The 57,379-nt window shown below is 57.7% G+C and overlaps 2 protein-coding genes across 11 annotated transcripts in view; both read left to right on the top strand.

Moving 5' to 3' along the window:
* Positions 1 to 8,008: 8,008 nt before the first annotated feature.
* Positions 8,009 to 48,462, top strand: PER2 (period circadian regulator 2). 7 transcript variants are annotated; one of them, XM_047846469.1, is made up of 24 exons: positions 8,014 to 8,143; positions 15,114 to 15,262; positions 17,186 to 17,412; positions 17,900 to 17,962; positions 19,042 to 19,196; positions 22,012 to 22,133; positions 22,951 to 23,152; positions 25,075 to 25,126; positions 26,262 to 26,404; positions 28,022 to 28,100; positions 30,656 to 30,762; positions 31,314 to 31,467; positions 31,760 to 31,868; positions 32,631 to 32,756; positions 33,178 to 33,265; positions 34,795 to 34,954; positions 35,044 to 35,168; positions 35,993 to 36,157; positions 37,310 to 37,549; positions 39,436 to 40,247; positions 41,455 to 41,632; positions 42,533 to 42,725; positions 44,081 to 44,231; positions 46,277 to 48,462. In XM_047846469.1, the coding sequence occupies exons 3-24, from the start codon at positions 17,204 to 17,206 to the stop codon at positions 46,424 to 46,426; spliced, it is 3,783 nt and encodes a 1,260-aa protein (XP_047702425.1). In that variant the 5' UTR covers positions 8,014 to 8,143; positions 15,114 to 15,262; positions 17,186 to 17,203; the 3' UTR covers positions 46,427 to 48,462. The 7 variants fall into 7 exon arrangements, with proteins under 7 accessions (XP_047702426.1, XP_047702425.1, XP_047702430.1 ...); XM_047846474.1 differs by lacking the exon at positions 8,014 to 8,143 and adding an exon at positions 8,195 to 8,394 and having other exon boundaries at positions 19,045 to 19,196; XM_047846468.1 differs by lacking the exon at positions 8,014 to 8,143 and adding an exon at positions 8,195 to 8,394.
* A 4,625-nt stretch (positions 48,463 to 53,087) lies between these two features.
* The window catches only part of HES6 (hes family bHLH transcription factor 6), a 5,941-nt gene continuing 1,649 nt past the window's right edge, over positions 53,088 to 57,379 (top strand). Inside the window, exons 1-5 of one of the 4 annotated variants that reach the window (XM_047846477.1) lie at positions 53,088 to 53,279; positions 53,354 to 53,440; positions 53,559 to 53,640; positions 53,860 to 54,300; positions 54,573 to 54,924. In XM_047846477.1, the coding sequence (XP_047702433.1) occupies positions 53,199 to 53,279; positions 53,354 to 53,440; positions 53,559 to 53,640; positions 53,860 to 54,284 (675 nt within the window). In that variant the 5' untranslated portion in view covers positions 53,088 to 53,198 and the 3' untranslated portion in view covers positions 54,285 to 54,300; positions 54,573 to 54,924. Of the gene's footprint in view, positions 53,280 to 53,353; positions 53,441 to 53,558; positions 53,641 to 53,859; positions 54,925 to 57,379 lie in introns of those variants that run through there. The other 3 variants (XM_047846478.1, XR_007149575.1, XM_047846476.1) reach the window with 3 other exon arrangements.

Below are 57,379 nucleotides of genomic sequence, written 5' to 3'. Positions count from 1 at the left end.
GCAGGAGTGGCTTGACTGAGCCCTGGCCTGTCCCTGCCACAAACAATGTCCTGAGGGCCACTGTTATAAATCCAGCACGAACTGGCTCACAGCAGACTCCTCATGCCAGAAACCAAGGGTCTCACCGACTTTGAGAGCTGTTTTTACAACGGAAACCTGAATGAGATTCTTTTGTGACAACAGCCCCTTTTAAAATCACCTAAATCGTTTGGAAAAATAGCCTTGTGGGTGCTGAACTTTGGGAGACCCGCTTCTCCTTGTAACTGAGCAAACCCAGACTATTTCCACAAAAAAAATTTTTTTAAATCTTTATTTATCTTTGAGAGAGAGACAGAGCATGAGCAGGGGAGGGGCAGAGAGCAAAAGGCAGACACACAATCCAAAGCAGGCTCCAGGCTCCGAGCTGTCAGCACAGAGCCCGACGCGTGGCTCGAACTCACGGACTGCGAGATCATGACCTGAGTCGACGTCGGATGCTCAACTGACTGAGCCACCCGGGCACCCCAAACCCAGGCTATTTCTAAGGCAATGCTGGGTGGGCCGTGGTGACAGCCCTAGGTGGGGAGAGGTGGGCCCCTTCTCTTCCCGCATTTGGCCTTGGGAGGCATTGCCTCTTTCATAACCGACTCACGCTGGTCACTTGAAATTGGCCACAGTGTGGTTATTTACACCAGAAAAACTGGCAAACGCTACAAAAATTTCCCCTTCAGAGAGCCAGCTGTTAAACGTTTACTAGCAGGCTGCCGGAGTCATCCCGGGAAAAGATTAGAATGAGTTCTGGGGTACTTGCCAAAACGCTGTGTTCTAAATCACAGATGAGTGCCCCTGGGTCAGTGATTTCTCCTCCAGTTCAGCTGACACGGGACCTTCGTTCCAGGCCTGGAATCAAAGGGGGGCAGGGTGCTGAGGGCAGGCCTTGAGAACAAGCATCATTATGCAAGGCACCTGCTCCAGGTGAGAAGCTAGCAAGGACAGTCTGTTCTCTGGCAAGGTCAGAGGCGCTACCTCTGCCAATGGGGAGGCTCCTGGGAACCTGGGGCTCTGAAATTCTCAGCTCATCTATCCGGCGGCCCACATCCATGGCCCAAGATCATTCCCTGTCTGACTCCTGACCTTGTACAGGGGACCGTCAAGGCTGTGGCTTTGGTCTCTTCCGTAGCTCTGTGAACCTTATAATCAGAGTCCAGGGCTGAGTTCTGACAGTCTACCCAGCGACTGCGGAAGATGGGGATCTGCCGGGCTGCCATGAAGGCCTTTGGGCTTGCACGCTTGGTCTGAGGTTGGCCGTGAACTATCCTAAGCCTATCATTTGCTTGCCAAGGTCTCCCACACCAACATAGGGAACCACCCTTCTCCATCATCAGCATCATTCCCATGGTGGGAATCGCTGATGAAGGCCCGCATCTGCTCGCTCCCTCAGGGCCTTGGTCTCTGTGGTCCCCCTTTGTAATGGATCGCTGGTGGAAACTTCCAGAAATGCAATGCCACTGCATGATGGGTTATTACCCAGGTCAGCAAATTTTTTTCTGTAAAGGGCTAGAGAGTAAATAATGTCCGTTTTGTGGGTCTTGTCCGATCTCTGCAGCATATTCTTTGGCTTTCTTTTCTCCCCTTTTCCTTTAAATAATGTAAAAGCCATTCTTAGCTCAAGGGCCACTGTCCCACTCACCACTAGGAATGGGGTCCCTATGGCTTTGAGACAGGTAGGCAGTTCAATCCCAAAATGAACCCCCAAGAGTGTGCTTTCTAGAACCTTTTGCAGTATCCAATGTCTTAGTGTAGATTCCCTAGAAAACAGAGCCTCGGGATAGGCATAAGAACCAACGCTTTAGGGGTGCCTGGGTGGCTCAGTCGGTTACACATCCAACTCCTGGTTTACGGCTCAAAGTTTGTGAGTTCGACCCCTGCATCGGGAGAATCCCTGCTTGGGATTCTCTTTCTCCCTTTCTCTGCCCCTCCCCTGCTCATTCATGCGTGTGCGCTCTCTCTCTCTCTCTCTCTCTCTCTCTCTCTCAAAATAATTAAATAAAAAAAATTTTAAAAAGAAAGAACGAATGCTTTAATCTGGAAGTACAATTCCAGGGAAGCAAGAGTGAAGGACAGGGGAGAGGCAAGAGGAGGCATTGTCACGCGGCCACTGCTTGCTGATGGCCACACAGGACAAACCAGACATTCAGCAGGTGCCCGTGCTCAGCCTACGGGCTTCTCTGGACTGGCTGAGCAAAAAGCCACGCCTGGGGTCTCTGCCCCCGTGAGGGCAACGGGTGAGGAACAGGTGGGCTGATGCCTTCCTGCCTCTCACTAGTTAAGTGTAAGGCCTGCCCTGCGGTGCCCATGGAGGATATACGGGAAGAACCCAATAGCATGTATGACGGTGACTTTTCTGGGTGACGGAGACAGCTACCTGGGCTCTGAGGTCTAGCCAGCCCCAGATTATGTGGGACCCCGCCCATCTCTGGCACGTACAGACTGGAGCACACGGTCCGCGATCTCCCAGAAGGGAGCACAGAGGACCTGGCCTCATCCCTCATTCTCTTTCGCTTTGAGGGACTCACACAGGGTGCAGGGAGGCCGGACCAGGAATGGCCTCACGGGGGGCCCTAGAGCCACACGTGCTCTGCCCACAGGAATCCCGGGCTGAGACTGTCAGACTGTGGTGTGTTCGTTCTTCTGTTTCACCCGCTGAGTCTTCCTTCAGGGGGGCTAGAAGCTCTGCAAGGTGGCCCTGCCAGGTGAGAATGACAGGCTCTGATCTCCTAGGGGCCCCGGCCTTCCACTTTTGTCTTCCTTCACCACCGCCCCACAGCCCCTTACCTACTGTTGCCACAGGCCCCCTTTCGTCCCCCTCGGTCAGCCAGCCCTCTGTGGTCCAGGGCTTGGCAGGCCATCCTTCTCCCTCTGGGTTTCCTTTGTTCCCAAGCCATAGCTACACAGCTTGGGAGAAGGGCAGGTCCTCCCTGCCCCAGACAGGGATCTGGGAGCACTGTCCCATCCCTAAGCCTGCCTCCCAAGGGGCAAAGCCCCCACCTCCCCTCTCTGGAGGGCCCGCCCACATGAAACTGCCCACTGCCTTCTGAGTCCAAAGAGTGTTGTCAGGGGGGCTCTCTGGATTCCCACCAGTTCTCTCAGGGGCTTCTGGCCTCCGTGGGGTGTCCTAGTTTACGCCCTGGGTCTGAGGGAGCTTCCCCCCCCCCCCCCACGACAGGTCTGCCAAATTCCCTCGAGCTCGCATTCCAAGACTCAGGCAGGGATGCCCCGTGGACCGGACTGCTGGCTCTGCAGCAGGGCCCTGGGCTGGTCCCCACCGCCTGCCATCTGCTTTGCTCAGCAGCACTGATGTCGCCTCTCATTGTGCAGACAGACCCCGCGGGCTTTCTGGGAGCTCCCGGCTCTCCTCTGAGCACCTGTGTACTCCCACCCGTAAGGTCTCCCTACTGCAGCCTGGGGCCCAGCAGCTTCCATGGTGCCAGGGGGTGGGCGTGTCCTGTTTCCCTCCTCCTCCCTCGTGGGACCCGACCTGTTGAGGAGGAGCCGGGAGATGGGCACACGGCAGCCTTTCTCCTCCAGCTCCCTTCCACGTGGGACCGCTGTGTGCCCCAAGGCTACTGCAGTCCACAGTCACCTGCGCTCAGTCAGGTGACCCACCACCGCCCCTAGAGGGGGTGGCTCCCACTCTGAGAGTGGTCCAAGAAGCTCTGGTCTGGGGACAAGTGTATTTTTTCCATGTTGGGCAGCAAGGAGAAGCCGGTGAAGGAGGGCAAACACTGAGACTGATGCGCTGTGAGGCCCAGGGCAGAATTCACCGGAGGAAAACCGGAGGCAGAGACCGAGGCAGAATTCAGAGGGCCCTTTCATGCCGGGACAGGCACTGTGGGCCCGCATGGCTGCATGGACAGACACACAGTATGTGTTGGGACATGTGGAGGACCTGTGTTCCTGCTGTCTACACCCCTGAGCCTCTATGGATCCGAAAAGGAGTCACGAGGATTCAGGGGGCACCTGCCAGCCACGTCATAGAGGGAGATTTAGGGTGGGGAGGATGTTTAGGGGACGAGAGGGACACCGGAGCTTGGACTCTGTCATCACCTGGTTCCCAGACTCCACAGGCACAGGGTGGCGAGGGTGGCCGCGAGATCATTCTATGTAGGCAAAGGTTGTCCCATTTGGTGACGTAAGACCTAGCCCCACACGATTCCTTGGTGCATCATGACATCAAGGGTGCTTTTGCAAAGGGACAGTGGGGATCTGGACACGTGCCCTACAGAGGTGTGAGGGTTGAGGAAGAGCCCGCGTGTGGAACACCGAGCTTGTGCCTGACACAGTAAGCACGTGATGAATCATAGCTCATCAAGGGCAAGGGGCACCTTGGGGTCCGTGCCCACCCAAGAATGTGCAGCCCAGACCCCAGCCTCCTGAAGGACCGGACGTCCTGATGGGGAGGGGCCTCATTTGTCCCCCAGGACACGCAGAGCCCCAGTTCCCGACACCGCCCCAGGACGTCGTGGTTGGGGGGTGCCTGCTGGGCCCACCCCAGCACTACAAACAGCCAAGCTGAGGACACACGACGGGCAGAGTGCGACTGGACAAGGGACGTCGTTGCAGGGAGCTGCACTGTCCAGCCGAGTGGCATGCCAGCCGATGAGAGACTTCCGCCCTCTGAAGAAAGAGGCACCTCGGACGTGGGGGTCGCCTCAGACATCGGGCATCACCTTGTACACAGATCAGCTTGTTGGCCTGCTGTCTTTCCAGGAGACCGAGGGATACTGGTGGCCCAGGACCTTGGGGGGTAGGAGGCAGGGAGTTGAGCTGCCAGAGACCAACTGGCCCAGAAGTCAGCCCTCAAGGTCTAGGCAAAGGTCTGGCCAGCAACTCCACCTGCCCCCTTCCTCCCCAACCCTCCTCACCAGAGGGGACAGTTTTCTCCTCACTTTGTCCTTGGGCTTTAACGCCCTCATGGCCAGGACATTCGAAGTTTTAGTCCTTTCTCAAGTGACATGCTAGCAAACAGGTTTTGGGCTTCCGTTAAAACCACGTCTTTTATTTAGAAAGCAGATAATAATAACATAAGGAAAGCAGAATCTTGGGCACGAACATTTTCATTCACTTACATTTTTGGTTGTAAATTACAATAAGGAAGAAAGCAAGTGTATACAGATTGTTGTAGAGTGGAGACAAAGCTGTGGTGATTTAAATTATCTGCAGATCTGCAAAAATAGACTGATTGGGAGGGGGTATTGGAAAATAACAATACTGCCATGGATGAAAGGCCCCCTACACCTAGGTACGATTTTAAAAAACAACCAACCTCTCAGCAAACTGTAAGAGAAGGGAACTTCTCAACCTGATAAGGAACATCTACAAAAAACTAAACACCTGGGGCTAACATCACGCTTCAGGGTGAAACATTGAGCATTTTCTCCCTCAGACGGGGAACGGGGTGGGAATGTCCACTCTAACCAAGGCAGGTAAGTCTGGCCAACACGGTGCGTGTCACAGAGTAGTTGCCCAGGAAACGCTGGCTAACTGAGCACCCCAATGAACGTGAACGAGACTCTGCAAGGGCCAGGAAGGCCAGGTGCAGACCTCCAGACAGGGCGCGGGCATGGGTGGGCGGGGCTGACTTGAGCCACGCCCACCGGAGGAACCGTTGGTAGAAATGGACTGGGGGCTGGAGCAGAGCCGCCTTTGGCTGGGAGGCAGAGTGAAGGCTGACACCAGAGGCCAGCTCCTTCCACCGACAGCATTCCCCAGGTCTCACCATCCCCTTCCCCCGACTTCCTTCTTGCCAGCCTGCTTCCCCTAGTGCTAACAGCAATATGCTTGGCCAAGAGTTCTGTGCTAGAGGTGACAGCAACCCCAACACGTTTCTAGGTCAAGAAAGGATTCTTTCCACCCTCCCACCTAATGCCGCAACACACACACACACACACACACACACACACACACACACACTCACTCATGATTCTTGGTCCAGTGAGAATGGCATCCACGGACTAAGCCAGGTCCTGGGGGCGTCACCTCTTCTATGTTGCAAACAAAAGATCCAGTGAGATACATTTTTGCATAACCCCCAACACCTAGGTCTCAACAGTATTTGTGGAGCGAATGGAAGTTTCCAACAAGAAAAAAACAACCTTGCAGGAAGACACTGAAAATAGATTAGGTTCTGAAGGGTTCTAAGGGTCCGCGATGTTTGATAATTTTTTAAATAATGGACTCCAACATCCTTCTACCAGATTGACAGTAGAAATAGAAAGAGCTAAATTTAGGGAGGAAATGTGACATTAGGCTACAGGCTGAATATGGAGCGAGACCAAGGAGAAGCTGAGCAGAAGGAGCTCTGTGATGTGGATGAGCTGTTTATTCTTGTTTCCAGAACAATGGAGCTCTCCGTTGACGTCAATGTACATGAAGAAACAAAAGGCCTTTGGGTGTGTGCAGGGTGCAGCTGGGCCTGGATTTACTTGGGGTGTGTGTGTGTGTGTGTGTGTGTGTGTGTGTGTGTTAGGCAGGGAGGCACGGAGGGTTTCTAGGTGTCAGTGTTAGAGAAACAGGAGGAGGGGCCGCTCTCACCTTGGAGTGTGAGCCACAGAGCAGGCATCCCAGGGCTGATGTGGGAAGAGCTGTGCTGATGAACTTGGTGATTGCCCAGTTTACATCTGTGTCTCACAAAGTTGTATACACACCTTGTCAAGGGGAGGGGAAGAAGTGGCTCCAACACAGGAATTCCTGGATGCGGGTTCGGCTTTGGGAACTAGCAGCTCAGTTTGCCTGCAGGCTATTGAGCAGGAAGAACGGGACCAGTGGAGGGAGATGCTAGGGCCCCCTCAGCCCTTCAGAGCCCAGCCAGCCTCCCCTGCCTGCTGAGACCCTGTAGTTACAGAGCCTGCTGCAGCTGAACTGCCTGGGAGCCTGCATGCGCTTCCATGTCCTTCAAGCAAGCCTCAGCCCTCCAGCTGGTCTGAGAGTAAGCTCCACTCTCTCCTGGCACTTTAAACAGAAACTCCGGCTTAACGTGCCCCCAGAAAACGCTTACTGAAAGAAAAAGTGGCAGCCAGGATGCTCCAGACCTACTCGCTCCCAGAACCCTGTACCTCTGGCCCACGTGTCTCTGTGGCTTGCGCCTTCTGAAAACCTCCCTTTTCCATGCTTTTCCTTTCCCCTCTTCAAGTGCTGCTTCCTCCACGGACCCTCTGCGGATAACTCTGGCCTTGGTGAATTTATCACCCACACCGCCCCGTTTAGTATTTAAGTTCCCTTTTTATGAATGAGATGGTCTTTTTCCCCTAATGACGTGGTTGGGAGCAGGGACATCATTTATTTGGTACCCCCTCCTAGTAACAATGTCCCTATTTGCTGAACCAAAATTTGCAACACATGATCTCAAAAATAAGAAGCTGACCGTCCTGGCAGGTGTGGACCTCGGCTGCCGGGGTGGGCGTGCACCCGGCGCTCCTGCTGGGCAGCCCTGGCTCGGTCCCCCACGCAGTTTCAGCGCCTAGGGAAGGATGAATGGGAGTGAGTAAATGAATGAATGGGAATGAAAGATGTCCGCAGGGAGTTTCTCGCGGGGGCGCGCCTCTGGCCCGTAGCCGCAGGTGGCAGCCTTCCAGGGCCCGGGCTTCAGCGGCAATTCGGCCGCCCCGCCGGCCGGTCCCAGGTGCACTGGGCCAGGTCCCGTCCGGTACCCAGCTCCCCCCGGCCCGCGGTGGTACGCGCCACTCCGGGCTCCCCTAGCCAGACGACGCCAGCTGTCTTGAATGGAAGACTCCGAGGCCGGAAGTGGGAGGGATCACTCGGGAGGACGAGGAGGGGGAGACGAGCGCGCCGCGTCTTCATTGAGGAACCGACGCGGTGAACATGGAGTTCCATGTGCGTCTTATGTAAAGAGAGCGACGGGCGCTGTAGCCAATGGACACGCGGCGCTCGCAGGCCCGGCCCCTTCGGTATGCAGATGAGGCTGAGCTTCGGCCAATAGCGGGAGGCGGGGGCGGGCGCGGCGCGCGCAGTCACGTTTTCCACTATGTGACAGCGGCGGCGGAGCTGCGGGCTACGCGCTGCTCTAGGCGGCGGCGGCGGGAGCCGGGTCGGCGGACCGGACCGACGCGCGGACGGACGCGCGGACCAGCGGGGACGCGGCTCGGTGAGGGCGCGGCGTGACACGGCGGGCGGGGCGAGCGGATAGGCCGGTGGGTGCCAGGCTGGGGCGCCGACCGCGGTCCGGCAGCCCGGCTGGCTGGTTACGTAACCGCCGGGCTGGGCCTCGGGCAAGCGGTCTGGGGTCTGGTGGACGAGCTCCGGGCGGGCGGCGGCGGCTCCTGCAGCCCACGGAGGCGTGATCCGAGAGTTTTCCGGTCCATTTGACCCCTTCTCGTCTCAAAGGGGTGGGTTGGGGTGAGTACTGTTACCCCATTTTGCAGATGGAGAGACTGAGGTCCAGAGAGCTTAGGCAACTTGTCCAAGGTCCTGGAGCTACCGAGTGACTACCACACGGGACTGCTCTTCTCTAGATGATCTTCTTTAATGAGCCCTGCCTTGCCTCCCTGTGCCCCATGGGGAGAGGATCCTGGGAAGGCTAAGGCCACAGGTTCAGTGCCACGGTTCCGGGAACGTGCAGAGCCCCTTAGGGGGCTAATTTCCTGCTCTGAGGCCAAAGAGCCAAGTCTCGGGCTGGGGAAGGGCCACTGATGGACGCTGGTCTAGGAGCTTTACCTGGACAGCCCACGGGTCCCCTGGGCTGGTTAAGCAGAAAGAGAAGAGAGCTCCTGTGCCAGGCCAGACCTAGAGCCCTGTGGGCAGGGAGGCGGCCCCACCCCTTTGCCTCCCCTGGACCTCCTTGTATTTACTCCCTCTCCCCAGATTGAGTAGAAGGGGGTCCCACTTTGTGATGCCGCACTCACACCATCTTTTTGGGGTGTACCTTGGCTGCCAAGGCCCGGACATGGACCGGGGGCAGGTACTGGCCTGCTTAAGCGCTCCAGAAGGGCCAGGTAAGGGATGAGAATTGGGTTGCCAGGGTTTCTGTAATGTACACAGAAGAGAGCAGTTTGGAAAGCTGATTCATACAACAGAGACAGAAGGTACCCTGGAAATCATCCAGGGTAACACCTTGGCTTCACAGATCAGGAAACTGAGGCCCTCATCCCTGCTGGGCACACACCAAGGAAGATCTCCAAGGTCTTCCCGTCATCCCGAGGGTCTTGATCTGGGGCGGGATGAGCTTCACACATTCTACAAAGGCCTGAAATTGGGTACTGAATGCTGAGTGGGCCAGAATCTGGGGAGAGGAGTCCCGGGTCCCCCAAATGTTAAGCGCAGAACCATGGCAGAAATTCCTCCATGAATACTTCTTACCTCCCCTGTCTGATGCCGGGGGGGGGGGGGCAACTGTCTTCTCCCTGGCTGCAGAGGGGCGATGCCCTGCCCCCAGCCCCACTGGGGGTTTCTTGTCCCAGGCTGGGTTTGGCGGAGAAGAAACTGGGCTCTGTCTGAAGGCTCTAGCTGGAAATTGAGTTTTTACATACAAAGTTCATCACTTTTTTTTTTTTCAACGTTTATTTATTTTTGGGACAGAGAGAAACAGAGCATGAACGGGGGAGGGGCAGAGAGAGAGGGAGACACAGAATCGGACACAGGCTCCAGGCTCTGAGCCATCAGCCCAGAGCCCGACGCGGGGCTCGAACTCCCGGGCCGCGAGATCGTGACCTGGCTGAAGTCGGACGCTCGACCGACTGCGCCACCCAGGCGCCCCATATAAGGTGTATGAGTAAAGAGAGAAAAGGGACTCCTCTTTTTCTCCGTGGGAGCTACGTGATGTGCCAATGCAGGGCTGGCGCTGTGGGTGTTCACAGTTATCTGTCACTGTCATCTTGGTGTGACTCACTAGGACAGAACTAATGCAGCCCAGCTTTCTGTGGGGGCTGAGGTGCTGGGCAGAGAGGGGGTGACTCAGCCACCCCTCTGGGCCTCAGTGTCCTCGTCTGCACGGAGGGGCTCAGATGAGCCAGCCTGCCAGGTCTGTCTCCACTCCTAGGCTTTTGGATTCTGGTTCCTCTACGGCTGATTTCTCCAGGCGCTTGGGCAGGAGACAGGTGTCTGATGCGCTCTCTCCTTCCTTCCGGTCACATAACGTTCCCCGGTGAGGTATGTGCGCCATGCTTCGAAGAAAGTAGGAAAGGTTCCCTCTTTTGTGTTTCTCACGCACACGCTGGACTTTCAGAGAAATCCCGGTGGACACGCCTCTGTTTTTAGACGGTGATGTAACTTCACGGGGCCTCAGCAAACCACAGGCTCCGTCAGGTCACCGAGTGGCTGGCAGGACCTCTCGGCATTTAGTCCAAAGAGCAAGTGACCCTCAAAACGACCTTATTGGGCAAAGCTCAGGAGAAACACACAACCCCTCCGCTGCGCATCCGCTCTGGGCGCCGGCCCCCATGGGAAGCTGGCCCACCTGCTGACCCAGCAGAGAGCCGAGGGGCTTGACCGGCCTCGGATGGGCCCTGCCCCTGAGCTGTCGTTAGGCCTGGCTTCAGCTCTGTAAGCCCGCGGTGTGCAGGTCTGCAACAGGCGTGTTACTGTCTTTGCTCGTCTAGGGCAAATCCCAAGCAGGTGGCGGGAGGCCCTGCGGGCTCCGGGTGCTCCCGCAGGGTCACAGACACCCAGGGTAGCCCCCTCCCTGCACGCTGGAGCCAGGAAGCTGAAGTTGCCGCATTCTCGGTTTTAAGTCTCACGCCTATCCACGTTTGAGGCTTTGGAAGGCAGAGCCGAGAGAGAATCAAAAGGAGTCTCGGTGAGGCCAAGAGGCGCCTCTCTCCTGCCTTCTTCCTGCCATATTTGGTCGGCGTTTTCCCCAGTCACCCGGCCGTCGCCATGGAGAGCGCGGGTGTTTATCTAGCAGGACAAACATTTTCTCTGGATTACGGCAGGCTGGCCCTAGGGGAATCGGCTCCTATCAGGAAGTAGCAAACGTGTTATAATATTCAGGGTTGTAAAATACCGCAGGCTTTCAGACAGAGTCCAGAGTGTGAGATCCCCGTCGTATAAAGTGTGAAAAGCGGCAGAAGTAACCCGGCCGGGAGAAGTTGGGCTGGCGATGACCCTGGGGGTGGGTGATGGTGGGGGGGGGGGGGGTGGGAGGGGGAGCCCAGGGGCCTTCTGGGGGGGCTGGCAGTGTTCCACCTCCAGAGCTGGGCGCGAGGTATGCGGGTGAACTCAGTTCGTGGACGTACATCAAAACCTTACAATTTAGGACTTTTCTGGATGTATCTTAAACGTCTGTTTCAAAAAACGCGAGCACCTGAAGCGATGGAACCACATATTCGCTGACTTCTGATTTCCACCAAGAGATGTCATTGGTCAAGGGTACTGAGTCTTGAGAAGCCGCCACCGTCCCCGAGGCCTGCCACTAGCCGTGGTGGGTAGACCGAGGACCAGGCTGTGCATTCGTTCCCGGGGGTTTTTTTTTTTTTTTTTTTTTTTTTTTTTTTGCTATTTATCATGGAAACTCTGAATGCCTGTAAAATAGGATGGTGTAATGAACCCTCATGAACTCATCAGCCGGCTCGGACGGGCTGGCTCCCGGCCCCTCTCCTTCCACGCCCCACCCCCCTCCTGCCCCCCCACCCCACCCTGTGGTATTGTGAGGCCCGTCCAGACTGTGATCTCACTGTGGACTGTGCTTTCTAAATGTTCCCCTGTCCAGTCAAGACAACCCTCGCTAGTCAAGTGTGGTCACGTGACCAGGGTCCTTCCCTTGGGTCTGCCCATTCTCAGGGGCAGAGCCAGGGGATGGATGTCTGCGAAGGGGGCAGCAAGGGGGCCTCTAGGGACAGGAGCACCCCAGCTTCCCCAGCAGTCCCCTTTTTGGCCTGGGTGTCTTTGCCTTTCTGGGGCCCCTGGCGCCCCGAGCTCTGAGCACCTGTCCCCGGGGGTGGAAACAGGTGTGCCCGGGGCTCCCCAGGTGCTCCGGGAACATTTGTGGAAGGCAGGAGGCAAAGTCCGCCCCGATGAGCATGTTGGTTTTGCCAAGTTGGCAAAATGAGGTCGGACCGTCAGAGCCCTTGGTGCCGAGTGACGCATCTTCCGGAATGATGAAGTTTCGGGTGGTTGGGATGGTGTGTTCCTGCACATTTCTGCCCCCTCGTCAGACCCTCTCAGCGAAGATCTACCCTCCAGCTCAGCTGATCTTGTGGCCCCTGCCCGGTGAATCCTACTCCGCCAGGCCAGGCAGGCTCCCGGGGCCGGCAGGGCCGCGAGGCGGGGAGCTGAGACACCAGCAGAGTGTGCGATGCCTCCGTCCAGGGGTGGGGGGTGGCCGGCTAAGCTCCTTGTCCTTGAAGTACGAGCCAGGGACAGCTCTGGTGGCAGTGAAGAATCTCCTTTAAAGAAACACATTATTTTGTCGCCCCATCTGTTTGCCTGTAGCGATTGGTGGTCCTGATGAAAGCTAGCCTTTGTTGGACACGACCGCGTTCGGTCAGCTGGCACAGGCTGGGTCACTTAACCAACGAGAGGCGGGTGCCGCTGTCACCCCCGTCGGGGGTGAGGAGACGAGGCACGGCAGGCTCAGGAACCGGCCCGAGCTCACACCACAGGCAGGAAGAGGTGGAACCCACCAGAGCCCGTGCCGTGGCGGCTCACTTGACCCCTCAGCCTTGAGCCTCACTCAGCAGGGAGGACGGGCCGCTCGTCTGGGGAGGGCCGTGGGATGAGCTGGGTGACATCCAGAGTGCTGGGGCAGGAGGAGGGCAGCGGGGGGAGAGTGGCCTCAGCGCCCCGGGCAGCCCCTTGGCACGTCTACTGAACGGTGGTAGCAAGGCCCCTTAAAGGTCTCCTTGCTGCCACCTTGCCTTTACCCGTTGCCCTGTCAGAGCGTAAGGCAGATCTTGTCACACAGAACTCCGTTTCCCATCTTACTCGGATAAAGCCAGAGCCCTGTCTGGGCCCCAGCGAGGCGCCCTGTGATCCAGCTCTGACCTTGTATCGCCCTCCTGCCCTCCGCCTCGCCTGCTCTGCTCCAGACTGGTCCATCTTCCTCACGTGCCCCTGCCTCAGGACCTTTGCACTTACTCCCCGACCTGGAATATTCTCCCTCCAGCACCTTCCTGGCCCACTCTCTCACTCTCTTCACTCTTACAAGCAGAGTCCAGGCGGAGACCCAATGGTAGCATGTCACTGGGAGGTGCAGTCCCAGGGCAGCAAGAGTGAGGGGAAAGGGAAGCAGAGAAGGCTCAGATGAGGCCCCGCTGAGAGCACATCCCGCTGAGACGGTGCCCCTCCGAGACGACGCCCTGCGTCACAGATGCCCAGCTCGTCTCTCAGCCCACTAGGGCCTTGTCACAAAGGCCATCCAAAAAAAGGAGGAGAAGGAGAAGAAAGGAAAGCTTGGAACTCCGTCCAAGGGAGGGGTGCAGGGGTGCTTCCCTGCTCACCGGTCCTCTCCCCCATCCTCCGTGGCCAGAGTTCACGTCCCTCAGGCCCGTTTGGTCCACCAGGCCCTCTGGCGGCAGCTGGGGAGGAGCAGCGGCCACAGGCCTGAGGGAGAGTGAGGTCGAGGGGCCGTGAATCGGCACCACCCGGGGTGGCGGGGCTCAAGGACAAGGTCAGACGTTGCTGACTGCTGACGCACAAGCCCTGCCCGGCGGCCCGCCCGGCCTCTCCCACACAGCAGCCCGTAGTCTCCTGCTCTGCCGCTTCTCTGCAGCACTTAGCAGTTCGTCCACTACCTATGCCGTTCCCTTGCTGATGATCTTCTCCCCGTTGGAACGGAAGCTCCACGGGGACGGGAAAGACACCTGTCCCCATCCCTGACCTACTCCAGCCCGAAGCGCCACGTGCCGTAGGAGCGCGTGAATCAACGGAAGGCAGCGCCCAGCCCCGCCTGAGTGCCGTCCGTCGCTTTGTTGTTATTTCTTGTCCTGTGAGGTGTTCCTTTGTGTCTTAGAATCTCCCTACATCAGTGGGTCTTGCCTTCCTCTTTTCAGGAGGTGCACAGTATCCCCTAGCACAGCTGTCCCAGGCCTCATGCCTTTAGTAATTTGTGCAGGGCCCTGGGGTGACAGCAGGGAACGACTCAAAGCCGCAGCACACCAGGGCGGAGGGCAGGGGGAGTCTGGCAGCAGGCAGCGTCAGCACCATGGAGGAGAGGAAGCCAGGCCGGGGATGTGGAACAGGTGGGGAAGTCAGTGCTGTTTGTGCAGGGTGGACAGGCTGTCTGCAGGATGGAGCCTGCGGGCACCAGGGAGCAGCACGTGCAAGGGTCCTGAGGTCGGAGCTCAGTGTCAGGGCTGAGGAGGCAGCCAGGGAGGCGTTGCAAAACTGTGGGCCGTCATGCAGACCGAGGCTGTGCTCTGAGCCGGGGGAGCAGGGAGGTCACTCACTACTGTGTGGACAGGTGAGGCACACGCTCAGATTGAAGTCGAGGCTGGCACTGGCCGGGGTGCTCATGGTGGACCAGGTGCCCGAGATGACCTTTGGTGGTTTGTGCCTCTCCAAACACCACACTCATGGGTCTTTGTGCAGGTGTGTAGACCCTCCCATGGAGCGGAGGGGCTCCTAGCAGTGGGAAGGGGTGCAGATTATAAACGTTGCTGAACATGCCCAGAGTCCCCTCCAGAAAGACTGAGTTAGTGACCACAATGCACAGAAGTCCTCCGCCTTGTGGACACTGGATGTTGTCAGTCCCATTAATTTCTGGTAACCTCATCCTTTGCCTTTTCCTCGTGACCACTGAGGTCGAGCATCTCTCCAGCTTTCTAGATCTTTGGTGTTTCTCTTGGTGGGAATACCTGTTCTTAGTCTCTGGTCTCTCTCTCTCCCAAAGTTAACACCTTTCATTCTGTCACCGGATCAGCCAGAACTTGCCTGAAATGTTAAAAACAAACAAGCGAATCGGCAACACAAAGGCTGAGTGGTAGACTTGTTGTTTTGTTCCTGACTTTGCTCGGGTGTTGTGGGTTCTCTAATCCAGGACCCCGCTGGCCTGCTGCCGAGGCCATAATGAGCAGGTATGCTGGGCGGAGATCTCCTCCCTTTGACCACAGCCGCCTCCTCTCTGAGCTGCATGCGGACTGTGTCTTCCACCCAAGACTCATATGACTTTCCATCCTTTGTAGGTAATCTACTTGTTTCTCCTGTTTGGATGCGGGTAGATTTTTCTCCCCCCCCCCCCCCCACCCCGGAAACATCGTTTGTCATCGGGACATCGCCGGCTCCGACCCGTCTCTAACTTTGCCTGGTCTTCAGGGAGTCCTTCAACCAGCAGGTGGGAATCCGTCTTCACCCAGGTTGGCTTTCTCGGGGTGTATCTTTCGTTTTAACCTCTGTTTTAAGGTGCGGTGTCTCTTTCAGGAAGAGATACTACCACAGGTGAAAACGCGAGGCTCCGATAGCATCGCCCTTTCTCTTGTCGCTTTTCAAAGTTCCTCGCGCTCACCTCCCCATCGCTGAGGCCATCTTGTCCGTTAGGGACTCTGGACTCCGTCTCTCTGGTGTTCTGTTCTAAGGTGGCATTTTCTTCTCATTCTGTGGCTTCGGCTCATCCCTCACTACTTGTTTCCTTGAACCCACCGTTTCTCGATTTTTATTTATGATACGGAGGAGGTGCCGTCCTAACTCTGCTGGTCTCCCCCACGCCATGTGGCTTCTGTTCATCTGGTCTTTGTTGCACATCTTTTTAGAAGCCACACGTTGGCTTTTGCCCATCTGTCGGTTCATGCGCAAGACGAGGTCTAATCACACCTGCTGTTTTCCGGAGAGTAATGTGGTTGGATTCCCCGTGGGTGCCCGTCTTCAGGAGCAGGTGGACACAGGATCCAGCCCTGTCACCTGCCATGCGTGGCCTTGAGTGGGTCACTGGCCTGTTTTCTCATCCGTAGACTGATACCAGGAATGGTTTCCTATGTGGTATCCGATGATGAGTGATCACGAGGGTTACGTGAAACACTGTGTCCATAGCCTCTGCCATCAACCGGGTGTCTGCTCTGTTTCTCTGAGCACACGGAAGCCGTGGGGACCCATTCTGTCCCCAGGGACTCCGCTCAGTCAGGGCACTTCGGCTGGGCCCTCTGGATCTTCCCTCCCCGCTCAGTGCCCAAGGGCTGGCCTTCCAGGCCTGTGCCAGCAGGGTCCCCTCGCTTTCTGGCTCTCTGACCGCTGAGGGCAGGAGGAGAGAGGAGCCAGGGGTCTGTGCCCCCAGCTCTGTTCCCCCAAATTGCAGGTCGTCTCGGTTCTTTGGTTTCATACCCCTCCTTCCTCCTGCCCCTCCGGCCGGGGCTGGGGTCGGGTGGGGGGGCGGGGTGGAATAGCAGCCGCCCCTCCCCCACCTGCCTAGCTTTTCTTTCCCGAGAGACCCTGAGGGAGACACCATCCTGGGTCGTCCTTTCCCAGGGACACCTCTCTGCCCATCCCTAGGCTTCCGGTCAGGCCCCTCCCCCCTTGCATACTCACCGTCAGCTCATTCTCATGGTTGTGTTCCAGGACTGTTGCAGAAACCTTAGGGCTGGCCTGGCTCTAACTTCAGCCCCCTCCACCTTCCCGCCCCTAATGCGCCAAAGTTTCCGCATAGTACGGTGGTGAGGACCTGTCCGAACGCAACAGAGTTCACTCGTTTGCTACGTCTGCTACCTCGAATCCTTCAGTGGCCTCACGCCGGTCCCTCTCCCTCCACATCCCGCGTGCACTCACCCCTGTGCCGCTGTCCGGGCTCCCGCCCACTCTGCCCTCCTCACAGGGCAGCGCCTGCCCCACGGCCTTCTCTCTCCCGGAGGGTCTCCCCCGCCCACAGCCTGGGCTCGGGGTCTCCTGCAGCTTGTGATGCAAAGACTTCTGAGCCCTCCTGCTCTCCCAACGTCACCTGGGGAGACTTGTAAAATGCAGGTTCCTAGGCCCCACCAGCCATCCGGTGGGAATCCGTGTTTTTGCCAAAGCTCCCCACGTGCCGGGCGGCGGTCATTGATGCTCTTGTCGCCTGCTGACCAGGCCGTCGCTGCAGCCACGCGATTCATCCGCTTCCTAATTCAGGGCAGGTAGGAGCTCAGCGAACAAGAACAAAGATTGCCCACGGTTGACTCTGACCGCGCCCGGCTTACTTAGCGGACCGTGGAGACAGATCCCAGTGAGGCGCCCCACGCGGCGGCTGCGGTGACTGAGCTCTTCGAGGCCTGATGACATTTCTCTCTTTTCCCAGCTTCACTGTGGAGCCAACATGAACACATACGCGGAATACCCCCCCAGCCCCCCGGCCCAGGAGCCCGTGGAGCCCCCCCGGCCCCACGAAGCCCCCCTCCAGGAAGACGTCGACATGAGCAGCGGCTCCAGCGGAAATGAAACCAACGAAAACTGCCCCTCGGGGCGGGGCTCGCGGGGCAGCAAGGAGCTGGGGGCGCTGGTCCGGCCGCCTGTCGCCCCCCCGGGGTAGGTGGGACCCTCGGCCCACCGAGGCCGGGCTGGGTGTCGGTTTTCTCTGTATCTCATCCTGTTGGATCGCTTTTGTGATCTTTAAATCACGATGGCCCGGTTTTTCAACATTAAAAAGAGAAATCTCATTAACCCAGAATAACTAAAATGTACTATAGCGATGCGGCTGTTGGTGTCGAGTATCTGGTTGCCAGTAGACAACCGCTAACGAGAGTGGTGAGGTCTTGGGGGCCGAGGACTCGGGAGCCCCGCTAGCAGCTGGGCAGCCTCCAGAAAATGAACTTGCTCCCTCAGTCCTTCTCGGAACACTTAGTTTTCCTGGTATCTGAAGGTTTTATGCTCCCGCTTTCCCTTTCCCTCGTGTTTTTCCTCAGTTGCCTTGCTCTGGTATGATCTGGATCGTTGTCTCTGGCAGGATGGGGGGAGAAGTGGGTGGAGCGTGCAGCCCTCTGAGTCTGGCCTTACCTCTCGCTCGTGCTTACAGTCCAGATGCCTTTGGCCTCCTGATGGCGAAGTCTGAACACAGCACGACGACAAGCGGCTGCAGGTGAGGCCGGTTAGAACCCCCTTGCTTTCGGGTCTTTAGAGACATGGAGACTTGCTACTGGCGGTTACGTCCCCCTGGAACATTCCGCGCCCACGTTAGGTGTTTGTGACACAGGCATCCTTAACTTCGTATCCACAGACATTTTCATATGACCACTGGAGCAGACGCCGGCTCTTAAGCCCGGGTGTGTGGGCACCTGGCCACCTCGCCCTAGAAAGAGACCTGGTTTCTAACCTTCTTTCTGCTCTTACCAGGAGGTGCCCACCTGTTCTGGCTTCCTCCTCTCTCTGTATCCTTAAGTTTAGATGTCCTTCTTAGAACTTTCCTCTCTGAGGACTTCTCGTGTTCCTCATTCACATGCCTGCCCCCCAGGAAACCAGTTTGCTGTGCTCTGTAATGTCCATCACCCAATGCCTTTCTGTCTGACACGGGTCAGGCAGGCAGGGCTCCCGAGGGGTAGCCTGCTCAGCCAGACTGCGGGTCGACCAGCAGGCCATGCTGGGCAAAGCCCGGCTCTAGCCACGGGGGAAGGAAGCCCAGGTGAAGGGGCTCGTGCCGCACTCACTTGGGTCAGAGCAGTGGTCCCCAGCCGGGGCGTCTCGTCCCCCTGCAGGAGATGTCTAGCAGGGTCGGGAGACAGCTCCGGTTGTCACAAGTGGCGAGGCGATTCTGGCGTCTGCTGCTGAGGCCAGGGATACTGCGATGCATCCCACAGTGCGCCACAGAGAACCACGCAGACCGAAGTGTCCTGGGGGCCTGGTGCAGAAATGGGACTAGAGGCACAGGAAGGAGGAGTCAGGAAGCCAACGTGTGATGGCTTTCTTTTTTTTTTTTTAATTTTTTTTTTTCAACGTTTATTTATTTTTGGGACAGAGAGAGACAGAGCATGAACGGGGGAGGGGCAGAGAGAGAGGGAGACACAGAATCGGAAACAGGCTCCAGGCTCTGAGCCATCAGCCCAGAGCCCGACGCGGGGCTCGAACTCAGGGACCGCGAGATCGTGACCTGGCTGAAGTCGGACGCTTAACCGACTGCGCCACCCAGGCGCCCCTGTGTGATGGCTTTCTTTAATGCCACAGCAGCGAGCAGTCTGCCAAAGCAGACACGCACAAGGAGCTGATAAAAACCCTCAAGGAGCTGAGGGTCCACCTCCCTGGAGACAAGAAGGCCAGAGGGAAAGCCAGCACGCTGGCGACCTTGAAGTATGCGCTGAGGAGCGTGAAGCAGGTGAAAGGTAGGCCCGGCCGCGTCTTTGATCCAAACTCGTAGAAATCCGTGGGGTGGTGTCGACTTTCTAAAACCCAGTCCTGAAACTGCAGAAGGAAATTGTGGAAGTCTGGGAAAAGGCAATGATGGGAAACCTTAATTCTCTGGGAGTTTTCTATTGTACTTGGCACTTAGAAAAAAAAGAAAAACAGAAAAGCTGCTGATATAAGACGTGTATTTACAGCGTAACGCTTCTGTGCTCTGGGCTGGGGTCAGGTCGTGCTCAAAAGAGCACAGCTTCCTCCAGGCTGAGGCGGGAGCTGGTGGCCCTACTGTGTGAGCAGCTCGGAGCACGGATGTGAGTTGAACTGAGGGCCGGTGGCTCCTTTGAAAAATAGCAAGAGATGCTCCTCTCCTCAGTCGGTTAAGCGTCCTACGCTTGATTTCAGCTCAGGTCACGAGCTCACAATTCGTGAGATCGAGCCCCATGTCAGGCGCTGTGCTGACAGTGTGGAGCCTGCTTGGGATTTTTCTCTCTCCCTCTCTCTGTCCCTCCCCAGTGCATTCTCTCCCTCTCTCTCTCTCTCTCAAAAATAAATAAACTTAAAAAAGAGAGAGAGAGATACGAGAGAGGCTTTTGCCAGATCTCACCCTCACAGGACAGTATTTTAGGGTCCCTGCTTTAGACCTTCTTGTTTGTGTAAAAATCTCCATGTGAGTCTCCGTGTGGTTGTGTCTTTCACCCGGGAAGCCAAGCAGGGAGCCTCCTTCCATCACAGGCCCCGCCCAGACTCCACTCCCGCTTGGGGGCATGTTTGGATCTGACTCTCAGGTGGCAGATTATGTAAGAGCCCTTAGGGCTGCCCGTGGTCTAGACTAAGGCTTCCGCCTGAGGGTACCTGTGCCCAAGTCCTCATAGATGCTGTGCGGGAATCTGAACAAACACTGCAGTTTCCAAAACCTTTGCATCATCCAGCTCAGACACTTGACGTTTCAATAAACTCCAAGCCCCTTAAGTAACTGCCGACAGAGTGGGGACTTCCTTCGCTCACTGCGGCTGGACTTTGCACTGAGCAGGTACCCCGCCCCCATCTCCTGGGACTCAGGCAACCGCAGGTGCCTCTGTCTCCGGGACGGGTAAGGGGCACACTGCCCTAAGGACACACACACGCGTGCACCAGCTTTTCTAGAGAAGCAGGAACTTGACTGCTGGGTGAGCCCTTCTGCAGACATCCATCCCGAGGAGTTTGGGCTGTGACCCCTCTGTTTGGGTCACCTCGGGATGCTTTAGCTACGGGACAGTCAGAAAGGTTTGTGCAGACCTCGCCTTTTGGTCTGTTGCTGGGAATGGGGATATGAGCTTTGAGAGTTTTTTAAAATTTCCTGCAGTGCTTGAGAGAGAACAGCAGAAAGCTTGGGGGAAGTATCCCTGATCTTCGAGCAGTGAACCCTCAGGCGAACCTTTCCGTTTTGCTGGGAACCCCCCACTCCTGCACTTTGAGGAATCTCTCAGCTGTTTGGGCCCCTTATGAGCAGGAAACAGAGACAGAAGAAAAGCCAGCATCTCGTTAGGGCGGACAAGGGGGTACACGTCCCTCTACCAGGGAGCCCCAGCCCGCTCTACCCCTTGACCTTCGTGTACCCGTCACAGGCACGCGGGGGGCCCAGTGGACCCTGCACAGTGAAAATGTGGGTAAGAAGAGAAAAACCCGGGAGGTTGAGATAAAGACTCAAACAATGGCTTTGTTCTGTTATCATCAGTTACTCCCTCCAGGCAGGGCTTACGCTCACGGCATGTTTGTCACTAACGGTGATGGATACGAAGCCGTATTCCAAATCGTCTTCATATTTCCTGACGTTTGAACAACTCTTGTCAGAAGGGCGCCCTTGCTCGCCCGTGCAGTGTGGCGGAAAGGTCCGGTGCTGGGCATGGGGGGTCTGCAGTGTGCGGTATCCGCTGGCCTCCTGGGTGCCCTCGTCAGCCCCAGATCTCTCTGCAGGCTCCTGTCTAAACCTGTGTCTGTTTTGTGAGGGTTAATAGAGTAGAAACAGAAGCCATGCTCGGCCAGCCCACCTGAGGGTGCTCACAGACTGCAGGGGTAGGGGCTTCTCTGAAGGGCGGGGCTGCCGGCACCCGTCCCTGGGGGCTGCCCCCCCCTCCGGAGGCCGGGGGGTGGGGGCAGCACCATGATAGTTGCCCTTGAAAGCTGTGTGTCCTGAGATGAGTGGATTCTGTCCGGATGGGAGCGCCAGGGCCACAAGGAACCACATACTGGGGCCACGGCCATCCTACAGAGAGACTCCCTTGTTGGGTCACGATTAAAGACCTTGTGGGCAAAGTGAGAGTTAGGGGGGACTCTCCACCCAGGTTACTTAAAATAATGTGCACTTACCATTTGACTTTTATTTTATTTTTTGTTATTTATCTTGTGAGCAACAGAGAGAGTGTAAGCGGGGGGGGGGGGGGGGGAGGGCAGAGAGAGAGAGAGAGGGAGACACAGAATCCGAAGCAGGCTCCGGGCTCCGAGCCGTCAGCACAGAGCCCGATGCGGGGCTCGAACCCGCGAGCCGTGAGACCGTGACCTGAGCCGATGTCGGCCGCTGCACCGACTGAGCCTCCCCGGCGCCCCGTGTACTCACCACGTTAGAAGTTCTGTAATCGCAGGTCTTCGGGGTTTTCAGGACAAATGAAGGATTTCTGTTTGCTTTGCCTTCACATTTCTCTTTCCGTTCTCTCGGCGTCCGAGGAAGCTAGTGTGCGTAGCCCCCCTTTTCCGTGAGAACAGCCGCGTCCGGACGCGCAGAGGCGGGAGCCGTTTTCAGCCCCTTGGTCTCTCCCGCAGCCAGTGAGGAATACTACCAGCTGCTCTTGTCCAGCGAGAGCCAGGCCTGCGGCGCCGGCCTGCCCTGCTACACCGCGGAGGACATCGAGGGCGCCGCTTCCGAGTTCATCGTGAAGAACGCGGTAAGCGCCCCCTCGAGCGGAGTCTCCCCCCCTGCCCCCCGAAAGCCGAGCCCTTGATCCAGGTGAGCCGGTTAAGCCACTGCAGGGTTCCGGGAGGTCAGGAGATAAGTTCGAGCCTTCCACGAAAAACAAGGTCAAGTGAGCGATTCAGAAGCGGGTCGTGTAGCACACTCTTGCGGCTTTCTGTGAGGCTGTCCTTCTCTCACGGCGACTCCGCCCCATGCCTTGTGCGCGTAAGGGTGAGCCCCACCTTGACCGAGCAGTGACCAGGTGATCTTAGGCTCACTTTGGGGCACCTGGGATTTGAACTCAGCTCCCGAGACAACAACGCTCATGCGTTTTTAAGCAGCCTGTTAGGGTGGGGGCATCCTTGGGGGTCTGGGGGAAGGGGAGCGAGTGCTCCCTTCCCTGCACCCCTACTTCTCAGTCAGAGAGCAGGCGTAAGGGCAGGTGGGGACCCAGACATAGTGGAATCGTGGCAGAACTGGCCTGGAGAGTGGGGCTCCCCAGTCCTTCCTGCGTCCTTCCTTCAGTGTCCCCACTGCAGCTGAAACCCCCACCCCCCCCCCCAGAGCTCCCCGGGCCAGGGCTCAGGCTAGCCGGCGGGGAGGGAGCCCAGGGCAGGAGCCTCTGGGGCTCCCTGGGAGAGAGATGGGCTGGCAGGGGAGAGGGAGAGGGGTAGAGGCGAGGAGAGTTCTGGCCAGGGCTGAGGAGGGGGACCAGACGCCTCCCCTGAGCCCCCAGTCTGTGGCCCCGGGGAGGGGCGGCCCGTCCGGACCCCATCTGCTGTCCCCACTGAGCCCCTTCTTCCTTCCAGGGTATGTTTGCTGCAGCGGTGTCCCTGGTCACCGGGAAAATCCTGTACGTCTCCGACCAAGTTGCCTCCATCTTTCACTGTAAAAGGGACGTCTTCCCCGGCGCCAGGTTCGTGGAGTTCCTGGCGCCCCACGACGTCAGCGTGTTCCACGCGTCCACCACGCCTTACAAGCTCCCGCTCTGGGGCGTCTGCAGCGGAGCAGGTGAGGGCCCGGGCGGTGGCTGAGCGGTGGCCACCTGGCCTTGTGTGCCAGCGGCACGGGGGTCGTGGGGCTCTGGGGCACGTGCCACATCTCACCTCTGCCAGAAACCGGCAGCGCGCCCCTGCCCGACAGCTGTCGAGGCCAAAGACGGAAAGCTGCTTGCTCATGAATTTCAGAGAGGGAAAGCTATTTGAGTGAGAAGACTCTAAGAAACATTAGGCATTTTAGAAACGAAGTCGTTCCGAGAAGCTGGGGTCTTGGCGTGAACCCGCAGAGTGCAGAGACCGGGCCCTGCGTCCTGCGGGCGCCATGGCGGTCAGCCGCAGTGATGTCGCAGTGACGGGCGGGCGCTCCTCCCCTCTGCCAGGGGCGGCTTCGTGCTGGCGGCCTGCGACGTCCTCCTGGGCTCAAGCCACGAGCTCTCCAGGCTGGTCGGGCTCCAGTCTTCACAGTGGCCAGACGAGTCTCAGCAGAGACGTGGCACGGGGTCCTGGCAGAAAGTGCCAGACAGGGGAGGGGCCCAGCCAGCTCAGGGCTTCCCTGGAGGCCAGCGGAAGCCCCCCTTTTGCCGTGTAAGTCCTCCACCATCTGTCTACCTGTCCCCTGTGGGGCTCTGGTCTCTCGGAGCAGAAGTTGAACCGAAGGGCAGAAACACTAAGGAACCGGGAGGGACGGGACACGGTGGGACTCAGTGTGACTGTGGGGGTCATCCCAGATAAGCGTGACCTCAGTCGTGATCTTGGCTGGAGCCTGCCCCGGGGCCGCATCGCCCAGAACCGGCTCCCGTTTCGCCCTTGGCCCGGGGGTCAGCATCTGTGCTCATATCACGTGCTCCTCAGCCCCACTGACACCGTCTCCTGCATCGCAGGCCCCTGTCCCCACCTGCTCCCTCCTCCTCCTGCTTCCAGTCTGCCGGCCGGGCCACCACCCCACCCACCACAGCTGCGCGGCGGAACCTTCCCTACAGCAGACAAGCCAAGCCGGGAGTTGGCCGTAGGGTTGACTCGTGAATGGAGACACTCACTTTTGGTTTCAGATATAGAGCCGCCTGCCTTCTCCCGGAAATCCCACCGAGGACTGTGCAGTCAGGTCACTAAAGCTTGCAGGGCGTGTCATGAGGACCCGTAGGTCACTGCGTGGAAGGGACATCGCTGCGCACGCGGTTTACGGCGTGAACAGGCGGGCACCGTCTCCCTAGGATGGTTGCCCCTGAATTTTTGTCTGTATAAAAAAGAAGGACCAGGTGACTTCTCCGAGGCCTTTCCAGGCCGTAACTCTATGCTGTTTTCCCTCATTAGGGATTTCCTACTTTTCCTCTTTCTTTCGAGTAGACGAAACTTGACGTGAAAGATCAGCGTCTGAGATTTCTTCTTAAAAAATTCCTTTATCGTGGCAACGCCATTCCCTCATCTCTGATGACGGCGCCTGAATGACCTCGTGTTGCTCAGCGTTTCAGATTTTGAAGAAGGTTAACATTTTAGCAGAAGGACTGATGTAAGCTTGGGTAGGGCCTTCTGTTAGAACCGAATATCCCCCCAAACATGTAGGCGGAGGTATCAGACCCTTACGCACACACGTTCGGCCCACCAGTCAGTCGGTTTCCCCGAGTTAAATGGCTTATTGGTTGGCGTGTTTGTGTCAGCTTCGGAACCGTTTCAAAAATGGTAAACTTCTGACGGCAGACTTTTAGCCCCTCCTGATCCGGTACGTGCGACACTCACGAAGCACGTTTCAGTCGGAAGTGTGATCAATGGCCTCTGAGGGCTCCGCTTTGTGCCTGTGTAAACGTGCATTCGCGCCTGACGATTCTCCCGCCTCTGTGTGGCTTGGGAGAAGCCAAGAGTGCCAGCCCGTGTGTCCTGTCGTGCGATGGGATGAGATCGGATGGGATTGGATGTGTGACTCGGGGCTCTTTCTTTCAGATGCGTTTACTCAAGACTGCATGGAGGAGAAGTCTTTCTTCTGCCGAGTCAGGTAAGCCCGTGCCTGGGTGTCCCAAGCTGGGCACGGTGCCAACACTTCCCCCCGAGCCCCGCTTGGGAGGCTGAGGAGGTGCGGGAGGGGCCCCCACCGGCTCCCGCTGTGCCGTGACCCCACCCCGCGCCCCTCGCCCCTCGGCACCTCTTCAGGGTAGAGGCTTATGCGGGCACCCTGCCATGCAGTGCACATATTCCTGAAAAGTCTGTGTGAAAACTGCATTTCACATGTGCACAGGGAGGGGGCGCCTGGGGGGCTCAGTCGGTTGAGCGTCTGACTTCGGCTCAGGTCAAGATCTCGTGGTTCGTGGTTCGAGCCCCGTGTCGGGCTCCGTGCTGACAGCTCGGAGCCTGGAGCCTGCTTCAGAGTCTGTGTCTCCCTCTCTCTCTGCCCCTCCCCTGCTTGCACTGTGTCTCTCTCTGTCGATAATAATATTAAAACAATTTTTAAAATAAAAACAATGTGCATGGGGAGTTAAGGCAGCATGGTCAGCAGTGGGGTGATTGGATCCTTCCTCATGGAGAACATCAGCCCGAGGAGCCTGGACTTGGTGTCCGTCACCTGGGAAAGCGGCCCAGGGCCCTTAACAGGAAGGCACGTACCCCAGGGCCCAAGAGGACCCCGAAAGCACATGCAGCCTGTACCTCAAGTGTGTGTTTTTTCCAGAAAGAGCCCCCAGAGCTTCCCCAACAGGCTTTTGGCCCCAAACAAGGTGACTGGTTGAGCGTCCAGCCGCAGTGTCAGGAGCGACCCCCTGGCCGGGTTCTGGTACCCTGGGCAGTTGGGGCTGGGGCCTCAGTGGTGAAGCACCGTCTTCTCCCCCGGTGAAAATGTGACCCCCTGTAGAGAACGGCTCCTGGAGGAGCTCCCACCGCCCAGGGCTGTTCACTCCTTGCCGTGCCCTTTAATGTCGTTGACACCCGAGGGAGCGGGGCAGAGGCCCAGACCCAGACCCCGGGCGGCACCTCCGGCTCGGCCCGGGTCCCCAAGAGGGGAGCCTGCCTCCGCCGCCCGGGCTTCGGGACAGCCGACGCAGGGGTGCTCTCGGAGCAGCCGCTGCGGGGAGGGCTGGCTGGCAGTAAGCAGGACGGGATCCCTTCTGTCTTCGTGCTGACCCTGCCGTCCTCCACAGCGTCGGGAAGAGCCACGAGAACGAGACCCGTTACCACCCGTTTCGCATGACGCCTTACCTGGTCAAGGTGCGGGACCCGCAGGGCGCCGAGGGCCAGCTGTGCTGCGTGCTGCTGGCGGAGAGAGTGCACTCGGGCTACGAAGGTAAGAGCCCGGCCCAGGCGGGGGCACAGGCTCCGTGTGGTGCCTCAGCTAGTCCCGTGGCTCACCCCTAACGTCAGGAAGGCCGGCCGCCAGCCCTGGCCTCTCCCCCCCACCCGGCACAGTGTCCGTCTCCCTCTGGTTGCACGCCCACCCTTGTCCCCTGGGCCCCCCGGTGGCCCCTGCCATACCGCCTCCCCGTGTCCATCAGAGGGTCTGGGTGCCGGCATCTCGCACCCGTGACCAGGCTGTTGCCGTGTCCGGAGCGCCCTGCCCCTTCCCCAGCCACTGCCTTCCATCCATAAGGTGAGGATGGCCCTGCCGGGTCCCCGGGTCCCTCCCATCCTCGTGCACCTCCCACCTCGGAAGCACAGGGACAGCACTGCCTTCTCAGGACCCCACACCATCCGCCCACTCGAGAAATAAGGCTGTGGCTCGTCCTGCCTTCTACTGCCTTCCCTGCCTTCCCGACGTGCAGCCTGGCGGCCTGGCTCCCACTGTTCACTCTGGTTCTTTCCTCCCTCCCTCTGCCTGTAGAAAAGCCGAGTATAGCAGGCTTATACCAGGTGCCCGTTCCTGGTCCTGCTGGCTTCTCAGACCACCTTCTCCCCCAAAAGCCCCAAATCTGGGTTTTCCCTTGAAGCCCAAAGGCCCCCAGGCACTTGGCCACCCCGATTCTGTCCTCCTGGTGACTCCACCTCCTGAACTGTGGTATGACACGGTCCTCGTGTGACCGGCTGCAGGACCGGGCCGGGAGCCCAAGGTCCTTGCCCCAGCAGCTCCGCAAGCCACGTGACCAGAATTCCCAGAAAGCGGGTGCCGTGTGCAACTCCTGAACCACAAGGATCCAGTTCGGTCCACGTTCCATTGTGTTTATAATCTTGTCTCAGTGGTTAATGATGCCAGTTTTTAAAAAGGCATTTATTTCTTAAAACCGATAGAGATGTTTTAGGTATGTGGCCCTTTCTCAGATGTTTGAGGGGCTCCTCCATATGGAATATTCTCTTCCAAATATTCGAGAAAGACTGAGAGGGGTTCCCTGGGTTTCACCGAGTTGTTCATCCCAACAGGATTCTGCTTCACGAATGGAAAGCTTTGGAGTTTTGAATGTTTTGTCCACGAATTTGGTAGCTGAGGGAGATTCTGGATATGCGATTTCCTTTGTGCAAGTTACTCTATCTTCTTTGCCCGCCCTAGAAACTGTAAAGTCCCCGTTACAGTGACATTTGCTGAGCATGTTGAATCTAAGCACTTACATCATTTATTTTTTTAAACAATTTGTTGAGCTCACCCTCGTTGGATCTGAAAGATCACGGATATGGCCTTCCGGCACGATTTTGTCGAGAGAAGCCTACGCGACAGCACGTGCTTCTGTTAGTGTGGCGGTCCTTGGCCTTCTAGACTGAACCTGCCCACAGAGGAGTTGAGGCTGGCTGGCGGTCATCTAGCATAGGGTCCGCTCTGCTCCCTATGTGACAGGCTGTGGTTCAGAGTCCCCTTCTTAATTCCTTCCTCCGCCACACATCCTGTGAATCTACATGGCGTTTTCCGGTAGTTATAATATAACTGCACTAAGTGTGTATTAGAATCAGAAACTTGTGTAAAATTCTCTTCTTTCAGCCCCTCGAATTCCTCCTGAAAAGAGAATTTTTACGACCACGCATACACCAAATTGCTTGTTCCAGGATGTGGACGAAAGGTAAGCAGCCTGGCGCTGTGCCCTTTGCGTGTCTTGGGAGCACTATCGCGCCCTTCGTGGCGGCAGACTCGATCACGTGATGTTTAGCATTTCGTCATTATCTTGGTGGTTACTTAATAGCAGCTCAACACAGCCCAGTCAATTTTTATGTTTTTGGTATGAACGCTATGCAGCTAAAGTTAAGACTGCATGTTGGTTTGAGAAGGTAATCCGCAAAGATGTTGAACTGCAGGCAATGAAACGATTGTGGAATTGCACTAACAGCCTCCCGAGATAGGAACGTTGTGTAAATGGAGCATCTTGGGGAGCTGATCATCGTTGTAATGGAGTCTATCTTTATTATCCTATTTAAACTCATTTCAAAATCGCACACGACTAAAGCACGGCATGGCCAGGGACGGCGTGCTCGGGTTAGGATTGGAGACGCCATTGGCAGGATCCCAGCAGAAATGTGTCCACCAGCGTGTGTGTCACAGCCTGCTCCCCGCTGCGGGGGGGGGGGTCACCTCTGTTCCTGCCCGGAGCTTCACTCCGTGTCCCACTCAAGGTGCTGTGGCCGGAACAAATGGTGCTTGTGGGAGTCGGGAGCCCTGCCCTTCTCAGAGGGTTCTGGGTTGGCTGACTTGGGGCCGAAGCCCGTGGAGCGCCTCCCCCCGGCCCCTCCTGCACAAAGACAGAAGATCCTGGTGGCTGCTGGCAGTGATGGGGAAGAGCCCCCCTCGGAAGACTCACAGGAAGTGGACCTAGAAGCACTCCGGGCTTTCTCAGTCGGCCCAGGCGACCTCCACAGATGCTGTCGAGGATCAAGCCCACCCCGCTGCCTGCGCCTGACCTGGAGACACCAGGTACCCGCCCTGGACGCAGAGCCTCCTGGGAAAGAGTTGCTCTATGGGCAGCCAGGTGAACCGTCAGCCTTCAGCTCTGGGCAGCTCAGGGCTGATCTGCTCGCCCCCTGTGGCAGAATCACCAGAGACACGAGGTTTCAAGGCGCAGGTTCCTGGGCCCCACCCAGCCCCATCCAACAGGGTCTCGGCATGGGGGCCGTGGGAGCTGCGTTCACAAAGCAGCCCCAGGATAATTTTTTTTTTAATTTTTTTAATTTATTTATTTTTGAGACAGAGAGAGACAGAGCATGAACAGGGGAGGGGCAGAGAGAGAGGGAGACACAGAATCGGGAGCAGGCTCTAGGCTCTGAGCCATTAGCCCAGAGCCCGACGCGGGGCTCGAACTCAAGGACCGCGAGATCGTGACCTGGCTGAAGTCGGACGCTTAACCGACTGCGCCACCCAGGCGCCCCAGCCCCAGGATAATTTTAATTCTTCCAGGAGCCTGAGAACACCTGCCTGCAAACCAGCACAGGTGTCACTCGTGTGCAGGTGTTGTGAGCAGGTGCACAGGGCCTTCCTCAGCAGAGCCCTGCGGGCGGCCCAGCCCACAGAGCACAGGACACCTGGGCAGTGGCCCGGGCTCCTCCCCACCCTCTCCCTCCTTCCTCCCCCTTCTCCTCCTCCCCTTCTTTCTTCTCCCTCTCTCCCTCTTCTTCCTCCTCCTCTTCCCCTTCCTCCTCCTCCTCCTCCTCTCCCCTGGCCAAACCTTGACCTGGAAGGGCACCAGGAACATTCTGTACATCCTATCAAATGAAAACACGAATCCTGGAGAGTGTGTGTCAGACCAGGAGGAGAGGATTGAATCCTAATGCAGGGCCCACGAGAAAGCTCCATTCGAGGGGAATAGGCAGGCGTGGCTCTAACGGCTTGGAGAAGGCCCTTCCACGTGAGGGCATCTGCTCGGAAGAGGTTGGGGAAACATCAGTTCGGATGCGAGAAGGCTGGTCTCCAGGGTGGGGAGGCTGAACTGCGGCTCAGAAGAGGGAACAGTGGCTGCGTGGGCAGAGAATGCTGGTCATGGGGGCAGAACGGGCACCGAGACGGTCACCCCAAAACATCATCCTAAGAGCTGCAGGAGGAAGCCCGGTGGCACAGAGCAAAGGCCCCCCGCCTGTGTGGCACCTTTTCAGGACCAGACACGGGAGCCAAAGTAACCGAAGCACAGCATCCTGAGCTGGAAAAGAGCCAAACAGGGTTTTCCGGCGTCCAGGCAAAACTTGTTTAAAAGAAGCCATGCCCAGCCCCATCCGGCCAAACTTACAAATGACACGAAGAACGAAAAGACCTTAAAAGACAAAAAGCGAGAACGTTATCGTGATTTACTCTTTCAGGAGCAAAGACGCCGCCCTGTGCTGGGACACTTGGCCTGTATGGGTTGGGCCTGCTAGGGCCTAGCTCCCCGTCACAGACCTGTGGGGATGTTGTCATCTTTTGTTTGCCAGTTAACTGAAAGACTGTTCTCTGTGAGCCCAGTTCCCCAGCTTTGCTCTCTGGGGAATTTGGAGTCTGTCCCTTCCCTGCCCCCCAAGAGGAAGATGGTCCTTAGAGATGAACTAGGGCCCCCCCTTCGAGGCTGTGTTCCAGACCGTGTCCCGAAGCGCAGCCATGAGGCTGGGGCTGGGGAAGGGGGGCTGCACAGGGACCCCCATGTGTGTGCTTGCTTTGCAGGGCGGTCCCCCTCCTGGGCTACCTACCTCAGGACCTGATCGAGACCCCCTTGCTCGTGCGGCTTCACCCCAGCGACCGGCCTTTGATGCTTACCATCCACAAAAAAAGTAGGTCCCCTTTTCACAGTAAATCCTGCCGTCAGCACCCAGCCTAGATGGGTCAGGCCGGCCGCCAATGTGTGTGACAGATGCCCCGGCCGTGCCCGAGCCCTAGTCCCGTGGGTCAGGAGCGCTCATCTCTCGTGGGGCCTCTGTGGCCCACAGCCTGACCCGTGGCCATCCTGCCTTTATGGTTGGCTTCCCTGGCGGGTGGGGGGAGGGGTGCGGGTTCAGCTGTGGCGATACAGGTGCTGACCAGGCCAGGGGAGTGGATGACACGGGTCCCCACTGAGCCCAGGCCTCGCAGACACGGGGGACGCTGAGCGTCCCCCTGGGGGCCGGTCAAGGCTAGAGACGCGTGTGCCGAAATGCGTGGTGGCGCTTTTGGCAACGGTCCGTTGTTACAGTTTAAAGCGGAGCGGGGCGCCGACGGCGGTAGCGTTGGGGAGGTTGGCATCTCTCGAGTTTCGAGGTGATTCCAGAACGGAGCGCCTCTCCCTCCCCTCTTCCCGAGAGCGCCAGCCTCTCGTCCTCACACCCGCACCCTTCCCCTCCCCCAGTCGTGCAGTCCGGTGGACAGCCCTTCGACTCTTCTCCCATCCGGTTCCGCGCCCGGAACGGCGAATACGTCACCCTGGACACCAGCTGGTCCAGCTTCATCAACCCGTGGAGCAGAAAAATCTCTTTCATCATCGGGAGACACAGAGTCAGGGTGTGAGTGCTCTCAGTGCACGGCGCGGCCCGGGGACCCTGGCTCCCCCACCAGCACACCGCGTGGGGCGGGACTGGGTGACCGGGACCCAAGTCACCTCCCGCCACACGCCTGTGCTCCCCAGGGGGGCGGGGGTGGGTGGGTAGGGGGACACCTCACGCAGGCAGGGCAGCGAGTGGAAAGGAGGAGGTCGTGAGTGGGCAGGTGGCAGCCCAGGGGTCTGCAGGGGGGAGGCAAGCCCGGCAGGGGTGTGCGGCATGGGGCCCAACTAACAGACAGATTCGCACGGCACAGGGGCCCTTTGAACGAAGACGTGTTCTCGGCTCCGTCGTGTGTGGAGGAGAAGGGCCTCCACCCCAGCGATCAGGAGCTCACGGAGCAGATACACCGGCTGCTGCTACAGGTGGGTGCGTTGCCTGCGCGCCCTCCTGTCCCCCTGCAGAAGTGGCCCAGGGCTGCTCGGAGACCCGGGGTGCCCCTCCCTCCCTCCCTCCCTCTCAGGCTCATCTCCCCGCATCCGGCTCCTCCCTGCGTCCCAGTACCCCTGGTCTGGGCCCCGGATAGTTGGGCACACCTGCAGTTTGCACCGTTGGGGGCAGCCCCAGCCGTGCATGTTGGGGCGTCTGTGCCTGAACGGCAGCCCGGGGCGAGCCACTGAAGGATGGCACCCAGGCCCTGGTGCGAGCCCACGCGTGGCCCCCCACAGGTGCACCGGGTGAGAGCGGGTCACCTGCTGGGCCCCGGGGGACCAGAGAATGCCTTCTCCGTGTTCTGGGGACACACGCAGCACTCGAGAAAACTTAGCGTGGCCACCAGTCCCCCCAGCCAGGCAGCTTCTGCCTGTCCGTCTCCTCAGACCTCGGCGACACCACAGCACGCCCCTTCTTGTTCCTAAAACCCCTGGGTAGAAACCAGACTGGCCCATGAGGGAGCTGAGGGACAGGGTCGAATGGCCCCTCTTTCAGGGAGTGTGTGCGACGGGGATCGGGGGATGCATCCTGCAGCCTGACCCGGGGTTGCAGCCCAGCCCCCACTTTGTCCTTGCCCTGCTCCCCCGGGCAGGTCACAGCCTCTGCGAGACGGCCGTGTTGGGGGGCACCGAACCCGCAGTGCCAGCCACGCCCCCCAGCCACGTCCAAGGCCTTCCTGTCTGCTGTCTCCCCAGCCCGTCCCCCACAGCGGCTCCAGCGGCTACGGGAGCCTGGGTAGCAACGGGTCCCACGAGCCCCTCATGAGCCAGACGTCCTCCAGCGACAGCAACGGCCACAAGCACTCCCGCCGGAGGCGGACCGTAAGTCCCTGTCCACCGTGTCCCTCCCTCTCCGGGTAGACTGACCCGCGGCAGCCCTGGAGCCCGCACAGCCCCAGCCACCTGCCCTCTGAACCTGCTCGCTCGGGACTCACTCTCTAGTCTCTAAGGGGGGAAGCGTCCAAGAGCTGTGGCTGAAGTCTGGGTGAAAATCCCTTAAAGCAGGCGAATCAAGCAGAAGTGAAGACGTAACAAAACCATAACCTGCTGGGTCCCTTGATTTGTGTTCTTGGGACCATCAAGCTCGTTTTCTTTAGCTCGGCCACACTCTGATTTCTCGTTCAGAACCTACTTCTGCGTTGCTGGGAGTTGTCAGCTCTTCTCTGACCTCACCGTGGGGGACAGGCTGCAATGCCAGAGGGTCCCCTCGAGGGAGTGACGCGCTCTTGTGTTTTTCCTCAAGGAAATTTGTAAAAATGCTAACGGCAGGGTCAAAAGCAAAAGTCCTTATCCTGGTGACTCTGGAGAACAAAAGGAAAAACCTGCTACAGGTACAGCATTATTCTCTGTTTCCTTGGTAAAACCTTTTTGGTTTTTAATGTTTATTTTATTTTTGAGAGAGGGAGAGAGACAGAGCGTGAGCAGAGGGCAGGGGTGCAGAGAGAGAGGGAGACACAGAATCCGAAGTGGGCTCCAGGCTCCGAGCTGTCAGCACAGAGCCCGACACGGGGCTCGAACCCACGAGCTGTGAGATCATGACCTGAGCTGAATTCACACGCTTAAACTGAGCCACCCAGGTGCCTCTCCTGGCAAAACTTTAAGTGTGGGAGGCGGAAAGAGGAACCTGGTTTCATGTTAACTCCAGGTGGCAGGGATTTACCCTGCCAACGTGCTGCCTCCCCTCCCCATTGGGCAGCCCCGCTCAGTGACGTGCCGCCAGCGTGGGCCTTCACTCCTTCAGTCTCGCCGACCCCGGCTGTTGTGTGGTCACCTGGCTCCCCGCAGGCCTGTTGAGACGTGGCCAAGGCGTGCGTTTCCGCCCCGTCGCCCCATTCTAGTTCTGTGTACTGGCCGTGGGGTCGGTGCTTCCAACGACGTGAGCAGGTGCCCTCGCCCCCCGCACCGGGCTGCCCAGCCAGCCCACAGTGCTCACACCCGTGAACGCGGTGTCTGAAATGGACAGCGCCAGCTCTGCTCAAAGGCCTCCCTCTCACAGGGAGCCAGTGGCCCAGGGAGCTGCCCGCACACCCCCTTGCCGCCTGAGCCTGCCTCACCCGGTTGTGTCCCCGCGCCCTCATGCCTGGGCTCATGCTGTTCCTCTGCACGTATGCGCACACACACACACATGCGCCGCAGTCCTCTCCCCGTCGTGGGTTCTTGCTCTTCCCTTGCACTCAGGGCTTGCCTCCTCCAGGAAGCCTCCCTGGGCTGCCCACACCTGGTCTTCACCAGGATTTTTGGCCTTCGGGACGTGTGGGTGTGCACTTTGCCCCCAGCGGACAGACTGCATGCTGCGGTCTGTGTTGGGTGTTGGGGACACAACAGGGGGTGGGGCGTGGCTCTGCCCCTGAGGGCCCTTAGGGGAATGCATTTGGTGCGCGTGGTGAGGGCAAGAAACGTCCACAGCAAGCCGCACTGGAGACCATTACGACTTTTGTCACCACTGGGTCATATTTGGAAGGACTGACCCTCCCAGAGACAGGGAATAATATTGAGCAACTAAAAAGCGTCTGCAATCTAATTGGCCCTAGAAGCTTCAGGAGTTTAAGTAAGAACTGGCCTTCCCCACTGCTGAGTCCCTGACCCTGGGGATAGCCCGGGCCGAGGGCCACCGAGCCCCAGAGAGAAGCAGGCCTTGGCCCTGGTGACAGCTCCCTCTAGGGTCCCTCTGTGGGTGGCACAGTGACACTTGCCCCCACAGAGCTGCCTGAATATCTGGCTGTCCCTGGATTTCTGTGTCTGTGGATCATATTCTGAGCCCCGAGCCTCATTGGTAGGTAGAATTAAGAGACTTTGTAAACATACAGAGTACTGTTTGGGGGAAGCAGGTATTAACTGAGCTATCTGATCCTTCTTTCAGAGACACAGAGTAGTTCCTGTGCTCAGATGAAAGCTGTCCCCGTGGAAAAGGACAGCTCGGGCGCCAGCCTGCCCCCGGGCGGCTTTCCCGAGGAGCTGGGTGGCAAGAGCCCGCCCGCTGGCTCCTACCAGCAGATCAGCTGCCTGGACGGCGTCATCAGGTGCGGCCACTTTCGGCCCCCGCCTCTGTCGTTCGTGCACTCTGGGGGCTCCCGTGTCACATGAAGCCCTTCCCGGCCCCCCCGTGCAGGTACCTGGAGAGCTGCAGTGAGGCTGCTACCCTCAAGAGGAAGTGTGAGTTCCCGGCGAACGTGGCGATGCAGAAGGCCGGCGATAAGCGGAAGGCGGTGGCCGGTCTTGGGCCGCATGGCACAGGTGTCTTGACCGTTCGAGCTGCGGGGGGTGTGGTAACTTGGATGCCCGCTGTGGGATCAGGTGTCCCGGAAGGCCTGGAGCCCCCTTCCCTCCCAGGGCAAGTCTGAGGGTTTCAAGGACACAGTCTGTGGGTGGAGGCTGTTTCTTCAGTAACCAAAGTAGCTCCAAAGTTAGCAGCCGTCTCACAAGCTAGACGTAAAGGTGATCTGGGACTTCGAGACGAGGGTCCTGTCGGGGCTGCTGGAGCGGGAGGACCGGGGGCACGTCACACGGTCGTTCTTGGGCAACACGGTGTCTCAGCAGAGCACCGGCCTCTGAACGTTGCTGCAGCCCTACAAGCCAGGTTAAGTCCCAGGCCCCTCAGACCCTGTGAGTGTTGCCGGTGGTCATTCCGAGAGCCAGAAACCGGGTGTCCCGTTGCTGACAGAGCACGAGCTGGGCAGTCACACTGTGAGGGACTGTCTGTGCCCGAGCTGCGGGGAGAGCGCTCAGCAGAGGGCGGGCCCCTGGCTGGCTGTGCAGCCTCTCTCCACGGGCCCGCAGAGGGGGTCCCGGCAGAGGCCCCTGACCCAGAGGACCTGCGGCTGCCCGGTCGCCCGCCCCCTTTTAGAGGACTCGGGACGGGAGAGGTGTGATTCTGCCCACTTCAGAATTTCCTCTTCTCACCCCGGGAATAAATACCTGCCGACAGACCGTCACTGCCGGGTGTGTGCGGCCCAGGTGGGCCCGTGGGTGTGGGTGCGTCACACAGACAGTGCTGGTTCTGATCTGAACGGTTTGCTTTTATTGCACGTTTGTGTCTGTGTCCTTTCTGCCTCACAAAGAGACGGCCTCACCCTCCGAGGTGAATAGCCACGCGGAGGTCAGTGCGCACTTAACCTCGCTGACGCTGCCCGGCAAGGCGGACAGCGTGGCGTCCCTCAGCAGCCAGTGCAGCTACAGCAGCACCATCGTCCACGTGGGCGACAAGAAGCCACAGCCGGAGCTAGGTATGCTTCTTGGTTCTCGGACGATGCCGAGGGTTCTCTGACTTTAACGGTAAAAATTGGGTTTTTTTCATTAAAAAATTTTTTAATTATTTTTTTTAACGTTTATTCTGAGAGAGAGTGAGTGTGAGCAGGGGAGGGACAGAGAGAGAGAGAGAGAGAGAGAGAGAGAGAGAGAGAGAGAATCCTAAGCAGGCTGCATGCTCAGCGAGGATGGAACCTGACCACGGGCTCAATCTTAAGACCCTGGGATCATGACCCGAGCCGAAATCAAGAGCCAGACATTTGGCTGAGCCACACAGGCGCCCCTAAAAATTTGAATTTTTGGCTGCCCTCTTAAAATTTTCTTTAAGTTTGTCCAAGTGCAAAAGAACCCTAGCACTGCCCAGGAACGGAGATCCAGGAAATCCTGGAGCGTGAAAAACAGGTGGGGGGGGGGGGGGGGCGCGCACCGCACCTGTCCGAGTCCCCATTGCTCTCTGGCACCACCTGGTGGCAGGTGTCTGTTCAAGCATGAACAGGGAAGACGCTGAGGTGGTTCGGAGCCTGGGCCTGTGGGGGGTGGTGGGGAGGCAGGGGGACTGAGTAGGGATCCTCGGGTTCCCACCCCCTCCCCTGTTTGAGGACAGGAGCCAGCACAAGTCATACAGCACTGAGTTAGCTTCTTCTTCAGAACACCCATGAGTGAAATGAAACCCAAAATTGTTCTTTTCTGGGAAGAGAGAGACAGGAAACAGTGCAGGTAAGAAGAGAGTCGGTGTCCAAACCCCTCTTTCCGGACGGTCAGTGGGTTCCACCTGCCCCTGTCCCGTCACGGCTGTCACGCCTGAACCAGGATAGGGGTCATGCGCTAGCTCTGTCTGTGGTGCTCTAAATGCTAGGGACTAGGAGTGTCTCCAACGTTGAGCTGAGCCCCGAGATCCCCCACGTTTCACTTTGCTTAGAAGTCTGCTCCTGGAGCCGCCCCAGGCTCCAGAATGAGACTTCCGTCATGGACTTTCGTCTTTCGTTGTCAGCCTTCTCAGGGCGCTAAGTGAACTCACCGTGGATCTCAGCTTCACGAAGGATTTCTCTTCTTCAGAGATGCGGGGTGGGTTATCCGTTGTTTTAGCCCCCGAGGCCCTTGCACACCGGAGGTGCCGTCTCGTGTTACAGAGCTGGTGGAAGATGCTGCGAGCGGGCCCGAGTCCCTGGATGGCCGGCCCTGCGGCCTGGGCGCGGAGAAGGACCCCCTCCGGACGCTGGGCCTCACCAAGGAAGTGCTGGCCGCCCACACCCAGAAGGAGGAGCAGAGCTTCCTGCTCAAGTTCAAGGAGATGCGGAAACTCCACGTCTTCCAGTCTCGCTGCCATTATTACTTACAAGAAAAATCCAAGGGGCAGCTGAGCGAAAGAAGTAAGTGGCGATACCTGACCTAGAGGTGGATTTCTAAAAGCTTCATATTCTTGGTGGAATGGGGTCCAGTGCTTCTTTCGAAGTGTGAAATGTCCCCAGTTTGGGACCCCCGCGTTTGTGAGATACGTGTTGGAACTTGGAGGCGATGCAGTCTCTTGCGGTAGAAACAGGTGTCCTCTCGGGTCCCCAAGGGCACAGTGCCATCGAGAGCAGTGACAGCGCCAGGCTGGCCCCCGTGGAACGTGGGATGGGGCCGTTGCAGAGATGCCACGTCAGACGTTTCTCACTGGGTGGCTGAGGGGCAGGGGACCCCACCTGTCCGCAGTACTGACGGGGCATTCGGTGTCAGGCTCCTGAGCGGGGAGGAGCCCCGGCTGATACCCTTCTCCTCGAGAGATGTGCCCTCCTGGCTGGACTGGCCTCAGGGCCAGAGGACAGCCCCTGATTGTGCAGAAAGCTGCCTTTTGGGTTGAGAGCCAGCGGCTGATTGAAAGGCATGGGGGGAAGTCAGATAGACAGGGCTGGACTGATCAGAGACACCACGCTTTCCCTGGGTCCCCCAGGCCAGACACAGGGATCAGAGCTAGTGGGCCCAGGAGACATGCACCACAAGCTCCCAGCTCCCACCATCTCTAGGCGGACACTCCAGGGTGAATGTATAAGAAGTAAAAGAAGCTGATGCTGTCTAGAATCGTGTCTCTTCTACTCTGTTCCTTTTCTCCTTCTTCCCCAGACTCAGGGTGACTGCCAGGCCATAGAGAATCTCTGTGGAAATGAGAAGAAGGTGTCACCTCCCCCTGTGGGCAGACCCACCCTGAGGGCCTGGCTTGGTGCGGAGTTCCAGCTCCCTCTTGCCCGCTTGGCCCTGTTTTTGCAGTGCACAGACTATACAGCTGTCCACGGCAGCCCTGTCTAGGCCCTGATGTGTTATCCCAGGAGCCCAGTGCTTCAGCCACTAGTCCCACCAGGGGACAGATTTCCTATAGGAAGAACACCAAACAGAGTCTGAATCCCAAAACCGCTGCCCACTTACCACTTTGCCTTAGACTGGCTGGTTTGTCTTCAGCATGGAGCAAAGGTGTGGACCACACCCTGGCACAGGTGTCCCCGCATACCCGCTGCAAAAAGTCCCAAATTACCCTAGGTGACACGAGAGGAGACGCTGAGGTTCCTGGGACCCATCCCAGGCGTGGCATGACACTCCGACCCAAAGTCCTGCTAGTGCACCAGTCGGGGCCCGGGGTGGGGTGGGGATGTGCCCAGGGTCCTCCGGTTACCAGCGCAGACCTCCCGCCTTCTAAAGAAGGCATCATCTCTGCAGCACTGGTCGCCTGATAGACCTCCGCTCAGGTGCAGTCCGGGCTTTATTTGACAGGTGAGGCAGGAAATCTCTTGTCTTAAGGAACAGTAGTGATAACACTTGTAAAATTCAAAAATAAGGTTTCATGAGATCAGTGGGTCTATCCTTCAGGTTTCACAGACCAGTGTCAGAGAACAGCATAGATTCATCAGCCTTTTGACTTCTTTTGGCCCAACTAAAACCTTCTAAATACTACTTTTCATCACTATGATTTTGCAAAAGAAGGGACTTTTTAATAGCAGAAGGAGACAGGCATGTGATCTTGTAGTTAAGGGCAGTCTTAAATTGGTTGACTCTGGTTTCATGAGTATTTTGCCCTGATTATTTCACTTCACCAAGGGTCAGGGGACACCTTTATGGAGGCCCCAGTGGGCCCCAGGATGACATCTGGAAACCCCAGACTGCTGAACTAGGAGGTGCCCTCACGTTTCTAAACTTCTACAAGTCTCCAAAAACCAACACAGAGGAGTCACATAAACACTTACATCTTAACTCTGGTGGGTTTTTTTTTTTCCCATTATTTTAGCCACCCCTGGACTAAGAAATGCCTCTGGAATAGACTCATCTTGGAAAAAAACCGGGAAGAACAGAAAACTGAAGTCCAAACGGGCCAAGCCTCGAGATTCCTCCGAGAGCACCGGGTCTAGGGGGCTGGCGCCCCACCGGCCCCCACTGGTGGGCCTGAACGCCACAGCCTGGTCGCCGTCGGACACATCCCAGTCCAGCCGCCCCTCGACGCCCTTCCCTGACTCCATGCCAGCTTACTCCCTGCCGGTGTTTCCAGCCCCAGGACTCATGCCCACGCCGGGGCCGGTGGCGGCCACACCCGTGGCTCCCCATGCCGGCTTCGCGGTGCCCACCGTGCCCATGGACACTCAGCACCCGCCGTTCGCTGTCCCCTTGGCCCCCGTCATGGCACTGGTGTTACCCAACTATTCCTTCCCTACGGTGACCCCCAGCCTGCCCCAGGCCTTCTTCCCAGGCCAGCCTAACTTCCTACCCGAGATGATCCCTGCCTCGCAACCTGAGCTCCCTGGTCGGACCTCACCCCCCAAACAGCCGTGCACGTGTCCTCGGGCAGAGTGTGGGCCACCGGCATCTCGTGCAGCCACCCCGGCCTCCCTGCCGTCTGCTTCTGGGCCCACGGGCAGAGCCTCCCCTCCGCTCTTCGAGTCCCGGGGCAGCTCACCTCTGCAGCTCAACCTGCTACAGCTGGAGGAGGCCCCCGAGGGCAGCGCCGTGGCCGCAACAACGGCAGGGTCCTCGGAGACCACGGCGGCAGGGCCAGACTGCAAACCTGGCACGGCCTTGGACCGGCAGCCAAAGCCTTCGCCAATTGTAAGGACCCCCCCCCCCACCCAATGTTCCTTCTCTAAGGCGGGCGCCACACGCAGCACGGCAGGGGTGGGGCAAGCCCGTGTCCTCCCAGATGGGGGTGGTCAGACACTGTGGCTTCTGCCAAACTCTTTGTTTTGACAGAAGTACTCATGCTAGAAATTAACATCTTCCAGTTAAGCGACCCTAGCAGAGTAGAGTGGTGGGAGCTCTTCATTGTTTGGGGATCCGAAAGAAGGAGGCTGGATTGATGGACGGCACAGGCAGGGTCCGAATAGCCGCATGTGACTTCATGCCTGGCCAGGAGCCGCCTGGAGATTCTAAACCAAAGTCCGATGATAAAGCACAGTCAGCCTAACTGCCAGAACGAAGGCTCGTTGGGGGCGGGGGGGGGGGGGGGGCAGGGGCGGGGAAGCTGGCAGCGGAGGCACCCTGGGTGGACGTAGAGGCGGAGGACAGAACTCTGGAACCAGGCGGTCGGTTGCCTTCCTCCCAAGTCCTAAGAGACGCCAGTGTGCCATTGTTACTCGATTAATGAAATTGCAATTGTGTCTCCAAAGAACCGCTTCTGTGTTCTGAATGAGCTTAGGCGTGTGGTAGTGTTAGCGAGGCTGTGCAGTCCACGGGCGCCCCGAGGGGGAGCTGCACGGGGCCCCCAGAGGAGGACGCACAACCTCATGAACACAGACTAGCTTCCCCAGTGCCTCCCTGCCCTCCCAATTCCTGTTTCTGGGGTCCTGGCCTCCCGTTCTGGTTCTGAGGACGGAAGGGTCCGGCTGCTGCCAGGCCACGCCTCTCCCTCGGTCCCAAGGCCCTGCCCCCCAGGCCAGAGCCATACCCACGGCGAGGAGCAGCCACCCGGTGCTGCTGAGGCAGTTCCCCACTCCCCAGTCTGCACTGGTGGAAGGCCAAGCGGGAGCTTTTCCCTCAAGGATCCTGGAACTGCTGTCTTTGGTGTGACTGTCCCCAAACTAAGGTTGATTAGACGGCATTCATAGACCACTGGCGAGCATGCTGCTGTAGTCCCAGTAACCGCGGGACGCATTCACTGGGCCTTCTTCGTTGGCATGTGAAGGAAGGGCCAGCGATCTGGGGACCCCGCTCTGCCGTGTCCCTGGTGTCCCTGGTTGGCCTGTGCACACAGTGCCCTGCAGCTCCCCAGCCCCACCCGGTCCATCCTGACCGCGCCATCTTCTCCCTGTTCCTGAAGCGCGAGGAGCCCACAGACGCGCCAAACGGCGATGCCCTCTCCACGTCCAGCGGCCTGCTTGACCTCTTGCTGCACGAAGACCTGTGCTCGGCCACCGGGTCGGCCCTGTCTGGGAGCGGGGCCTCCGATTCCCTGGGCTCCAGCTCGCTGGGCTGCGATACGTCTGGAAGCGGAGCAGGTACGTTGGTGACCTGGGAGCACCCGAGTCCCGCGGGAGTGGACGTGTTTTAGTTGCCTCAATTCAGGGCTTTTTTGGAAGATGGTCTCTTGATGCACCTGAGGGCATCCTCAGCTTTTCCCGACCTCAGGCCACGGTAGCGGGTGCGGACCAGGTCCCGACAGGCATCCGGCTGGCCCTCCGAGCGGCTCCCCGGAGCCCACAGCAGTTCACACCCGCAGGCACGTGCCCCTTGCTCCTGCCCCAGCTCTGCCCGTGGGCATGCCCTGCACCTGTTTGCTTTACACTCTCCTGGCATTGCAGGCCTCACCCCTGCTGGCTCTTTAGAACCATCCCTCCGGCTCTCTGGGCTGCTAGGAGGGCTGGTGGTGTTCGCCCTGCCAAGGGAGCACCCCTCACGTGAAGCTGGGGTGTGGGCTGCACGCCTGAGCAGCGAGGATGAGCCTGGTGTGCTGTGGAACTCCGTAAGGGGCAGAGCTCACTCCACAAACTGAGAACCCCCCCTTCCCCCCCATGGGGTTTCCCTTCCCCTTGCTCTCTGGCCTCACTCCCCACGGGAGGCTCACTAGAGAGCGATCCCCGACCCAGCTTCTCTGTGGCCTAGCCTCGTCAAGGAGTAGGGAACTCTTGGAAAGAAGACCACACTTTCTAAGACCTAGCCCTATCTGGACTTCTCGGGGCTGGCCCTGGAGGGAAAGAATCACCTCCATGGTGCCAGCTGGTATTCCCCAAATAATTTGAGGACTGAAATCGGGGGGAGGAACATCCACCAACCTGGGCACTCACCGCCAAGTAAAACTCTTCAGCTCCCCAAAATTGCCGTTGCCTTGTACACGCGTGTCACACGAGGTTTAACATTGTGTCAAAAGCTTTGACTTGCCACGTTTTGTGTTTTTAAAGGCAGTAGTGACACGAGCCATACCAGCAAGTATTTCGGGAGCGTGGAGTCTTCGGAGAATAATCACAAAGCAGAAGTGAAGGCGGACATGGAAGAAAGCAAGCACTTCATCAAGTACGTCCTCCAGGACCCCGTCTGGCTGCTGATGGCCAGCGCAGATGACAGCATCATGATGACGTACCAGATGCCTTCCCGGTAACCGCTCGACCTTTTCCTAGGGACGTGGGATCCCCCACCCAGTCGGGGGGACTTCCCTCTGAAGCCTCATCTCAGATTGAGTTGAGTGCAGCAGACAGAGAAGCAGGGTCACTCCGGGTGGCTCTGTGGTCCCACAGAGAGCCATCTGTGTGGACAGTGTGCCCCGGAGCCCTGCAGAGTGACCTCCCACGGGCTGTGAGGAAGATGGGCTCCCGGCCACCCTCCTGGGCGTCGCACTCAATGCTCACGAAGCATTTGTGCCAACGTCTGTCTCCCTTCTCTGTCGCCCAGCAACCCTGTGGGGTGGATGGGGTGTGTCTGTCTTAGAGATGCCAAAGCCAAGGTCGAGGTAGTGAGCAGCCCTCGGCCACCGGCTGCTCTGCGGTGACTGGAACTGGGCCACCGCAGTGACTGCTTGTCAGGCTGTTCTAGTGAACCGTCATGGTCCCTGCCCCCGCGGAGCCCCCAGGGTGGGGGAAGCTGGGGAAAGAAGGATTAAGGCTGAGGCTCAGAACAGCCCGGCCTCTGTAGGGGGGTCACTGGGGGTCTATCGCCGGGGCAATGTCAGGGTTTGCAGGAGGCAGAGGAGTTATTCCGCCAACCGCCTTAATGGCAAGAGTCTCCAGCTGATCAGCTTGTGCAGGTAACCAACTCCCGTGTCTAATTCAAAATAAAACCAGGGAGCCTGGGTGGCTCAGTCAGTTATGCATCTGACTCTTGATTCTGGCCCAGGTCATGATCTCACGGCTCATGGGTTCGAGCCCCACATGGGGCTCCACGCTTGGCGTGGAACCTGCTTACCATTCTCTCTCCCACTCTCTGCCCCTCTCCCCTACTCATGCTCTCTTTTTCTCTCAAAAATCATAATAATAATAACAATAATAAAATCAAAATTGTTGGGGCGCCTGGGTGGCGCAGTCGGTTAAGCGTCCGACTTCAGCCAGGTCACGATCTCGCGGTCCGTGAGTTCGAGCCCCGCGTCGGGCTCTGGGCTGATGGCTCGGAGCCTGGAGCCTGTTTCCGATTCTGTGTCTCCCTCTCTCTCTGCCCCTCCCCCGTTCTGCTCTGTCTCTCTCTGTCCCAAAAATAAATTAAAAAAAAAAAAGTTGAAAATCAAAATTGTTACTCAGGTTATCATTTTAGTAGGAAAACTATGGATTGTTTACTAGGGAGATTAAGTTATCTTAAACAGGGTAATTTATTTTAAACAAAAAGGAAATTTGCATGAAACAAAATCACCTGAAATTATACTAATATGGAAAGAGTCAACAGAAAATGAGTATGTAAAAGAGAAAACCACGAAAATCCCTTATTAAGACATTCTGAATTGCCTAACTGAATGTTCTCTGAAGGAATTTGGAGACCGTCTTGAAGGAGGATAGGGAGAAGATGCAGCCGCTGCTGAAGTCCCAGCCCAAGTTCACGGAGGGCCAGACGCGGGAGCTGCAGGACGCACACCCCTGGCTGCGGGAGGGCCGCCTGCCCCCCGCCGTGGACGTCACCGTAAGTCACAGCGCGTAGTTTCTGACGTCGCATTAAAGGGCACTGCGAGGGGGCCGCTCCGTACTGTCTTTGCTAGTGTCCTGTAAACTTAAAACTCCTAGAATTTGAGAGCGTTCATTAACGACAACGAAAGACACCACGATACCGTTAGTCTGAGGAACTTTCTTGTAACGGCTCTGCCACATTGCTCCCGAAAAGGCCGTCTGAAGGCTCAGTCTCAAGATCCAGTGCTGAAATTGGAATGTTTTTTCTTCCTTTCAATTCTGTTTTCCATTAAAAACGAAACAAAACAGGAAACAGGAAGCTCTGCTCCTACCATAAACCCTCACTGTCCCTGTGGACCATTAAGTGGCCATAGGAACAGCGCTTCCACAAGGCCACACGCCCCCTCCCGCGGCTCCCGGAGACATACCTGCGTGCCCATCCCTGCTCCCCGCTCCCTCCTGAGCCCCGGGTCCCCCGCAGCCACTCATTTCAGGGGCTCGGTGTCCTTCCGTAGCTGCACCCGTGGCCAGCCCTGTCCTCCACCTTCAGGATGGGAACCGGCCACTCCCCATCACCTGCAGCGTCACCCCCTGGTCCAAGCACGATGCTTCTTCAGCTGCATCTTCCTAGCAGCCTCCCTGCCTCATGTCGTTCCCCCGGTCCCCGACAGTCACATCCCTGTCAACGGCGCCCCGTCTCAGTCCCAGTGCTGCAGAGCCATAAAAATCTGACATCTCTTGGTTTCTCCTCCCTCACTCTCTGCACCGCATGGGCCTCTCGCCTGCCCCTGAACGCAGCAGGCAGGCTCCTGCCACCGGGCCTTTGCACCTGCCCTTCCCTCTGCCTGGAACCCCCTCCTCTTGGATAGACACGTGGCTGCTTCTGGCTTCCCTCACGTGTTCCTTTCACACGCCACAGTATCGGTTGCCTACTGCTCTGTGTCAGATGACCCCAAACCTTAGTGTCCTAAAACAGTAAACACTAATGATCTCCCACTGTTTCTTTGGGCTGGGAGTTCAAAAGCAGCTGGCGGGGAAGCTCTCTCTCCGTCTCTCCTGAAGATAAAGGCAAGATGTTGGCTAGGGCGTCTGTGGTCATCTGAAGGCCGGAAGACCCCCTTCCCAGGAGGCTCCCTCCCATGCCTGTCAAGCTGGTGCTGGCTGTGGGCAGGAGGCCTCAGTTCCTCGCCACACAGGCCTCTCCCCACAGGGCTTCCTGGCTGTACTTGTGGCCTGGCACCGGATCCCCAGAGAGGACAGGAGGAAGCCACAGGCCTCTTGGGCCCCACGATGCCCTCCATCACACCATCACCTCCTCTTTGCTGGAGGCGAGTTACCAAGTCCAGCCCACACTTCGGGGAAGGGGAATGAGGCTCCACCCTCTGAGGGAAGGGTCTCAAAGAACAGCCCTCCATCAGTCACCTTCTCTGGCCTTTTCTAAAGGTCCAGCGTATAATAGGACCCCCTCCACGTGCCTTGTTCCGCGTCCAGCTAGACTTTCATTTTGAACACTGTAGGGAACTCGCCTCACTCTGTTCATTGTCCCTCTTCCCCTACGAGGATGTCACCTCCACCGGGCGGGGGTTTTCATCTTTGTTCACTGGTGAGTCCCAGTGCTCAGGACATGTCTGACGCGTAGCAGGTACGCAGCAGATAGTCGGGGAATGAGACCATACATCGCTGATGCCCCATTTCCCAGATTAGAAAACCGAGGTTGGCGAAGGCAGTTATACTGGGCCTCGATCGACTCCGGCCCCACAGGCAGGAAGAGGAGGAGCTGCGACCAAGCCTGAGTCTCCTGGCTTTGCCTCACTGCTCAGATAAGGGCTGGACTCTCCTCTGGCCTTGGGGGAGGGGGCAGCGCGGCCCCAGGGGGGGGCAGCTGTGGCCTCCCTGAAGAGCAGGCAGGGTCCCAGCAGCCCCTCAGAGGCGCCCCACGTCCCACCCCTCCTCTAGCAGCCGCCGGGCCAACCCCTGGTCACCTGCACCTCCTCAGATTGAACTACACCGTGGTAACGAGGATGTCGTTTTTGTTACTGATTTGACATTTTTCCTTTTAAGGAGTGTGTTTACTGTGAGAACAAGGAAGAAGACAACATCTGCGTGCCATATGAGGAGGATGTTCCTACTCTGGGTCTCAGCGGAGACCCAGACACCAAGGAGGAGGGAAGTGGAGCCCCCTTGAGTCACAGAAGGGAAGAACAGACCTAAGTCTGTCCTGGCCCCACCCCCCACCCCAGACAGCCTTGATCTGCGCTAGAAGGTGCTCGGAAGAGAGGAGAGGTTTTCTCACCTGTTTGTCATGAAGTGGACAGATATGCTTATGTCGCTTTTTTTGTTTTAGCGGGAAAAAACACATGGTTTTCTGAAGGGGTGATTTAAAACCGGAGGGTGGGAAGGGTCTGGGAGGAAAATACATTTTTATATTTAAAACATACCTACGGAGGTTGGGGGGCCGGCGGACAGATTTTCAGTATTCTTTAACTTGAGAAAGCCTGAATCCCCTCCTTGCACGTGTCAGGAGGTTGTCCCAGGGCTCCCGGAAGTCTGTGGACTCGAGGAGGCTTCTCGCCGGTCCCTGTGGGTGTCGGGAGGCATCATGCAGGCTGCGACAGACAGCGGGGAGCCTCCCCAGCTTGGTGCGGGTCAGATCAAATTCTGGCCTCTGGGGGCTGCTTTTTATCTAAAGTATTATTTAGGCAAACTAGGTGTTCTTAAAAACATGCCAAATGGGGATCGCAGCCTCTCCCGATTTTCTTTCAAAGTGTTTTGCATTAAACGGCTTGAAACCTACTCTGGCAAACCAGCAGCTTCGGCTTCAGGTCCCATAGCGGCAAACATTTCAGTCTGACGTAGCTTGTGTTTGGGGTGAACGGCGTGGAGATGCTCACTCGGGACCAAAGAGGCCCAGTGGCTTGTGTGGCCGGCTCCACCAGACTAGCACACGCTCAGAATCTCCTGTGTCTTTCTACAGCGTTCTTGTATCCTTTTCAGCCCGTGACCAAGAGGTAGATAAAATATGTGGTTGATTACCTCCGTGGTGACTTCCCTTTGCAGACCAGGCTTTGATCGCCACCCAGAGGACCATTCGTGTTGGTCGGTCCTTTGTTGGGAACCTCCCAGACCGGAGCTCTGGCAAAGAGTAGCCACTGACATCGTGATCTGGTGACCGCGCCTGCGCTTTCCGGGGTGCCACGAGCTCACCTCTCCCACCGCGCCCTGGGCTGGGATGCCGGCCCTCATTCTTTTCATGAGCCTGACCTCACTCGGGGCAGCTTCCGGTCTCTGCAGTGAGGTCCCCCGGGGTCACCAGCACTCTCAGGGCAGCGGGACACCCGGGGAAGAGTGAGGCCTCTCTGTCTATCTCACCAAACCTCATGTTGCACCACGCACCCCCAAGATTTGGGGGGGAAAGTCGTATAGGTCCCTGGAGCGAACGGAAAGTTACCACAGGTGAAACAATGAACTTAAAATTGGACTGAGTTTGTAAAGACGGAAAAGAAAGCAGGCTTCCCCTTGTTCTCTGATGGAGAAGGGGCTCCTGGAGTCAGCCTCCCTGTCACCTGCTTGGTTTTCAGTCTTATGATTGGATATTAATCCCGTTTTCCATAAGCTCAAATGCAAGAATACTGTGGGTTTTTTTTTTAATTTATAAAGTAACATCACCTTCTCATGCCCAGAATGAGGTAGTAGCCTGTGCGTTTGTGTGGAAAATAGAGGCTGTCAAACCCGCCTCCCGCCTCTGAAGTCCGATCATCAAGGGATTAGACGCTGGTCAAGGTTACATGTATGTTACGTTAACATACAGCCGTCCAGACGCTCTCCACTGCTATGAATGTTTACCCTCAGCATTGTTACCGTATGATTCGCGCCCATTGATTGTTATTAACCACGTAGCCTCCACACGTGCTGGAAAGTTGACAATAGGAGCATTTTGTGAAATTGTTTACACGATGCCGCGCATCGAGATGTGTTTCCTTTAGTGTGCGTGCTTACACAGGGGTCATAAAACTTTCTCTCGATTTTAAACTGAGCCTTCTTTTTAATCTGTTCCTAAACAGACATGTAAATACACTCTCCATGTCTGTCTCATGACTTGGTAAGCCTTGCCGGACAAGTGGTTTGTCCATGCACCCACCAAACTTTCTTCACCCAGTGCAATATGTTTGTTTACTGCTCGTGTCTTTTTACGACTGTTTTGCTTTTTAGAAAATTGGTAAATAAAGCAAGTATATTTTTTATTGTTCCTTGGGTGTATTTTGAATGTAGCACAGAGCAATCACAATGGAGATCAAAGATTTCCAAAAGGTGTGTCTCAACAGAGAACTCCAGAAATGCCGTGTTCGGGACAACTTCTGTCACCGAGGCCTCCCTCACCCCTTCTGTTGCACAGCTGGTCCCTTCCCGTGTGCGTGCGCGTGCGTCTCTCTTACGTGCATCCTCACCACATGCTGTCGCACTGCCCAGTGAAGTCTTAGGATGTGAACTTCATAAAATGTAGATCTAATCATGTAATCCAGCGCTCCCATGGGCTTTTCACTTGCAGATGCAGGGGTGAGGCTGCTTGGCTCAGCCCCCAGCTCTTCTCCACTCCAAGGTGACCCCAGGCACCTCTTCTGTTTCTCTTGTGCCCTGCTCTGGGTGTCTGTCCCTTCTAGGGGAGCTGGCCGTGCGCTGGCCACAGGGCCAAGGGCAGAGGTCTGAAGGACGCCAGCCAGAGAGGCTTCATGTCTCTGTCGGAGATGATGGGGCAGAGCCACCCAGTCCCCTCACTCCACACGCCCTGTCCTTCTTTCCACAGTGATGGAGCCGTGTGGGGCCCGGGCAAAGCAGTGGGGTCCTGTTCCCCACTTCCTCCCGCTTTTCACACCAGGATCATGAGGAATGGAGCAGAGACATAAATGGATCCTGGACCCAGTGCCCAGCTTCCCAGAAGCTCTCTGAGCAGGAGGGGGAGGCTTGAGTCCCTGCCTCCTGGCTTCATGGTGACAGGGGGGGACGGCGTGGGGGTGAGGGAACAAAGGCAAAGCCCTCCCAGTAAGCACAGAGGCCTCTGCAAACTGGCCTTAAATGGCTAGAGAGGGCTGTTTCACCAAACTGACTGCCTTTGGGGACTCTTAATTGCATTTTTATTTACCATATAACCCCAAAGTCACCCCCCCCCCTTTTATTTCCAGACCAAAAGGAGCTTCTCCAAGCTTTCTGGGCTGATTGCCCACAAGGGGCCTGAATGTCCATAGGCTGGCTGCTGCCTTTGTTCCCTGGGGATTTATGGCCTGCCCCCCCTGCCGCTAACTGGTCCCCCTGTGGCCACCACAGCCCTGCCCAGCCTCTGCTGGCCTCTGTTCCTGGATCTGGGGGGATCAAAGAGCCCAAATGCTCAGGAAGTCTGTGCTCAAGCAACCTTTGAAGGTAGGATCAGTCCAAGGGACAAATGGCAGGAAATGGGTCCACTAGAGGAGGCTGTGCAAAGGAGAGAGAGAGAGGGCCTGGTGGCCCAGAGATGGAACATCCAGGCTTCTTGGAGGAAAAGGCCAAGCCAGCCAACCAACTAAGGGAAATTGAGGCTAACTTCAAAGATGGGGCCTTGGGCAACTTCTGGTCCAACCAAGGATTTTGTTGACTCCTATACCCTGCTCTGTCCTTGTACCTCAGGGTACTTGGTCACACTGAGGCATATCCTAGCATCTAATTTCTCCTTCCTTCAACTCTAGACGGTGTTCCTCAAACCCCACCTTCCTTTGTAAGACAAGCTTTTTGAGGACTTTCACCCTCCCTTCAGCCTCCTCCCTTCTCGTGACAATAGTCACCTATCCTTTTGTTTTTATAAAGTCAACTTTATTTAATATCCTGTAACCATAATAAGACTTTCTTTCCTTCTCTACAGATTGATCCTAAATGTTGAGCCCCCATGAACAGTGTTATATTGTTGTGACTGTGGAAGAATTGTTAGCTTCTGAGTCAGTCAGTATGTTGAGATCACAGTTCTCTTTGGGAGGAGCTTTTTGTTTTTCCTGGAATTACTAGTTGCTTCTCATTTTTTGCTTGCACTATCCGCCTTTATCATGCCTTCCCCCCCAAACCCATACTCCATCTAATCAAGTGTTCTATGGATCTTTTCCCAAAGGCCTCCCCCAGAGCGCTGACCATCCTGTTCCAACATGGACTGCCTCTCATGGAGAGCATTCTAAAATACCTGTTTGGTCTTATTCAAACAATACAATGGATAAGGGGAGGCATATTCATCAGACCACAAGAAATAGCACTGAGTTTATTTTTTAATATCTCAGATTCTCAAAGTAGGGGTGGAAACATAATTGTAGTTACTTGGGGGTCTCCTTCCCTGGAGTGATGTCTAAGTGATTAAGAACAGTAAAGTCACAGGCCAGTTATGTGCTCTCTTGGGTTCCACACTGAACCCCCTCCCCTCCCCTGCCAGCCCCACCACTAGGTGTAGGGAGAGAAGGGCAGTGGGGTTCTGAGCAGCCAGATGAGGGGGAAGGAAGGAAGAGAGCTGAGCTTTCTGGCATGTGGAGGAGACCGAGAACAACAAGGGATGACTGAAATAAAGGAGTAGGTTTCTACCTGGGTGAACAATGCTGGGCTGGAGAGGTCTTCGAAGACTGCCCAAAGAGAAGCAAACAAGAGGCCGAGTGTGGACAGGTGAAAATCAACAGAAGAAACTCTCGGGTACTTTTTTTTTTTTAATTTTTTTTTCAACGTTTATTTATTTTTGGGACAGAGAGAGACAGAGCATGAACGGGGGAGGGGCAGAGAGAGAGGGAGACACAGAATCGGAAACAGGCTCCAGGCTCTGAGCCATCAGCCCAGAGCCCGACGCGGGGCTCGAACTCACGCGAGATCACGCGAGATCTCGCGAGATCGTGAACTCACGGACCGCGAGATCGTGACCTGGCTGAAGTCGGACGCTTAACCGACTGCGCCACCCGGGCGCCCCTCTCGGGTACTTGTAGAGGTCAGTGAGGTGACTTTGGGAAACTGCAAACCTCTCATCAAACTCGCCTGCCTATAAAGGTCCTTCTGGTGGGGAGCCCAAAGTGAAATACACACAGGGAGGGCTGCAAGATCCGCCTTCAGGTGGCTGGGGTGGGGGATATCTGTGGCCTAGTCCTACCACCCACTACACTGCAGTCCCTGGATGTTTCCTTCCCCTGCTGCTTTCCAGCCAGGCTTGGGGCATCCCCTCACCCTGCCTATCCACCCGGGCTCTGCTGAGGCCCAACTCTGCTGGAGGTAGATAGGAGGTCCTAGGTACCCTTGACGAGGGATGGTTAGAGCTTGGAGGGGTGCAGACCAGACCCTGACAATCCCAAACCCTGGTGAGCGGTTCAGGACTGGGTAAAGGCAGGACTCCTGTGGGGCAGGTGCACTCCCACCAGCAAGAGGAATAAGGAAGCAGAGACCTAAACAGTGAGGAAATAGACATTTGAAGGTGTTTGAAGCATTCCAGGTGGAAGGCTCGGTGGGTGCAAAGGCCTGGTGGCCAGAACCCATCTTGCCATTCCAGCTTTGCTGTGCTGTGAAGGTTACCTAGGCCGGTGGAGCAGGGAACAGGCCGGGATCCCCAGGGTGCTGCCCCAGGGCGCGGGCCCCACCGACCATTCACCCCACCCGCGGGGAGGCCAGTCTGGCAGATGGGCGGCCCGCGGTGGGGGCGGCGGTCGTCTGGCGGACACAGGCTCACCCGCCCTCCGCCGCCGGACAAAGCGCGCCTAGACAAAGGCGCGGCCAACACCTGTCGCTCTTGGCTCGGCCCCCGCTTTTCTCCACCGAAGCGGCTGCAGCTGCCAACTGTCATGGGCATCAAGTTACGGGGACCAGACGGCGACCTACTGAGCCTGGGCGAGGGGAGGGCTGGGAGAAAAGGGAGCCGAGGGGGAGGGGTGGCGGGGGACGAAGGAGACTGCCACAGGGAGGGAAGCCGGGACGAATGAACGAGAGTGGGGACCAGGGAAGGACGGGCGAGGAGCGGGGAGGGCTAGGAAGAGTGGGTGGGCACAGCGGGGAACCAGGGCAGGGTGTGTGTATGGGGGTGGGGAGGGGGAACCGGGAAGGAGGACAGGGAGATCAGAGGGGGACAGGGGAGCGAAGGCGATTAGGGGGACATGGAGAGCTCAGGGGGACAGCGATGATGATTAGAAAAGAAGGGGCGGCTGGTAGGGGCGTGGTACCAGAGAAGGAGCGGGGGAAGGGTGACCAGAGAAGGAGCGTCCCTAAGAGGAGGGGCGGTGTCGCCGGACCCGCCCCACTAGGATCCCCGCGAAGGCGGAGGGCTGTGTCGAGGGTCGAGTGGGGACCCACACTTCCGCAAGAAAGTCAAAGGAGTCCTGGGGCCCGCTCCCAACCCCAGTACCCCATGGGTCTCTGTCTCTCCGGGGTTCCGCAGCTATCCCAACCCGGACCCTTAGACCTTCCCAGGTCCAGAGACCGCGGCCTTGACTGTGGTTCTGCCCTCCACAATCTAGCACCCCGACACTCGGGCAGGAGCGCTCCTCTCCGGAGGCACCTTGCACGAACTAAGACCAGTGTGAATGCACGAATGAGCTCCTGCTCCCACGCACAGCAGACCTGGGGGCCCTGCTCAGGTAGGGAGGAAAACAAACGCACCCCCCGTCACAGCGCACCGGGTCACCGCCCCCTCGGGTGCCCCAAGCCGCTGGCGTGGCGCGGAGGCCCGGCTGGGGGCCCCGCCCGCCGGCCACGCCCCACCAGCTGCCTGTGGACCCCGGCGGCGGGGCCGGACAAAGCGCGCCGCTCCCATTGGCCGCGGCGCGCCTAGAAGCCGGCGGCTCCAGGGCCGCGCGGCCAATCCGTGCATTGAAATGCAAATAAGGGGCTATAAAAGGGGCGGGGCCTCGGCCGGCGGAAGACGCGAAGGAGCGAGGGCTGCGGCGGGCCCAGCGGCGCGCTGCGAGGGGCGCGGGCGCTCGTCGCGCTTGCGGCGCTCTGGGCCGTGCGGGTCATGGCTCCGCCCCTGGCGCCCGGCCGGGACCGTGCGGGCCGAGAGTTTGAGGACGCCTGGGAGACTCGGGGGGACCGCAAGGTGCGGGCCGGGGCCGCAGGCGGGCAGGCGGGCGGGAGGCCCGGGACCGGGGCTCAGTCGCCCGCTTCCCGCAGGCCCGGAAGCCCCTGGTGGAGAAGAAGCGGCGCGCGCGGATCAACGAGAGCCTTCAGGAGCTGCGGCTGCTGCTGGCGGGCGCCGAGGTGAGACGGGCGCGCGGGCCGGCGGGCGCCCGGGGGCTGCTGGGCGGAGAGCGGGGGGCGCGGCCCTGCCCGGCCTCACCGGCCCCCCACACGCCCCCCGGCGCTCCCGCCCGCGCAGGTGCAGGCCAAGCTGGAGAACGCCGAGGTGCTGGAGCTGACGGTGCGGCGCGTGCAGGGCACGCTGCGGGGCCGGGCGCGCGGTGAGTGGCGGTGGGGCGCGCGGGCGGGGCGCGTCCTCCCGGCCCGCCCCGGCCTCGGAATGGGGTCTTCCCCGCCCGGCCCCCCGGTACAGCCCGCGCCCGGGGCTCCTCCGGGTCTCCTGGGTGAGCCCTGTCCCCGCGGGCTGGGACGGGCCTGGCCACCGCAGTCGCTGCTTACCGGACGGGGCGCCGCTCTCTCCCTCCCACTCCCGGGTGCAGAGCGCGAGCAGCTGCAGGCGGAAGCAAGCGAGCGCTTCGCGGCCGGCTACATCCAGTGCATGCACGAGGTGCACACGTTCGTGTCCACGTGCCAGGCCATCGATGCCACCGTCGCCGCAGAACTCCTCAACCACCTGCTCGAGTCCATGCCTCTGCGCGAGGGCAGCAGCTTCCGGGATCTGCTGGGGGACGCCCTGGCCGGGTCTCCGGGAGCCCCTGGGCGAAGCGGCTGGCCCACGGGAGGGGTCTTGGGGTCCCCTCTGCCCAGTCCCCCGGGCCCCGGGGACGACCTGTGCTCCGACCTGGAGGAGGCCCCCGAGGCTGAACTGAGCCGAGCGCCTGCCGAAGGGCCAGACTTGGTGCCAGCAGCCCTGGGCAGCCTGACCGCTGCTCGCATAGCCCAGAGCGTCTGGAGGCCTTGGTGACTAACGCCAGCCCCAGGTTTGCAAGGGTGGGTGTGGCCTTCCCTTGCTCTGTTCCAGCCTCCCTGGGGACAGATGTGGTGGGGGCAGGGCCCTGAATGTCTCCCAGATCTGCCTGCCCTCTTCCTCCAGTGAGTGGGTTGCAGGGCAGTCCAGGATGACCAGCCCATTCAGGCCCCTAGCCCTGTTTCTTAAGCGAGTATCTCTTGGGGAGCCCCAGCCCCGGGTTGGGTGGAGGGTGGGAGCTGCAGGCGACAGGAAGAATCCTACAGAGCTACCGCGGTTCTCCAGGACTGCAGGTGGCCCAGGCTTCCCAGGTACTGTGTGGATCTGGGGGCAGAAGTGCTGAAACCCTCCTCCGTGCCGGGCACTAGTGTCGGGGACAGAGGGAGACCTCGGACCCTGGCGGCCCTGGCCTGAGCAGAAGCTTGAACTTGCCACTTCATTCAGGACACGGTGCATTCATTCAGGACACAGGAGGCAGGTGCATTCCCCAGCATTGCCAGTCCTCTGCCAGACAGAAGCAAAGCCTCCCCGAACGCCTTGCATTTATCACACTTGGAGTCTGTGTATTAGGTTACCAACAAATGTTCCAGTTTTATTAAATAAAGGATTTTGGAGAGTTAGTTACCCTTCAGAAGTATGACTGATGTGGTGTCTTTACTGAGTCTAATGTGTAAATACTAAACTAAGGAAGGGCATTTTTCTTGTATCTAATGCTGGTGGATGTTTCTAAAACCTCTCACCCTTTGTCAGCAAAGTGAGGAATAGAATGGTGGTGGAGACGAGACCCCCGTGCGACACTTCTCACAGTGGATGGTGCGTCCACCTCCCTGGGCGATGGATACCACCGTCATGGGGTTTGTCTCCAGAGTAACTAAGCACCAGGGAAACAGCCTGTCCCGGGACCATTCTCTGGTACACGAGCTCCTAGGGATAAACTCATTCCTACTTCCTAGCCATGGGGTTTGGAAGTTTCTTTCAAAGACCTGTGTCAGGACCCATGAGCATGATGCAGACATCGGTCTCCCCGTGTTAGGTTGTGGGTTGTCCCTCTTCCTGACTAGAGGGAGCTGCCCTCAGTGCCAGGCAGTGCAGGGACACGGAGGCCCTCCCGGTGCATGGCTTGAAGTCTAAGCGCCATGGCTCTGGGCAGCTTGGGCTGAAGATCAAACTGCACCCAAGAGGCCAGGAGCCTTGGAAGGAGGGCGATGGGATGGGCAGTTGGGGAATGGGGAGCGTGCCCTCCTGGGCTGGGGCAGGGCCTGCAGATAGCACGTGGTCAGTTGACAGTCACTCCACTGGTAGCCCAACTCAGTCGTCTCCTGCTCCAGGACCCAAAGCAGCTTGGGTTGCCAGTGCCCAGACTGGGGCTGAGGTGCGACGACTCAGGATTGTCACCTGGGTCTCCTCTCTGGTTGTGCGCCTTTGCTTCAAGAACATCTTTCTCAACAGCCCTTTTACAAAAGCCCCCCAACAGGTCCTGCCCACCAGGAGGGGGGTTCACATTGGCTCCCCTCTGGTTCAATCTCAGATCTCAGCCACTAGCCTACATAACCAGATGCACCTTATTTTTATACAAATATTTATTTTTTAAAAATTTACATCCAAGTTAGTTAGCACATAGTGCAACAATGATTTCAGGAGTACAGTCCTTAGTGCCCCTTACCCATTTGGCCCATTCCCCCTCCCACAACCCCTCCCGTAACCCTCTGTTTGTTCTCCATATTTAAGAGTCTCTTAGGCTTTGTCCCCCTCCCTGTTTTTATATCATTTGAACTCATATGATTTTTGTCTTTCTCTGAATGACTAATTTGACTTAATACCCTCCAGTTCCACTCATGTACTTGCAAACGGCAAGATTTCATTCTTTTTGATTGCCGGGTAATACTCCATTGCATATAATACCACATCTTCTTTATCCATTCACCCATCGATGGACATTTGGGCTCTTTCCATACTTTGGCTGCTGTTGATAGCACTGGTATAAACATCAGGGTGCACGTATCCCTTCAAAACAGCATACCTGTATCCCTTCCATAAATACTTAGTAGTACAATTCCTAGGTCGTAGGGTCGTTCTGTCTTTAATTTTTTGAGGAACCTCCATACTGTTTTCCAGAGTGGCTGCACAGTTTAGATGCACCTTATTTTTAGCGACTGGGGATGAGTTGGTGGGATGGGGTCGGAGAGGCAGGTCCATAGGAGAGGTCTCAAGAGGGATGGGAACATTATTCCTGGGATTATTTTAGCTGTGCCAGACAAACTGACATAGGAGGTGTCCACAGAGACACAGATGGAGAGCAGGTCCCCCTGCAAAACCTCTGTTGCATGTGGCCTCTAGGAGCACACAAAGGCCACTGTGATGAGCTCTGATGCCATTGAGGGGGGACTGTTTTGAAGCATCAACTCCTTCCTCTCATATGCACACTTGTCACATTCTCCCAGTGGCCCTGGACTCACTAGGCCACGGGACTCACTAGGCTGAAGAAGAGGCTAGTGCTTTCAGAACAGCTACATCCCCTCTGGAGGCTCGAAAGTGAACCCGTTTCCTTTTCCTGCTTCAGAGGCCACCGACATTCTTTGGCTGGTGGCCCCCTTCCTCCAGCTTCTAAGCCAGTAACAATGCATCTAGCTTTGTGCCTCCCTCTTCCTTCTACTTTTAAGGAACCTCATGATGATATTTGGGCCCTGGACAATCCAGGAGACTCGCCCTGTCTCAGGGCCCTCAATCCTTAATCAGGTTTGCAACACCTCTTTTGCCACGTAAGGTGACACACTCACAGTTTCTGGGAATGACGACACGGACATATTTGGGGGACCATTATTCTGCCCAGGCATTCAACCTTCCATCAAGACACGGTGTGGTGCCAGCCTTCCACACAGCCGTTGGATTCGGTCCCCTCCGACCTCTCAGGGGCTCTGCTGCATCACTAATCCCTCCTCCCTCTGGATCATTCTACAAAGCTGTAATCTCTCCGTCTGGAGAAAGAGGAGACACAATCCCCCTGGACCTGCCATCCCTGGTTAGGCTCTGCCTCATTTTTCTGCTCTGAAGCAACATTCCTTGAAAGCACTGTTTACACTAGCTGTCCCCAC

This window comes from Prionailurus viverrinus, unplaced genomic scaffold (genome assembly GCF_022837055.1).
Source record: "Prionailurus viverrinus isolate Anna unplaced genomic scaffold, UM_Priviv_1.0 scaffold_39, whole genome shotgun sequence".
NCBI classification, from domain to species: Eukaryota; Metazoa; Chordata; class Mammalia; order Carnivora; family Felidae; genus Prionailurus; species Prionailurus viverrinus.
The sequence above is the reverse complement of the archived record's forward strand: the minus strand, read 5'-3'. Positions and strand labels throughout refer to the sequence as shown.

What these genes read in the sequence shown, in the direction of transcription:
- PER2 (XM_047846470.1), top strand. Translation starts at nt 17,204, where the DNA reads ATGAACACATACGCGGAATACCCCCCCAGCCCCCCGGCCCAGGAGCCC. An exon ending in ACTCCCGCCGGAGGCGGACC is followed by an intron (nt 32,757 to 33,177) that starts GTAAGTCCCTGT and finishes TTTTTCCTCAAG; the next exon opens with GAAATTTGTAAAAATGCTAA. An exon ending in TGCCTGGACGGCGTCATCAG is followed by an intron (nt 34,955 to 35,043) that starts GTGCGGCCACTT and finishes CCCCCCGTGCAG; the next exon opens with GTACCTGGAGAGCTGCAGTG.